This window comes from Phascolarctos cinereus, unplaced genomic scaffold (genome assembly GCF_003287225.1).
Source record: "Phascolarctos cinereus isolate Bilbo 61053 unplaced genomic scaffold, phaCin_HiC Scaffold_2;HRSCAF=192, whole genome shotgun sequence".
Taxonomy (NCBI): domain Eukaryota; kingdom Metazoa; phylum Chordata; class Mammalia; order Diprotodontia; family Phascolarctidae; genus Phascolarctos; species Phascolarctos cinereus.
Window position 1 is genome coordinate 24,603,662 of NW_027555625.1, and position 71,798 is coordinate 24,675,459.

Sequence of the window (71,798 nt, forward strand, 5' to 3'; positions counted from 1 at the left end):
TTGAAACATATTATGAGTAAAATATAATATGCAATATAAATGAAGAGCTGTTAGCTGCACCATGTGACAAAGAGTTTAAAGTGTTTCAACATATAACATCAGTCTAGTGGGTGCAATACATGTTTCCCATGCTACATCAGTATGTATTAAGTTAGAGCTGTAAACCAACCTAAATGCCTTGTACTCTTTACATTAATATAACACCAATAACCACTCCACATTCCAAATTATAAGTGGTGAAACTGGAATGCTGTCAAAGGATGGCCTTGCTGTACTGACGATTCAGTTGAGATTGCCTAATTGATATTTATCATGGACCCAGTCAGCAGTTTCATGATTATCTCCAGCTTTGTTCAATATCATGTGAGTAAGAGTGAAGACAATGCAAGGTGGGAGTGATCTAAGACTGATGCTTAGCAGGGCACGAGCAATGGTAGGATAAGGGGGCAAGGGCTGTAACAGAACAGGGCATCCTAAGCTGAACTGGTTTACCAAGTGGTCCAGATGGGGAAGGGAAGAGAATGAAGCCAGTGTAGAAGCGATGGCCTGACAAAGAACTTAGAGGTAGAGGGATTTGTCATAGTGCGGATGAAAAATAGGTCAAGACTTCTGTGGCAGAGGGACATAATGCCAACCTTTGTGCTCTCAGAAGCTGCTGCCGAAATCACCTCCCGTCAAGCAACTAGCAAACAACCTGGAAATTCTGAGACTCACAAGGGGGGTGCCAAAGCTGGCAATGTCCATGTTTGAGTATCACTGTTGGGTAGCCTGTGCTCAGGGACAGCCACGCAACACAGAAGAGGCAGCCAGGAACTTGAGGTCCAGGTTCAGGCTCATGGAGGCAAGCACATGTTTGCACCGCCATGTGCAAGGGCCACTAAAGATATTGGGGCTGGGAAATCCTCTCCCAGAGGGAACAAAGGGAGAAACTTGGAGGTCCAGAGGAGAGGCTTTCTGTGTTTTATGTGACTTGCTACATTTTCCCAACTTCCCTACATGGCCTACTGAGAGGACAAGAAAAGAGAATCCTTCAAGGAAGGCTGGAAGAGACTGCAAAGGCCCTCTAGTCCAAACTTCTCATTTTATAAGAGAGGAACCTGAGGTGGAGGGACATCAGATGACTTGCCCAAGGTAACACAAGTAATGTGTATCAAAGGTGAGATTTCAATGCAGATCCTCTGACTCCTGAGCCACTGTGCTACCACTCAGGATATATACTTCTTCATCTTCAACATAGCCCTCCAGGCATGGAAATTAATATGGAAGGGAAAGCTCCAGAGTGCCAGAGTGGTCAGCCCCACAAAGCCAATGTATATGTTAACCCCCAAGGTAGGTGATTGAGGACAGGATTCATTCTTTCTTTCTTTGCTTCCTTCCTTCTTTCTTTCCCTTCCTTCCTTCCTTTACCTTCCTTCCTTTCTACCTTCCTACCCTACTTCAATCCCTTTCTTCCTTCTTTCCTTTCTTTTTTCTTCCTCCCTTCCTTCTGTCTTTCCCTCATTCCTTCCTCCCTCCCCTTCTTCTCTTGTTCTTTCACTCCTTCCTTCCTCCTTACTTTCCTTCCCTTCTTTCTTCTTCCCTCACTCCCTTCCATCTTTCCTTTCTTCCTTCCTTCTTTCCTTCCTCCTCTCCCCCCTTTCCCACCCTCCCTAAATTTGCCCAGTATTTAGGATATAAGTGCATAATGATGTCTGTTAATGGATTAATTCAGGATGGTACATACTAAGTCTTTGGTAAATGTTGCAGCTTCTCCAGTCATTCAGAGTGATCTGCATAGGATTGGTGTTATTAAAACATTTAAAATTAAATTCAATTAAATCTAAACCTATTCTCTTGCAAAGGGTTTGGTGTATTACTTATTAGAATGACATCTAAATTTTTTATAGGTATAATCCAGGAAACATTAAAAAGCAGTATTATCCAATTAATGCACTGCAAGGAGGTCACATTCTCTACTCTCTTCGTCAAGTAGCCATTCTCTGAGGACCTTATCTCTCACTATTTTTCCCACCTGTAGCCCAGGCATGAACTGTCTCTCTTGGCTGGGAAACCTGATGGAATGGGGTGGGATTATTTCCTCACATTTCATAACAGTTCTTTAGGTTTAATCTGTTCTTGTGGAAACAGAGGATTCTTCAAATCAGAGACTGACAGATTTTATTAAAAAAAAATTCCACAATCTCATGCTTTCAAGAAACATATCTATAAGAACAATACAGGAAAGGCTGAAAAAAGCATACTATGCTTCAGGTGAAACAAAAAAAATGTATCATGCTATCAGACAAAGCAAAAATAAAATTGTACAGCATAAGCAAAGCTAGACAAGGAAACAGCATTATCCTTAAAGAAATCATAAATGACAAACCAATAATCCATATCAAACTCAAATTCTCCAAATGATTTCACATCTGAATTCATGAGGGGACATTGTCTATCACTTCAACTTGTGACCTGGGTCTCATCTTTCCCATTACCAAAGGAAGTTGAGATGGACTGTACATTGGGTTTCTCACACTTGTTGGAGGTTCATTGGATTCCCCATCTCAGACTTGTCTCCTACATAGAGAGGCCACTTATAGATAGGATTTGGATTACGGTTAGGTGTGCAACAAATGATCCCTCTGGCAAAAATGTGGTGGCTGCCGAGGAAGATGGCAACTGCCTTGGTGTCAGTCTTCTAGGTTGCTGAATTCCTTCACTGAAGATGAGTAACAGAAGTAACAGAAGAAGGAAAAGGTACTTCCGGTTGAGCTTGTGAAGTTCTCCCTGTGAAACAGATTCCTAGGTTAAGCTCACCCCATGATCCCCATGTCCATTTCTTCCTTCCTACCCTAATGGAAGACATAAAGAAAGAGAATGAAATCAAGGCTCAGAAATTAGTTACAAAGACACTGATTCTTCCTTCCTTCTGGTAAATTTCCCAAGGGCTCTGCTTTGCTCACAGCCTTGTGTCTGGACCATCTCAGTCCATGCCCCTTCAGCATGACTGCCCTCTGTAACCTACTCTCAAAAACCATGAGTGGTCCAGATTCACAGGATGTCAGAGTGTGACGGGCCCTCAGCAGCCAGCTAGCCCCATTCATGCATAAACGAGGGTCCCCTCCGTGACCGGCCAGCCAGCCCATGCTTGAAGACTTCTCATGGAAGGGAACCAACTCCGTGCCTCCCAACACTGCCCTTGTCACTGAAGATAGCTCTAGTCTCAGGAAATGTCGCCTCATGTCATGCCTAAATGTATCTCTTTGAAGCCTCTCCCTGCTGCTCTAGTTCTACAGAAGCAGTCTGCTTCCTCTTTTTCTTCTTGATGCACCTGTGACTCAGTGAATAAAGCGTTGAGCTTGAAATCAGAAAGACTTAAGTTCAAAGCCAGCCTCAGATATTTATTAGCTGTGTGACCTTAGGCAAGTCATTTAACCTCTGGCTGCCTCAGTTTCCTCAACTATCTAATGGGGATCATAATAGTGCCTACTTCACCCTCACAGGGCTGTGATGAAAATCGGTTGAGATAATATTAGTCAAGTGGCTTAGCACAATGCCTGCAGCATAGTATGTGTTTAACAAATGCATAGTTCCATTCCTTCCTCCTCCCTTTTCTACATAACAACTCCTGAAGACATCTATCATTTTCCTGCCATCTCCTTGACTCACCCATTCATGGTATTGCTCCTTCAGGTTAAACATTCAGGGTTCCTTCAACCCATCTTCCTACTGTAAACCCTTCAGACCCTTTGTCCCTCCTGGAATGTTCCCAGAACTGAATAGAAGGCTCCAGATGGGACTTGATGGAGGCCAGAGTAGAGCAGGATGAGCACCTACTTATTCTTGAAAACCATTCCCCTCTGACTGATTTTTATTTTATTTTCTCTCAAACACACAAGGAGAGGGTAAATGCAAACACCATTATCACAAATTCTGCATGCAAGTTTTCTGACCTGTGAGGAACTAGAAGGGATCGGAACAGCTGCCTTGCAATGGCTGAGCCTCACCCTGGGAAAAGCCAGCCTCATCATCGTGTTGTCTCCCCTGCCACCTAAGTCTCCATGTCTCTTTTATTGCAACTGAATGTCTCATTTGAATTTTTGGTGCCGTATTGCACTCATCTGAGCTTTCCAATCCACCAAAATCCGCCAGTCTTTCAGATGAGCTATTTGCTTCAGCCTGTAATGCTTCCAACTCCTCCTCTGACTCCTCATCCTCCTCCTTTAAGGAAAAGGAGGATGAGGAGTCAGAGGAGGAGTTGGAAGCATTTTAAGGTACATTTTAAAGGAATCTGCCTTCATAGTTGTCCAGAGTCAGCTTGTTCTCTCCACTTTCTTTTCAATTTAAGATTCTTCCATGACATTTATACAACTCGAGGTATATAAACACTTTTGCCATCCTTGGTCAAGTGGAGAAGGGAAAGAGAAGGATTATTTAGAAGTAAGCATTATTTTCCTCACTTTACAATTGAGGAAACTGAGGCTGGAAGTAGTTAAGTGGGAAGAAGGGAATAAGCATTTATATAATGCCTACTCCATTCCAGGCACAGTGCTAAGCACTTTACGAATATTATCTCAACTGACCCTCACAACAACCCCACAGGGGTAGGTGCACTTATTATTCCCATTTTGCAGTTGAGGAAACTGAGGAAAATAGAGGCTACTCAGCCAGTTACTCAGACAGTAAGCATCTGTGGATAGATTTGAATTCAAGTCTTCCTAATTCCAGGCCAAGTGTTCTATTCACTGCACCTCCTCATTATCTAGACACACTCTGTCCCTGGCCAGAAGCTTGTTAAAAAGAGATTTATTGTAACAGATCCCTAACTCCATTTTGTCCTATATTTGCTATTATATTTCTTTCCCCATACTACCACCCTTTGTGTTTCTTTGGCACATCCTGAACCTGAACATCTCTTTTGGTGCCTCCATCCCTTAATCAATTTACAATTAAAAAGAACCCATTGGTCTTGGAATATTGCCAGGAAGCCATTTCATTGCCTTTATAGGATCCAGTAAAGCATACAATAGAGACTTAATAAATGTTAATTAAATAGCTGATGAAGAAGGTACAGTATCCATTGGTCCAGTGTAAGTAGTTCTATTAAAAAAAAGTCTTTCTTTTGTAATAATTTAAGTGTCTTTTAAATATACCTTTTCCTACCTATCTGATCTTACCCAGAATCTCTGGGTTATATAGCTCAGAAGGAGAATGTGTGCATGAGTGTATGTATGTATATAAATATATACATATATGTGGATAGATATGGGTGTATACAAATATATGCACATATGTGTGTGCATCTACACAAATGCATGTGTATCATATATGTATATGTGGCTTACATACCTGTAATGTGTGTGTCATCTGTGGAATGCCCGTTGTATAATGACACTCTTGAATCAAATATTCACACTCTTGAATGGAGAAATAAACTGAAATGTACCTGTTTGTCTTTATGCTGTGTTGGCCTATTCATGTAGTGGATAGCAAGGACCCTGAAAATTCCTGCAACAAGTGTGTTGCTCTTATGTTTCATGCATAGTCTAGAAACTCAAGTATTTCCAGATGCCTTCTTCTTAACTAGATAACCCCTTCCAAAAGCTTCTTTTCTCTTCTTCATCCCTTGTCTTTGTTACCAGCAGTGCTGAATGTGCCAGCTGTGCCACCATCTGCTCCAGTTTCTTGCCCAAGGAAGAAATGTACAAAATATGGTGGATAAGCAAGAGGAATTAGAGGCCCCAAGGCAAAAATGAAATTTTAACTTTATCTCTGAGAGTTGAGGAGATGAGATCCATGCCTTGAAAATGACTCCACAAAGGCATATCTAATGTTTTAAAATAATCTAGTTAAAGTATGTAGGAAGAAATGGGAGATGTGTAGGGTAGCCTTGTATATCAAGAAGATGAATTTATCAAAGTAAATCCAGAAACCAAAAAGGGTAAGCATGGTACAGAACACCTGAGTCACAACTGAAGGAGAAAACAAAGTGATTTTTGTCACCAGAGTATACCCTGGACTACTTGGATGGAAAGAGAAGGTCAGGAACCATATTATAAGCTAAAAACCAAAGGCATAAAGAAGTAATGAGGAGTTTAAATTACCTGGCACATTCTGCCAAAAGAAGAGCAACTAATAATTTCTTGACTTTCCTTAATAATGACTTCAAAGAGTGAAGGGACCAATATGTAGATATTCTATTATGAATATTACTAAAAGGGAGTAATTGGCTGCTGTGTGGAAATGGTCAGAATTTGTTCACAGTGATCATACCATCTTAGAGTTTAGGATAAGAAGGCAAGAATTAGGCACAGTAGGACATGCACCCTAGGGTTGGGGAGTGAAGATTGCAAAATATTATGAGGAAGGATGATTTGAATCACAAAGACTAAAATTCTGCAAAAGGAAGATTATTTAGATGGGTTGTGCAATTCTCAAGAGTGAATTTTTGAGGTCAAAGAGGAACAATTCTGATGAGAAGGAAAAAGGGGGAGTTGTTTAAATAGACAAATGTGGATTCTCAGAAAATTCACCAACTTGGATTTTTAAAAAATATGCACAGAAGTAATATAGGATCAACACAAAAACACAGCATATAAGAATAAAGACAGATGCCTGGAAAACTAGAAGGAAGTATGGCAGAAATTAGACCAACATCTTACATTATATATCACAATAAATATAAAATAGATATGTGACTGAATATTAAAGATTGTACCATAAATAATTAGAAGATCATTAAATTGGGTTCCTTTCAAAACTATGTATAGGGGCTGAATTCATAAGAAAAGGGGGCACGAAAAAGACTATATAAAATAAAATAGATATTTTTCAACTACATAAAATTGAAAATGTGAAGAAAAGAAATCCAAATAGCCAATGGAGTGAACTGTTTGACTGGAAAATATTTTTGATCAAATATTTCCTACAAGGGTCAGATATTTAAGATACGTAGAAATATACAAAAGCCATTCCTCAAAAGCTATGTGGTCAAAAGACATGAAGTTCTCAAAAGAAGAAGCCATCTATTAACAACTATGTGACAGAATTTTCCAAATCACTATACAGAAATACAAATTAAAACAACTCTGAAGCTTCACCTCCTCTTCACCAAATTACAAAAGATAACAAAAGGATATTTGCATTTGGAGAGGTAGTGGAAAGAAGCTCCAAATTATTCCAAACATTCTTCAAAGGAATCTGGAATTACAGGAAGAAACTGAGTAAAATGTCTATAACTTTTGCCCCAGAGAGTCCACTGCTAGGTATATACCACAAAGAATGACAGAAAGGGCAGCTAGGTGGGCACCATAGTGAACTGCATGCTGGGCCTGGAATCAGGAAGACCTGAGTTCAAATATGGCCTCAGAGTTTAGTACCTATGTGACCCTGTGCAAGTCACTTAGCCTCTACTTGCCTCAGTTTTCTAATCCATTAAATGGGGGTAATAATAGCACTTACCCCTCAGGATTGCTATGAGGAAGAAATAAGAAAAAAATTGTAAACCACGTAGTACAGTGACTAGAACATTCTAGGTACCATATGAATGTTAGCTATTATTATTTATTAGGAAAAAAAAGACCTCACAGACACAAAAAAAAATTATTATAACATTTTTTGTAGTATCAAAGAACTGGAAACAAAGTAGATGTTAATCTTTAGGGGAATGGCTAGAAAAGCTGTGGTATATAAATATTATGGAATTGTGCTGTAAGAAAAATTAATAAATATACAGAAAAACATAGGAAGACATGAGCTGATACAATGTGAAGTAAGCAGTAGCAGGAAACCCATATGCAAAATTCCTATAAAATGTAAATGGAAAGAATAGAAATAAAACTTTTGAAAATGGAGGGTGCAAAATAACATTGAATGTCCTTGAGAACAAAGAAGAGATATGAGAAGCTACTCCTTGCTTTCTAGAGCTGGGGTATCTCTTTAGGAGAAACACTCCATATGATAAATCTTTTTTTATATAGTTTGTATGTATTTGATCTAGTTTCGCTTGGCTGTTTTTTCTTTTCATCATTTATCATTGAAGATAGTTCTCTTGGAGTGGGGCCAGACTCAATGGGAAAATGTATGTGATTGAAGAGCAAAATTTATCCCCAAAAAATGCATATTTTTTAAAAAGACATGAACATGTAAGTCCAAAAAATTTGAAACTGGTGATCTATTCTAAGTACAACAATAAGGGTGGTATTTTTAAGGCTATAGTGGGAAGGGGGGGAGATAAGGAACCAAAAATGGGTAGGACTGGGGAGGTGGGGACATGGGATGTTAACTAATGACAGGGAGAAGACTTTGTTGCTCAACTGTTAACTTGCTTGCCTTTTTTCTACAAATGGTAATTTTTAATGAGAACAAACTTAATAATAGAGAGATGAGACCTAAGATAGGAATCAGGGGGTATAGCTGCCCTGACTAAATACACATCACCTCATCCAGAGGAATTTCCTTTTCAGATCCTAAGATAACTGGAGGCACTGCAGGAGACCAATGAGATACCAGAATAGGTCATTCCAGATGAACTTTATTTCAATTTAATAACAGGATCATTGTCAATTAGGGAAATGTCATAGACCTAGATTTCACAACACATTTGACAAAGACCTCCATGGTCTCTTTCAAGGAAAGATGTAGAGCTATGGCTTTTTGATTGGCTAAGCTCAGAACTGGTAGAAAGCCTGGACTCAAAGCCTGATGATCAGTGGATCAGAGACAACATTTAGTGGAGCATGTCTGCAGTGGTATGGCATGGGGAACTATCCATAACTCTCTTCTGCTCAGTATTTCAATCAATGACTTGCATGAATCAGAGATAGAATGTTTCTCAAATCTAAAGGATGAAAGAAAACTGACAGAGAGAATTAACAGACAAGAAAGAAAAGTTGGGATCCATAAAGTGGGTAACAGGAAAGAACAAGGGATTGAACAGTGAATTAAATTTTAAAAAGACAAATGTAAAGTCCTATAGTGGGGTTGGGGACCTTAGGTAGACAAGAGTTTGTGTAAAAACAAGCTGATAGTTTTAGTGGAGATTAAACTCCTTAAGAGCCAACAATGTGACGTGGCAGCCAGACAGCTAAAGGAATCTTAGTATGTAGGAATAAAAGGACAATGTGCTGAAGGAGGACAGCAATGGCCCTGTTGAATGCTGTCCTGGAAAGAGCACAGCTGGACTATTGTGTTAGCATCTTTTCTGGAACTTGGAGTACGAGAGAGTTGCCTAGGATGTGGAGAGGTTAAGTGATTTGCCCAGGAACAAACAACCATTTTGTATCAGAAGTTGGACTTGACCCCAGGTCTTCTCCATCTACTAAGCCATGCTTCCTTTAAAACAACTATATCAGTAAAAAATATTTAAGGTTATGACTTTACCATCACTTAAAGTCTTCAATCCAAGGATATATGATCATTTCTTACTAATGTTGAACAGAGAAAATATGTTCTTATAAGGTTTGGATTAGCTGGAGTTCAAAGTGCCTTCCTACTCAGAGATTCTGTGTTTGTAGGATTTTCTTTTTCAAAAACAACACAATTATTAACATCAACCTCAATAACACCTTGTTTTATTACTTTGTGTTCTCTTCTTCCCATCCCTTTCCCTGTCACCTAATAATACACACCTGACTTTCTCTTCATCCATTTGGTGAAGACCACAAAACAGCTAATCGTCAGGATGGCTGCTAGAAGGATGCTCAAGGCAACAGGCCAGAAATTCCACTGGGGGGGCTTCTCAGGGACTACAGGAGGAGAAGAGTCAGCAAATCAAGGGGATGGAGGGAATTCAATTTCTCCATGGTGCAAGGGGAAGAATGTTTAGCAGGGACTTTGCCCTTGGACCCTTTACCATGCAGGGATGGAAGTGGGCAGGAATTAACAGAATCCCATGGCTTGGCCTTCAGGGAATGAGCCCAAGTAGCTTGGCTGAGACACTCACCAGGGTACACAGCTGGTGTCTCCAGCTGACTGTGATCTACCACACAGGCATAACCTGTCCCTGTGTCTCCTGGTGGGATCTCCAGGGAGATTCGGAGATAGAAGGTGTCATCAGAATTAGGCAGGGTGCCGCTGGAGCTCTCTTTCCCCCATATAGCACCCTCAATACCCTTCTTCCAGTGCAGCAGGATGGATCGTGGGTAGAAGCCTGTGGCTGTGCAGGAGAAGCTAATAGTGCCATTGGGGAAATCTCGGCGGGACACATACACTTCAGGTGGCACTGAAGGCAGAAGACGAGAGAGAAGCAAGACATCATGTCCAAAGTGAATTAGGATGCATTGGTCCCTTCATCCTCCCTCCCTCCCCTACTCCTTATTGACCAATCTTAGCCTTATCTTCCTCCAGCAGTGTCAGTTGCCTCTGTGTATACCACCCCCTAGTGTCTAATGCCCTGTACTGTGAGCAGCAGGAACACATTTTGGCTTATGTTTTTCTTGGTTATGTTATGTTATTTATGTTATGTTATGTTATGTTATGTTATGTTATGTTATGTTATGTTATGCTATGCTATGCTATGCTATGCTATGCTATGCTATGCTATGCTATGCTATGCTATGTTATGCTATGCTATGCTATGCTATGCTATGCTATGTTATGTTATGTTATGCTATGCTATGCTATGCTATGCTATGCTATGCTATGCTATGCTATGCTATGCTATGCTGTGTTGTGTTGTGTTGTGTTATGTTATGTTATGTTATGTTATGTTATGTTATGTTATGTTATGTTATGTTATGTTATGTTATGTTATGTTGTCATTTTGGTTGTTTATGAAGCTGAGCCTGGAAAGCAATGCCTGGGAAGGAAGGGAGTTTCCTTTCATTAAAGTCCCCAGAAAAAGATGGGACAATCACTTATCAGGTTTATTTTCTGTTTGACATTAGCATTTTATTCTCTAACATTTCCACATCACATTAATTTATCAGTGTGAGCAAAGTGTGTAACCATATCAGGACAGTTTATTTTATCATATTATATAACCATGATGATAACTTTACTCCCTTTTTGTCTTAAAACTGCAGTTATTTTCTTATACAGATGGTATATTATTGTTTTGGAAAGTTTAACTTCTGTTTCTTTTATTTTTACATGCATATCTATATTTTAATGTTTTATTATATGCTTTGTTTTTACATAATAAACATTTAAAGGTTACTCCTACTCTGAGAGAGGTCTTTTATAACTAAACAAAACAGTGCAGTAAAACAGTCACCTCATCTATGAATGCCTGCAAGAATTCACATCTGCAGCTCTGCCAACTGTCTTTTTTAAATTAACAGAAATCTATTTAACATCTCTCCCCCTTATGTCCTATTAGAAAAGAAAAACATATTTCTTGTAGCAAACACATACAGTCAGGCAAAAAAAAAATTCCCTCAGTGGCTGTGTACAAATATATTATATATATTCACACACACACACACATATACACATGTCTCACTCCATACCTGACATGTCCCATCGCCTCAGGGTTGGTAAAGGAATGTGTATTGGGCATATTGTAGAAGACAGGCTTTTTCACACACAAATAACATTCTTACCAGCTTGGAAATTCAGTGATTTTCTATTTCTATACAAGCAGGAGACATCTAAACCAACTGCAAGTGGGGATAAGCAGCAAATGCTATGAGAAGTTCTTCAGACCACAATCTTCTTTTATATTTCAATACTTGTATAACTGAGGTTAAATATTATTAATGATAGATAAAATTTATATTATACTCTCTATGTGCCAGGCACAGTGCTAAGCACTTTACAAATATTATCTCATTGAGCCTCACAACAATCCTGAAAGACAGATGCTATTATTATGCCCATTTAACAGATGAGGAAAATAAGGCAAACAAAGGTCAAGTGATTTACCCTGAGTCACCTGGCTTGTAAGTCTCAGAGAATGGATTCAAACTCTTCCTGACTCCAGGCCAAGTGGTCTATCCATGGCACCACCCAGGTGCTCAATCTAGCAGCCATACTCAGACTCTCCATTAAATTTTAGACACAATATTGTTTTCACAATATTCTGGGACCCAAAGAATTCTTCACAGTAACCCAATAATGATTCTATCAGAGCTTACCTAGACTGGGCCATTCCCAACACACCTAAGGTATGTCCCCAGGTCTGTGTTTCAAGCTTCACCTGCTGGGTAGGACAAGTCAGAACCTACGTTTCTCTGCTGTCATATTGTATCAGCAGTTCCTCTCCTGTGGGACAAAAACACCAAGAAACCTTCTCCAAGGGATTTATTCTATTACATGATTTGCTACAGTGACTCGGGTCAAAGCACCATGAGGCCATATGATGCAGTAGAAAGGGCTCAACTGGGAGTTCATGAGAAATCCTGGATCTGGTCTTTACTTCTCTTGTGAGTTTAAGCAAGTCCCTTAACATCGCTGGGGCATAATTTCCTCAGCTGTAAAGAGAATTGGACTAAATTGATGAGCTATGTAAAACAGAAAGGGACTTAGGACTCACATTTTATAGATGAGGAACCTAAGGACCAGAGAAATTGGACAACGGTTCTGGAATTCAGTACTACGTTCTTTCCACTGCAGATATTTTCTATAGACAAAATAAACAATGTCTCACAAATATGTACAACTTTTCAAATAGATGTACTAATTGTTGTCACAAAATTTAAAAATCCATTCAAAAGCACTAATAAGGGGTCAACTAGGTGGCGCAGTGGATAGAGCACCAACCCTGCAGTCAGGAGGACCTGAGTTCAAATCCAGCCTCAGGACAAACACTTGACACTTACTAGCTGTGTGACCCTTGGCAAGTCACTTAACCCCAAGTGCCTGGGAAAAAAAAACACTAATGACTTCATAGGAGCATTTTGATATGATGCTTCAAAGAACAATGGGAATAAAGGATAACATTAGGAAAATATGTAAGTGGGAAAGATGATGGTCTGGTCCATAGAAAGTGGTAGAAGTCATAGGCAGCTGGTCAGAGTGCTCCATTTGTATGCCCTCAATGTTGAAAGCAAAAAATGAAAATGCAACAAATTTATCTTAGAGGCCTCATTTCCAAGATATAAAAGGAACTGACTCAAATGTGTCCAGTAAGAGCCAGTTCCCAATTGATAAATGATCAAAGGCAGTTGTCAAAGGAAGAAAGACAGTCTATCTACAGCCACATAAAAAAAAAAGTCAAAAAATTTAATAATGAGAAAGGCAAATTGCAGCAATTCTGAGGTTTTACCTCACACTCATCAGATTGGTAAACATGACCAAAAAAATGGCAAATGTTGGAGGGGGTGCAGTGAAATGGTTGATGCACCTGCAGATAAGTACAACCATTCTGGAAAGCATTTTGGAATTAAGTACTAAAGGTTACTCTGCACCTAAAAAAAATAAAGAAATAGGAAATGGGTCTGATATGTGCAAAAATACTTAGAGCAGCTTTTTTTGTAGGCAACTAAAGGGATACCCATCAGCTGGGGAGAGGCTGAACACATTGTTGCATATGAACTGATGGAATATTATTGTGCTGAAATAAATGAGGAAACCCATGATTTCATAAAAAGAGAAACACTTGTAGGAATTGATGAAAAATAAAGAAAAACCACAAGAACAATTTATACTGTGACATCAGTTTTATAAAAATAAAGCCTTTTGAATGAATACTTTGAAAATGAAGACTTATAAATGCTGAAAGAATGAAATGAGCAGAATTGGGAGAATAACTTATACAATAGCAACAATACAGTTCAGACAAACAACTTTGACAGCTTTAAGGACTACGATCAACTCTGCAACAATCCAGGACTCCACAGGACTGATGACAGAGCGTGTTACCCACATTCTGACTGATAGGAAATAGATTCAGGTTGCAGATGAGACTGTTTTTAAAACACAACTAATGAGAGAATTTGTTTTGCTTGACTGTGTATTTGCTACAAGGAATTTATTTTTCTTTTCTCCTACCTTGGCAAGAGATGAGAGAGAGAGAAATGTATTTCTTTTCATTAAAAAATAGAACCCTATTTTAAAAAGGAGAGAAAGCCAAGTAAAACAGATGTTGTATTTCTCCCTGAAATCAAAACCTTTCAGTCCTCTGAAAATATATTTATGTTAATTAACAAACCAAACATTAATCTTAAAAAGTGGAATCAAGGAAGGACCACAGCATATGGGGCAGACCTTCTATCACAATTTTATGGGAGGACAGAGACAAGAATTGCTGAGAATGACAATGATGGAGGAAGTATGATCTGCATCATTGGAGGTGAAATCCATGTGGAGAGGACCACAGATGCATTTGAATATTTTTTTTCCAGTCAAGGGCTGCTAATAGCACAACTTTAATCTGTGGAATACTGAAGTGCACAAAATTAAAATAAAAAATAATCCTTATACTCAAAAAAAATTGAGGTGGGACACTGCCTTAAAGGATCTACAGTGAGCTCCATAGTGTACTGAGGCATGGGAATAGAACTTTCATCATCTGAATAAATGAATAAAGATAACTCCTCACATTTCTCCTATGTGTATTGTTGTGATGTTAGAGAGAGCTGCGTCCCAGGTCTTCTACCTCCTAATTCCAATGCTCCAGCTACAAAGATGGAGGAAATGGTTTGGTAAAGGATGGGAGGGGTGGGGAATGTACTCACGATTCTCTTTCATGCTTGAATTCTGAAGGATTTTCTGCATGGCTCCAACACAATATTTCTGATTGTAAAGTTTTCTCATTTCAGTCGAGAAAGCATTTTCCAAAATTAATTTGAAGCTGTGAGCGCTAGGATTCAGAACCACCCAGTGTCCTTCTAGCTTGTCTATCTGGATCAAATCTTCTCCATCCAGGCCATACTTTATGAGGCTGCTCAACTGGATATTGCCATCTAATTCACAATCAAAATGAATCTGCAATGTGTGATTCCCTGTGGGGAGGAAAAACATGGGATACTCTGAGAGAAAATTGGGTGTGGAGAAATTGATGGAGAGAAACTGAGTTGTGGATCCTGGAAGAAAAAAAGTATTTTTTGTGAACTTCAGAGGTAACTTGCATGTGAGGTAGAACAACCCTGCTATCTAAAAGGGAGCGTGATTCTCCAAGCCTAGGAAGAATCCAAGCAAAGATAGGAAAGGGAGCTGTTAAAGGACAGAGATTAGGAGTCAAGAATAATTCAGTCTTTTTATTGATTCCCATTTATCCTGTCCTACTGCACTCTTTCCGAATCCATATGTAGTCTTTTCTTTTATATATGGACTATAGAATAAGCACATTTCTGTGATTTAGAATCAATAATAATGAGGGATAAAAATTTTTAAAAGTACAAATCAGGAGCAGGTGCCAAGAAGAGGAAGGGAACAAGGAAAAAGAGGATGAGGAAGAGAAGGAAGGGCAGAAATAGGAGTAAGAGGAGGAGGAGGAGAAAGAGAATGAGGAGAAGAAGAAGAAGAAGAAGAAGAACAAGAACAAGAACAAGAACAAGAAGAACAAGAAGAACAAGAAGAACAAGAAAAGAAGAAGAAGAAAGAGGAAGAGGAGAAGGGGGAGAAAGAGAATGAGGACAAGGAGGAGGAGGAGGAGGAGGAGGAGAAAGAGAATGAGGACAAGGAGGAGAAGAAGAAGAAGAGAAGAAGAAGAAGAGAAGAAGAAGAAGAAGAGGAGGAGGAGGAGGAGGAGGAGGAGGAGGAGGAGGAGAGGAGGAGGAGGAGGAGGAGGAGAAAGATAGAAAGATATCAGTGAGCCAAGGAATCAAGTGGGACTGATCACTGAATTCCGGGACCAAGGAAGGTTAAGAAGTTCAATATCTTGAGTTCACATACAACGATCAAAAAAAAAATTTGGAAAGAAATAAAATGTGAAAACTCTGAAGTTGAAGAGAAAGGCCCTCTGAACTGATTTCAATGGAGGATTTGGTGTCTTGGGAAGTTGACATGATTCAGAACTGGATCCTTCACGGCCCTTTCCCTACAGAATGAAGTAACAGTGGTCTGAGCCCCTGGGTTGGCTTTTTTTTTTTGCTTTTTGGTGAAACAATTGGGGTTAAGTGACTTGCCCAGCGTCACACAGCTAGTAAGTGTCAAGTGTCTGAGGTCAGATTTGAATTCAGGTCCTCCTGACTCCAAGGCCGGGGCTCTGTCCACTACGCCACCTAGCTGCCCCCTGTGTTGGCATTCTAATGATCCAGGTTGTTGGGGACTGGGCCAGCAGCCTTGGTTGACAGAAGATGAGTTAGGGTGAGGGGAAGGATGGGGGCAAGGCATGACTTACTCTCAGTCTTGGTGTCATTTCTTGTCAAGTAGTGGATGACAGACTGGAAATCTCCCTCGTGGTTCTGCATCAAATGTCTCATCTCCTCAATTAAGTTCATTCCCACAGCCTCAGTGATCCAGGCTGCCTTCACCACAATCTGATGGTTTGATTTGTAATAGGAAGCCCACTGAACGTCATCAATGATGCCAACAGTAATGAGATCCACGAGAGTTCGGGACGTGCCCACTGCAGTGTGTTTCATCTCATGTTTGTGGTGGGCTGAATGGCAAGACAGGAAAAAGAGACATGAGGGGTCCGATGTGAAGGGGCCTCTCGGAAGCTTAGGATCTCCTCATAGCCGTCCACCTCCCACTGCTGCTTTTCAGCATTTATATATGCAGTCAGGGTTTCGGAGCAGGCTCAGATCGCATGAAGGAGGGACCCTTTGTCTTGGAGATGTTCTGTATTTCCATATCACATGAATGAGAGAAGCTTCCTTTGAGGGAATGTGCAGCCAGAACAGTTTCTGTTGTTCAGACTGACAGCCTGGGATACTCTCACTCTTCTTGCTGCAAAGTTTTTGCTGCTGAGCATCCAGAGATCGTGAAGGTTCACCCACACTATGGGCGCAATGAACTAAACTGATGAAGGCTGGAGCCCTCCTCTCTCCTTTTAGGACCCATGGCCCTGATAAGTGGCCTTAGAGTTACTATTTTTTCTGTTCCTCTCTGACTGAGTTACAAGAGGTAGAATTTCACCATTGATTGCAACAACACAAGTTAAAACAATTCTGAGGTACTACCTCTTACCTATTAGATTGACTAATAGGACAGAAAAGGAAAATGACAAATGTTGGAGGGAATGTAGGAAAAATGATACATTAATGCATTGTTGATAGAGTTGTGAAATGATTCCACCATTCTATAGAGCTATTTAGAACTATGCCCAAATGGCTATAAAACCATGCATACCCTTTGACCACTACTAGATCTGTATTCCAAAAGAGATAAGAAACAAAAATGAAAAGGATGTATGTGTACCAAAATAGTCATAGCAGCTGTGTTCTGGTGACAAATAATTGGAAATTGAGGGGATGCACATCATTTGGGAAGTGGCTGAACAAATTGTGGTATGTGATTATGATGGAACACCATTGTGCTATAAGAAGTGGATTATCAGGATGCTCTCAGAAAAGCTTGGACTTACATGAGCTGATGCAAAGTGAAATGCTCTGTCTATAAAGAACTGTGAATGACTTCACTATTCTGAGCAATATAGAGATCCAAGACAACTCTGAAGGACTTATAATGAAAAATGCTGTCCTTAGCCAGCACTGATGGTGTCAATACAAACTGAAGCATATTTTTTTTTATTTTTTGGTCTATATTTTCTTTCTTAATGTGATTTTGATGGAAATGTTTTGCATGACTGCATATGTAAAACCTATATCAAATTGGTTGCCTTCTCAATGAAGAGTGGTGGGAAGGAAGGAAGGGAGAGAATTTGGGACCCAAACTTTTGAAAACAAATGTTGAGAATTGTTTTACATGTAACAGGGGGGAAATAAAATAATAAAGAGGTAGAATTGTCACCTACTAGACTCAGCTTCTCCCTGGCTTATCTGAAGCCCCAATGAAATACATCCCTGCTTCAGTCTGCTCTGTTCAAACATTGGAGACTTCTTTGGGTCAAAAAAAAAGTAGTGATTTAGGGGCAGTTAGGTGGCATAGTGGATAGAGCACCAACCCTGAAGTCAAGAGGACCTCAGTTGAAATCCGGCCTTAGACCAAACACTTGACACTTACTAGCTGTGTGACCCGAGGCAAGTCACTTAACCCCAATTGCCTTAAAAAAAAAAAGTACCTATGAGTTCATCAGCATAGGAACTATCTGTAAAATAGCTCCTGATGCACCTGCTCTGCCCCTTATGGTGGGGGAGTTCCCTGGGACACTGGGAGGTTCAATGACTTGCCCATTGTCACACAGCTAATATGTATCAGAGGTGGCACTGAAGGCCAGGGCTTTCTGATTCACAGGCCAGCTCCCTATCACTATTCCCTACTGTCTTTCATAAAGGACACATATCACTTTTTAAAAAAACATACTTGTGTATACAGAGACAATGTTGTAAGATAACAACCAATGGCATTTATTACTGTAGACCCAACCCTCAAGTGGGTACATTGGTACAGCCTCATTTTCTCCTTCCTGTCTCTTTGGTCAGGCTCTCAAAGGGGTTGTTTTGGTCCTTCCTCTTCCCCTTTTAAGGTATGACAGCCTGGACAGCTCCCATCCTGCCTTTCTCCCCTAGGCATGAGTCAAGTCCATGTCAGGAGATCTTTGAAATTTAAGCACATTAAAGCAAGCTGTAGAACTCCCATTTCTCCATTATTTACACTGCCCTGACTGATGCAGCCACTGTCCTTCATTGATCCCTGCTAATTCTCATGGAGAAGTGGACAAAAGCCAGGAATTTGTCTTGAAAGGCACAACCTCTGTCTTAGGTAAAATTTCCCTTTCTCTGAAGACATTTCTCTGATTGACTCAGATTGGTTGGAGTCACTTGAATTTTATCTCCAGGAAACAAGATAATAGTTCTGTCCAGTTGCTCCAAGTTATATCCTTGTTTCTCTGTGCCTGTATATTCCCTCTGTCTATATCAGGTCTCCCCATCAGACTAAGAGTTCCTTAAGGTCATGATCAATGTCTCCTCTTTCAGATGGGTGCTTTCGCTTCCCAGAAAGCTGACAACAGACAGTGTCTCCCCCAAAATAGGCCAGGGCATGAGGTCATTATTTGTGTTTCTCACATCAGACCAAGCTTTCCATATGAAACCCAGACCTCTACATCCCCCTTCCCCCATTTGCCCAGACTCACCTGTCTGGATCTCTCTCAGAGCTAGCAGCACCACAACAAGTAGCCAGGATGAGAATGACCCTCTCCCCCTTCTCCAGTTCATCATGCTGCTCTGTATGTATCTGTTAGAGGCCTCTGAATCACACCACTTAGGAGAACTACCAGTCCATAAGCTCCCTCTGCCTAACGTCTCTTATGCAGGAAAAGAAGCCCATTTATACCCAAGGCCTTCCTTGCTTTCATATTGGCTCTGCCAGGTCCCTGCCCTCCTCCCCCTGCCTGGTAGCGGTAAAAGTGGAAGTGAAATGGAGCCTGTGGTGAGAGCAGGAAACCCTTGCCTGTCATCACTTTCAGGTGTTGTTGGGAGCCACAAAGTGGGGACCCACTGTGCCATGGGCACAGCTGGCATTTGTAACTGTTAGTTAAATTAAAAACATGTTAAATGTTTTTAATAGAGTGCTGGACTTGGAGTCTGGAAGACCTGAGTTCAAATTTTGCCTTAGACACTCCCTAGCAGCTCCCTGACATCTCTGTTTCCTTAACTGTAAAATGTGGATAGTTGTCACACCAGCCTCATAAGGCTATGGTGTTAAAATGAGTTAATATACTTAAAGTACTTTGCAAACCTTAAAGTTTATATAAATAATTATTATCATTATTATTATTATTTCTGATCACAGAGATCATGGAGTGAGTCCCCAGTCAAGTGGGAGAGATGATCCTCTCCTCAGGGAGTCCCTGTTCTAATGGGGAAACATAGTGCCTACCCCTTGTCATCCTTCGGTCTGAGAAGAGAGGCAAAGGATCTGCCTTCATGGAATCCCCCATCTGAGGGGCCAAACAGTTGTTGCCTTCAGGAAATCTTCAGACTGAAAGCAGCAGCAGTTGTAGATCATGACATCACTGATAAACGTTTCCTTGAAAGCTACTTCTGAGTTCCCTGGGTTCATTTCTAAAATTGAATCATGCTTGCCAGCTCACTGTGAGTCTGGCTTCTCCTCTCAAAGGATGTCCCATCCTACCTCACCCCTGTGGTTGAGCCTGAGTCCCCTCTGGCCTTGGATAAGGTGGTTTGGGGCTCATCCCTGGGCATCAATCATCACAATTCAGCTCATTCCAGAAGCTATAGTTCTGCCACAAAATTTTCCCTTGTCTCTCTATTCCCTTTCTTTACAATGACCTTCCACTGTCTCCCCCTGGACATTGTGGCATCAGCTCAAGCCCAGCTCAATAAGCAAATATAGTACGTGGTCCATCTTCCAGCTGGCTATACCCACAAGATGCACTCCTGTGATTATTTCCTATACACATTGAAAAGTATACATCCAGTTTTGGAGCCCTAAAGAGTAGGGATGTTTCTTATGGTTTAGGAGGATAACCAGTATTGGATTTAATTGTTTTAATTTTTCAGGAGATGAAAATGCTTAATATATTGTGTGTCTACCCACATTATTCCCTTGCTGTATTTATTTAGTGATTTTTTTGAACTGAAGTATATAACTTCAAATTGATCTCATTGTATTGATCTAACATTCTAGCCTATTAAGACCTGTTTGGACCCTGACCATAGAATCCAAAGTAGTAGCTGTCCCTTTCAGCTTCATGTCACCTGAAAATCTGATAACTATGCCATCCAAGTCATTGATAAAAAATATATATATATATATATGTAATTGCCTTCAGGTTGTCAAATTTGGGAAGCCGTACTAACACACTGTTTCACGTGTTGGGCCATCAGGTCAAACAAATGATAAACTTTGACTTACTTCAGCTACTCTTTCAAAATGCATTTATTTGATGCCTAGAGACGAAGTGTTGTGGTATAAAATAGAAGGAGAGCAAGGTGATCGGTTTGTAAAGTACCTGCAAGGGACTTAGAAAGGTAAGAAGGGAGCAGGTTGGGAAGGGCTTTGAATCCTGAAGAGTACTTTCTATCCAGTCCTAGAAATAATACAGAGCCACTGGAGTCTATTGAGTAAGGAGGTAATGTGGTCAGACATGCACTTTAGCAAAATCACGTTCACAGCTGAGCAGAGGCTGGAATGGAATGAGGAGAGACTTGAGGAAGGAACACCAATTGAAAGGCTATTGTGGTAAAAGGGGCTAATGACTGTGTAAGTAGAAAAAAGGGATATATATGCGAGAGGCTGTGAAAGTAGAAAATACAAGATTTGGCAATGGATTAGATATATAGAGTGAAGATGAAGAATTGAGGATGATATTGATGGTAGAGCATAACACTAAGTCCTGGGGAGCAAGGGATAGTAAATCAGGCTTTGTGACAACATCGAATTCTCTCCTTGGTCTTCCTGGAAGAGTGATTCTTCCTCTTTAGGGTCTCTCTCTCACACTGCCTCCCAACCTGTGGTCTGGATCTCTGCCAGTCACCCCGCAGACATATGACATCATTCACCTCCCTAACTTTGACTGGCATTCAGATGACCACACATAGTGAGACATGGGAAAACCCCCCACCTCAACCTCAGCATGTTTTATCTGGCTTGAAAGGTGGCCAGAGTTCCAGAGACCACACAGAATACTGGGCTATAAATGGAAGACAAGACTGAAAATGCTTGAAAATAGGGACTATTTTTCCCATAGAAACTTCCATGCTTCCCCTTCCCCTATTATCCTGGTGAAACTTCACTCTTTTGGTATGTAACTCCAGGCTTCTGCTCACTGTTATCTTTTCTGAGGCTCTGACATTGTGAATTCTCAGAAATCATCAGATTATCCCTGCTGACAGGAAGCTGACTTGTCTAAGAACCTCAGCAGCGACTAACAGAACAGCTGAAGCAGCTTGTGCAGATCTGTACTGCCATACTGTCAAGGGAGTATGTTTGTACAGGCATCTAAAAGCTAGAATATGCAGAATTACACAGGAGCGGACAATCCTGAGGTGAAGACAAACTGGGACACCAGTGAAGGATGTTAAAGGAGGCAGTGCAGGGCAAAAGCTGGCCTGATAATGAGGGAAGAAAGTTGGGTCAAGCTAAAATACATGAAGCTGCCATTCTCCAGGAGCCCTATGGCCAGCACAGAGCCAGGCATATCTACAAGTGGGTGGACATGGGATAAACAGGAGCCACAAAGCAGCCCTAAGGCAAAAGCTTGGTAGCCTAAAGATCTCCACAGATTTACATGTTTACTCCTGTGTTCTGTTCCCACTTACTCATAATCCAGATAAGCTTTAGCACCAGTGTGCTAGTAACCTCTGCAAGCCTACAGTGAAATAGCTGCCTAAAGGGTCTTCTTGCATCCATCCCCTCTTCTCAGTCCATCCTCCAAGGCTGCCAAAGTGATCGTCTTAAAATTCTGGGCTATCTCACAATCCAACTCAAGAAACTTCAATGGCACCCTATGACCTCTAGGATAGCGTTCAAACTCATCCAACATTCAAAGTCCTTTCCAATCTGTCTCTAGTCTATCTTTCTGGGCTCATTTGCACATTCAGGCCACTACAGGTTCAGGGAGGCCATGATCAAAGTCAAGGAAGCAGATGTTACTAGCAGGGTTGAAATATATGCCACATCTTATTCAATTTCCCTACACACAGTCTGCACTCAAATCTAATTAATCAATTCATCAGTGATGTAGGCAATGTCACAATTTTCAAAAAGGCAACATTTATAGGTCTTCAACCTGGATATGATCCTCTGAGCTTAATTTTGTTTTCTTGAAAATTTCTAGAATGAACCATTAAAGGGATGATTTATAAGCTCTTGGAAGGAAAATGGTGATACTCCAATACAGCGTGGATTCCTCAAGAACAGGTCATCCCATAATAATCTCATTTCCTTTTTCCTCAAGCTTACTGGGCTGGTAGATCAGGGGAATGCCATGATGCCAAATTATTCAGTCAGGCTTTTGACAGAGGCTCTTATGCCATGTTTGTGTACAAGAAATACAAATACCAACTGAGTTATTGTATAGTCAAGTGGATTCAGAAGGGGTTGAATGATCATACCCAAAGAATTAATGACTCATTATAAATTAATGACTTTAACTAATGAATTAATTAATGACTACAGATATCTCTATAGTAGAATGGCCCAAGGTTCTGATCTTGGCAACGTTTTTATCAATGTCTTTGATAAAGACAGAGAGGACATTCTTATCACATCTTCAAATGATACGAAGTTCTAAGGGTTAAGTAATATGCTGGATAAAATTACTGGGATCCAAACTGATCTTTAACTGTGACAATGAAATGACAATAATATAATGAAACAACAATAATATGGAGAAATATGATGAAAGCTCTGTACTTGGATTAAAAAAATGAAGTACACAAGAATAGGATGTGGGAGCCATAATTAACTACAGTTGATATGTAAAAGATTGGGGGGGGGTAGAAGATTGGGAGCCATATATGAGTCAATAGGGTAATGTGGCAGCTGGGCAGCATTAAGAGAAACAACATGTAGAATGATGGAGGTGTCAGGCCTTCTATGCTTTGTTCTAGGAAGGCTGAATCCAGAGTCATATGTGTGTTATGGGTCACAATGTGGCACTTTTTTTAAAAGATAATGACCAGGATGGTGACAGCACTGCAAACCATGTTGTATGGAAGCACCAGGAAACACTTAGCCCAGGGAAGAAAAAGTTATGGCAGGACTTAATAAGCCCCTTCTGGGATTTGTAGGGTTGTCGTGTGAAAGAGAGGTTGCAGGTGTTTTGCTTCATTCAATAGTGTAAAACATGAAGTTCTACTACGAGTGGAAATCATAGGCACAAATATTTCAATTCAATAAAAGGAAATACTTCTTAATCATTAGAATTGTCCAAAATGTGAAAAGAATGGCTTTTTAGGTAATGAATCCCTCACCACTGGCTCCTTTAAAGTGGGGGCTAAGATCAGTAGAAGGGTCAAAACATAAGGCAGTGCTGGGGAGAATAAGAGGCAGCTCTGGACATTGGTCTCTGCCTGCCTGGTGTTCACTTCATGGAGTCATTCATTGGCTTTTCCCTCATGTCTACACTATCTTTATTTCTCTTGATTCCAAAATTGCTTTCTAGCATCTGTGTATTTGACAGTGTTCTGGGATCTGTACCCAGTCAAGACAGGCCCAGGTGCAGTCAGAGTGATGGACCTCAGGCTCACCCATAGCAAATATTTCAGGCTGGAACTATTCCTATTTGCTAAGAAACACTCCCTGTACCCCAGTGGCTCCCATCTGACATTGGCAGCACCCTGCGTACTGGACCAAAGGGAGCATCTTTAACACCTCTCTGTCTTTAAGAATAATCCATATGTTCCTGTTAATATCACCACCACCACTGCCACCATCATCATGTCCTGGGCCCCATCTATCTGAAATTCAGGGAAGTCCGGCACAAATACAGATGTCACCTTTTTCCTCTCTTGCCTAAGACCCAGGGGAAGCATCTTTCTCAAACAAAACTTGAATAAATTCATAGGATCAAAAAAGGAATGGTTTACTCAACACATGGTTATAATAACAGACCAACCACAAAGGAAAGACGAATAATGTACACAACGCTAAGGTGTCAAGTGAGCCTTCAATGGCATTTACGAGATCACCAATTTAGAGATTAAAAGCAACCTTAGAAGTCATCTAATCCAAACCTTTCATTTTATAGGTGAGATACTGAGGCCCAGAAATGACAAGTGACCTGACCAGAGTCACAAAATAAATGCCTGAGTCAGGCTTTGAATCCAAACTAGAATTCTACCCCCTCCTACCTTTCCAGTATTCTTGCACATCACTTCCTATTATGTACTCTGCAACATAGGGACACTTCCTTCCCTGTCACTTGCACAGGACGCTCCATCTTCCAATTTCAGGCATTTTCCTTAGCTGTCCTTCATGCCTGGAATTCTCTCCTTCTTCATCTTCACCTCCTGGCTTTTCTAGCTTTTTTCAGGTCCTAGCTAACATCCTAGCTTCTAAAGGAAGCGTTTCCCAATTCCCCTTAATGTCAGTTCCTTCCCCACCATAAGCTTATCTCTAGCTTACCTTGTAAATCCTATTTGTACAATAGGTTTCTCTCAATAAACTGAGCTCCTTGAAAGGAGGAACTGGATTTTTGGTTTTTGTTGTTTGCCCTTCTTTGTAGCTTCAGTGTTTAATACAATGTCTGGCACACAGTAGGCACCTAATAAATGCTCACTGACTGATGATCCATTCCACCTGCTGTTTTGAAAATGTGTTTTATATGCAAATTATTTATACATTTATTTCATCCTTTAAGGATCTACCATAAAGATTTTCTCTCTTAGTCCCCTCATTTATTTCTTCCATTCATTACTTCTTAGGCCAACCTCATCTAGTGTCTTCCTCTTTCTCTCCCTTTTCAGGTTTTACGGGATGGGAGATTGAATACAACCCATCTGGAGCTCTTCTCCAGAGAATATCATAGGCTTCATTTATTGCTATCGATCTTTGAAGTTAAGACACCTTAAACAAAGACTTGGAACTCCCTTGTTTTTTTCATTTCCTCTGCTGACCCGACTGCCTCTGCCCTAGTCCCACTCTGTGACTCATCACATCTTTCTATGAATGGGACATAAACCAGAGAGGTGCCTAGAGAGGGGCGTTTACTCTCTGGGATCAAAGTTCACTTTTTTCTCATTTCGGAATCTTGCCCAGTGGAAAGAGCAATGGATTTTGAGTTAAAAGAAGGGAGAACTTCATCCATAAGGCGGCACTATGATTTTGGAGTGATGTCATGTCTTTATGTGGAAAGTGGAGTTATCTAGAATATCGAGGGCGGGCATTGCCCTGCTGGCCTTGGCAAATTCATTCCTTTTTTGAGGAGACTCCAAAACACTAGAATTTATGTGAATTATTTAAGGGCTAATGAGAGTTCTTTGTTTTCCTTTTTGACATTGTATTTTCCCCCTATGAGTCCTTTGATGTGTTTTTGCTTTTTCTGCAGGATAGAATTAAGAGTGACCTAAACTCAATATATGTGTTGTTGCCTGGAGTATTTTGAAAGGTTCTGGGTACCATTGTCTGCATAAAGGATTCTTCTCTTGTACCACTCAGTACTAGAACTAATGAAAGAGAAATAAACTCCCAGCTAATTAGTCCCATCTGGCAGTAGAAACACAGGCTTTGCCCCCAGGAGTTTCCCCTAAAATCTCAGATACCTCTGGGCTTCTGTATTTGTTTCTGCCCAACACCTTACACCAACAGGGTACCATCTCTCACCTTTTTGCCATGACAGAAAGTGTCACATTAGCAGTGCTGATGTTAAAGATGACCAGCAATATAAAAGCAAGGAAGACAGTCATATAAGGAGCTGCCTTGTCGGTATGCATTAACTCTGTAACATATCAGCCACTTCAATTTCTGGGTTATTTTTAGGACCAAGACAAGGAACCTTCCAAAGACAGTCACAGGCAATGTTTCCTACTTCATTCTCCCCATCTATGGAGCCAGTTTTTAGATTTCTACCACTTTGATGTCCCACTCTGCCTCATTCCAGTGTATGAACCTGTGTGTCCTATTCAGGACATGGGGATCAATACTGACTTTTCTTTGTCCATCAGAATGAGTAAGATCTCCTTTGAAAGACCTCACTGTACTGACAAGGTAGGGAAGCCGTCCATCATATTGCCTCATTGCTCGGGCCGTGAGTTAATGACATAACGGTTTACTCACTTGAGATACAGAATGACCAATGGGCTTTGTGACAAGTGACCTCTCCCCATACTTCATGGATGAATTCTTCTTCTTCTTTGGGACTCCCACCTTACATTGACTCACAACCTGTGGCGTGGCTGTCCTTAATGTACCAAACATATAACTGTTTACTTCTCTGATGGTGGCTGGCAGCAAGTTCACCACAGACTGTGGGACATGGAAGAGTCTCACAGCTCAGACTCAAACTTCCATTCTGACTTGGAAATCAGACAGCACCCCCAGGAACCACAGACACTATGAGGCTGTTACTGGAATGTGAGACCACAAATGCCTGGAGAAAGACCCATGTCTTTTTTTATGTTCCCCATGATTACAACATACTTCCCCTGCTAGCAAATCTCTCATGTTCCATCTTCTCTCATGTTGGAGAAACTTCCCTTCTATTAAACATCACAATGCCCAGACTTTGGCCAGCAACCTTCTCTTCCCAGTCATTGACTTTAACCAGTCAGCTTTTCAAACTGTGGCTGCCTAAATCAAGCAGATTTGTCCAAGAGTCAAAGCAGCCACAGTGCCACAGAGTTCCAAGGCTAGGGAACTCGCAGATCAGATTAGTGGTCAGAGTCAAAGTCAAGGATCTGGCCTGCCAGAGTGGGGCCCCTGGAATTAGAGAGTGGCTAGTCATGACTAATTGTGCCCCCAAGGTGGGTAGGCCTTTGCCTCCTGAGGAAAGAGAGGAGTGAGGCACTGGCAAAAGTGACCAAGATTTAAAGGGCTCTTCCCCAGGGGAGGTACACAGGGCAGAACAGAGATGGCTGACACATTCAGTGCAGAGGATTGGGGTGGGGATGGAGGGAAGTACAGGACAACAGTTGGATAGAATTTGTTTCCAAAAAATGAACAACTTGCTTCTGGAAAGTTCCATCTCTCTGGAGGTCTTCAAGCACAATCTGGATGACCACTTGTCAAGTATGCAGTAGAGGAAGCACCAGGTGGACTGGACAGTAGATGAGAATCTTTCTAACTCTGAGCTTCTCTCATGCCATTGCTGAAAGAATGCCTTTGTGAATGTAGGTCAAGATCAGACAACATATTTTCTTTAGATGGGGGGCAATGCACAGAGACAAAGTAGAGCTCAGCTTTGATTTGCCATTCCCCATCATTGGTACTAGGCATCTAGGTGACATGGTGAATAGAGTGCTGGGCCTGAAGTCAGGAAGACTCATCTTCATGAGTTTGAATCTGGCCTCAGACACTTACTAGCTGTGAGACCCTGGGAAAGGCACTTGACCCTGTTTTCCTCAGTTTCCTCATCTGTAAAATGAGCTGGGGAAGCAAATGGCAAACTACTCCAGTATCTTTGCCAAGAAAACCCCAACTGGGGTCACAAAGAGTCAGACACGACTTAACAACATTCTCAGTACTATTTCCTGGTGTCTCTGGACTAAACAATAATTTCTGCCATCACTCCCCAAGGCCTCCTCCTAGGGGTTGAGGGGAGTTTCTCTTATCTCCTTTACCTCTGTCCTTAACAGGAAAATGTTATAGGAACATCCCTGAAGCAACCAAATACAGTGCTTTGGACAGGAAGAATCTTATGTTGGCAACGACAGGCAAAAAAAAAAATGGTTAAAGGCTGAGTTTTCTCAGGCTAGGGAGATGTTTCACCACCTGGGCCATAGATATCTCTGGGCAGACCCCCTCCTCCTACCAATATCTGCTCTGAGTCCAGAGCTTTCCCTGCCAAGGTCCAGGTCTTTCTTGGTTCATGAGAAGTTTCCCTTATTTCAGGGTCACCTTGAAATTTGATGTAGTAGAAGAAGAGGTGATTTCAGAATCAGAAAGATAGGGGTACAAACATCATCCTTTCTACTTGTTAGTTCTGTGGTTCAATTTCTCTGAGACCATTTCCTCATCTATAAAATGGCAATAATGATAGTACCAATTTTCCAGGAGTTTTAGGAGGGTGAAATAAGAGTATAATATTTGTAAGGTGCTTTGGAAGCCATCGATCATTTTATAAATATAATCTATCACTGTAATTATCAGTGTCTCCCAGTCCAAACTAAGCCCTCTCTCCTGGCCACCAAAAAAGCAAGTCCTTGTCTCATTCTCCAAACTCTGTCCTGGGGTGTAAACACCTATTCCCATAAAATGCCCAATGACATCATTTGTGCAAAAAGATTTTGGACGTGTGTAATTCTGATGTCAGGTTGAGCATGGAATGAGGGACCCAGGTTATATTTTCAGGGATCATCAAAATTTTCTGGACAAAAGCCTCATCCCACAATCCTGGGCACAGCTAACACCAATGAGTATAAGATACAAGGAGAGAAATTTAAGCTTGCTTTAAGTTGGAGCAATGGACTACAGCGAAATGAGCAACAGATGCAGAGTCAGGGATGACCTAAATTCAAATTTTGTCTCTGACATGAAAATTGTGACCATAAATAAATCCCTTCTCTCCTTTGTGCCTCAGTTTCCTCAACTGGAAAAAGGGAAAAATAATAGCACTTCCCACATATGGTTGTTTGTGAGGATCAAAGGAGATAACCTGGGCAAAGTGCTTTGTGTAAATAAGTGTCGCTACAGTATTGTGTAAATAAAAATTGTTATTATAAACACTGAGAGGGGTAAAAAAAATGGAAACAGCTGCCTTATAAGGTAATGGATTCCCTTTAGTGAAGAAGAGATAATGTGGAGTACAGATTGGTCCCAATTACTGCAAATAATGAATCACCTGCCATGGTCACATTATTCGAACTCCCACAGGCTGTAACTAATTACTGTATTTTAAATAATTATAATTCCATTTATTGTATAATTAGCATATGACATAATATTGAGATTATTACATAATTATAATTAGTTATCATTTCAAACACCTTCATGCACTCAGGGGATTCATTAAATATACTAACTAGAACCTAACTATAGTAGATAGAGGGCTGGGATGGGAGTCAAGAAGACACGAGTTCAAATCCTGCCTCAATTATACTAGCTCTGCAGCCCTGAGTAAATCACTTAATACTTCTGTACTTTGGTTTGTTCATTTGTAAAAAGAGGTGTTTGCATGCCATGGTCTCTAAGGTGCCTTTCGGTTCTCCTGTGAGCTGTTGAGCACAAATAGAAGTTGTACAACCATCTATCTGGAATATCGTTATGGAATTCTCATTTGGTTAAGGGTTCAGCTACATGTTCTGTGAGGCTTCTTCCCATTCTGAGACTGTATGAGGTTATGAAAACTATCCTGTCTTTAGAAAACCATGGAAAGACTTGCATGAAATAATAAAGAGTGAAATGAGCAGAACCAAGAGAAGGTTGTTTACAGTAACAGCAATATTGTTTGAAGAATGACTTTGAATGGATAAGTCATTTTGACTATTATAAATGCCCAGATTAACTGTGAAGAAAGACACTCCCCACATTCAGAGAAAGAACTGATATATAGAATAATTGTGTGTGTGGTGTGTGTGTGTGTGTGTGTGTATGTATGTATGTATTTGTGTCTAATGGTAGCCAGCCATCTCTAGGGTGAGGGTGAGGAGGGAAGAAAAGAAAGAAATTCACATTATAACTTTGTTGTATATTTGAAAGGAATAGCAAGTTGTATATAGCAGATTTGCTGTTTCTTGTACAATCATCTTTTTATTATACTCTGTTATGGAAAAGCTTATTTTAGTCCACAAACTAAAAATATTTTTTTTTAAAAAGCAAAACATCTTTTCCCACATATTGCTTAAGCCTCAGGCCTGCAGACACTCCCAGCTTGGATAATAACATTTTACTGTAATATAAACCTTTAATGATTAGTGATTTCACCTGTGAGGGTCCTCCCTCCTTCAACACAGATGGTAACCCCTCTATGATGTACTTAATGGACCCTAAGAGTTGTTCTGGCTGTAAAATTTATCTCATGGCCACAAAGCTGGTGAGGAGCTTCTGTGTTGTTAGCCAGGCTGGTCCTTGGTCAATGAACTATCCTTGAAGGCTTTTCCAGTTTATTAAGATCTGCCAGAGATAACATTCAGCAAAAAGTAGGACTGCGTAGACCTCATTATGCTGCAACAGCCTTAATTATAAAGTGGTCATGAGTATGTACTGAGACAATGAATGAAAAGTGAGTTGTTTCTCTTTTGTATGGGTCTGGGTTTGGAAATAGTTATTTCTGTTTGTGTCTCCCTCGTTAGAAGGTAAGCTGCTGGAGGGCAGGGATTCTGCTTTTTCCTTTGTTTTTCCAGTACCTGGTAGAGTGTCTTGCCTTATAGTTAGTGCTTAATGGCTACTTGTTTGATTGAGCTAATATCGTTACTCAGCCTCTACAGAGAACTTGCATAAAAATGGGACAAGAGCAGAATTGCATAGGATGAGAGGGCTTGGTTGGTTTGCGATTTGCCCCTGTGAAAATAGCCCTCACACTGAGAAGTACAGAAATCGTTATTGTCGGTCACGTCTGATCCTCTGTGACCTCATTTGAGGTTTTCTTGGCAAAGATGCTGGAGTGGTTTACCATTTTATTCTCCAACTCACTTTACAGATTAGGAAATTGAGGCAAACAGGATTAAGTGACTTATCCAGGGTCCCACAGCTAGAAAATGTCTGAGGCTAAATCTGAACTCATGAAAATGAATCATTCTGATTCCAAGCCCCATGCTCTAACCATCATACCACCTAGCTGCTCACTAAACTGTGATACTCACATATCACATAAACAAAGCTCTGTGAATCTGTTGGTGGGAGACTTAGGGCATCCTTCCACATAGGCGTATCACAACCTAATCTCAAGCTTGCCTTAGAAAGCAGCTAAGGCTCAGGCAGTTGTGACTTGTCCATGATGACACAACGATTGTCACAGGCCCAATTAACCCCAGCCCCCTGATTCCAAACCCAGGGCCTTCTACTCCTGGGCTCTGCCTTTAAGCAGTTCAATAGAACAGCAGGAGCCACACGGCCGAGTTGGGAGAGAAGAGGGAAGCCACTGAGGACAGGGAGGACAACAGGCTGGCTGGCACCAAGAGGGGTTCTTCATTCCAATTAGACTTCTCTTCCTCAAGGTCAGCAAGGGCAGGCAAATAGCAGCAGTGGCTGGTCTTCTGTTTCTCCAAGGCCGGCACTGCAGAATATTCTAGTGTTCTTGAATATCCATCTGTATGTCTGAGGGGAAAATGTGAGGTTCCCACCTTTCTTATATCCAGGCAAATATTCTCCCTTGAAGCCTGACCCTGAGAAAACAGCTAACAGGGGAGGATCGCTCTGTGCCCATGTCCCACCTCCATTCCAAAGGCCCATCATGGGTGGGTAAAGGACGACAGATGAGGAATCTGGCATTTACTCACACACACACACTCACAACCATACCCAATTCCCTTCCCAGCTTCTTTGCCCCATTAGATGGAATCCTTCTCTGCCCTGCCCCAGGAGTCATAAGTTCTTGGAGGATAGGGATATCTTATATTTCTTGGTCTTCTCCAGCCACTCCCCTCTGCCCCCTCCCCCACCCCACTCCCTGCCTGTGTCTCACCTTCCATTGTGGCACATTCATGGATGCTGTAGCCTGCAATACAATTCGAGTGACAAAAAAGGTTAAGTCTAGAGAGGATCTGGAAATGTGGCTCTTCCATGTCCCTGTCTCTAGGCAGGACCACACCTGATCTCAAACTGTCTCTTCCCCAGAGACAGGGACTGTGCATTTTGAAAATCAGGCTGGGAGCTGCCTGCGCATGAGGAGTACGTCTCCCCAGTTAGATCTGTGGGTCCCTAAGGATAGGGTCAAGTTCTCCCCTGCCAAGTGGACCAAAGCCCCAAGCATCTATCTTTAGACCTATGATCTTCAGCATTGTTTAATCAATGAAATTAATGAAGTCATAACTAGCATCCTATCAGCTGGCAGACAACACAAAGCTGAAAGGGAGAGCTCCCATGCTGGATGACAGTCAGAATCTGAAAAGATCAAAACAGAATAGAAACATGAGCCAAAGCTAATAAGATGAAATATAATAAGACTAAATGTAAAGTCTGAAGTTCGGATTTTAAAAATCAATTGTAGGGGCAGCTAGGTGGTGCAGTGGATAGAGCATCAGCCCTGGATTCAGGAAGACATGAGTTCAAATCTGGCCTCAGACGCATAACACTTACTAGCTGTGTGACCCTGGGCAAGTCACTTAACTCCATTGCCTAGCCCCCAAAAAAATAAAATAAAATAAAAAATCAGTTGTAAGCTGCTAACAGCAGGTTAAGGGAGGCATGACTGTACAACAGTGTGTGCATGTAAAAAAACCCAAGTGTGGAACTGGATTGCAAGCTCAATTTGAGTCAGAACAGCTGAAAAAGTGAATATCATGTTAAGTTAAATTAACAGAAAGATGTACTATGCAGAATGAGAGAGGTTCCCACAGTCTTCTGCCTGGTCAGAGCCCATCTGGAGTATTGTGTCCAGAGCCACATTTTAGAAAGGATGTTGACAAGTTGTAGCATATCTGGAAGTCTACCCTAATAGGGACAGCATTAGATGTCATGCCATGTGAGGAGGCTTTGAACAATACTTTTTGTGTCCAGCTTAGACTAGACTGACCATGAAGTATCTTAGAGCTTTCAAATTCTGTGATTTGGGGAGAGAATTTGGGGAGAATCATGTTTAGCCTGGAGAGGAGAAGATTTAGGAAAGGTCTGATAGCTGCCTTTAAGTATTTGCAAGGCTGCCGCACGGAAGAGGGGTTAGATGTGGCACCAAAGAATAGAACTAGGAGCCATAAGCAGAAATCACCAGGGGTTAAGAAAGGAAGGAGAAATTTTGCTTTGATGTAAGAAAAAATATATGTAACAATTAGGGTAGTTCAAAAGGGGAGTGAGCTACCACAGAAGGTAATGAGTCCTCCATACCTGTTGTGATTAATTCAAGGCAGATCGCCTACTTGTCAGAGTTGTTGTTCAGTCAGGTACAGTGTGGACAAGTTGACCTTGGCAGTATCCCTGAACTTTATGGGATTCTTTTCACAAAGCCCTTTTTTTCAGTTCCTACATCAATGTCTTCCATTCCCTGGGACCTACAATTCTTGTCCTATTCCTTCTCTCCTCAGACACACACCTGTATTTGTCTTCTTCCACTGAATAAAGGACATAGCACAGCTCAGCACAAAGATGACAACCCCCAGAATGCTGAGTGTCACAGTCCAGGTCCTCTTCTTAGGAGGTTTTCCAGGTACTAAAGAGTATAGGAGTAAAGAGCAGAGAGTTAATATAGGTGAGAATCTTCCCAAATAGTAATGGGGAGTACACCAAAGGGAACCTGCCCCTATGGGTCCATTCTGGAGAAGCTAAGGGAAAGGGCAGGGGTCAGCAATATTTCATTGCCTATCTTCCTGGGGCTCTGACCAGCAAGTTCAAGTCTGACACTTACCAGGAAATACTTTTGGTGTTCCTAGCTCAATGTGGTCTACCACACAATCATAATTGGTCCCTGGGTCCCCCGGTGGGAGTTCAATGATGATTCTTTGGTAGAAGGTGCCATCAGCATTTGGCAGTGTGCTGCTGGAACTCTGCTTCCCTGCTGCAATTATGTCCCTACCCTTCTGCCAGTGCAACAGAATGCAGCTGGGGTAGAAGCCTGTAGCAGAGCAGGAGAGGACGATGATGCCATCCACAGCTTCCCGGTAGAGCACAGTCACTTCGGGGGGCACTGAAGACAAAGGTTAGAGAAGACAGCATGCACAAATCTCCATGTTTATTTTCCATTACTCTGTCTCTCCCTCCCTTCACTTCCCTTATTGTCACAGCCCCTAGGACCCAGCAAACTATAAGGTCTTTGAGGGCAGAATAATACATTATTCATTCTAAAACCCCTCTGTACCCACTTTATACTGCTCCATTCTCCCCTTTGCACAGTAGGCCTTCAATAAATGTTTGTTGATACTCATGACAAAGATGTCACCAGATTTTTAACCTAACAAGAAGTCAACGAGTTAAAAGCCAGAATCATCTTCAATATTTCAATATTCTCCAGTGTTCAGATCAGTGATTTCATATATGTGCTTATTCCCTTCAGTGATGAGGATCACAGGCCCTCAGGATCACAAACTCCCCCTAACAGAGGCATGCTACAGCAGTGATGTGTGACCCTTGTCCAGACATCCACTGAATCTCTCTCTACCAAAAGCACAATAGCTAATAACATGGTGACTTGACTTAGCGATAACTTCATCCTTTAAATTGTAAAGAAACCAATAAAAGAAATTTTTCAGAATCATTTTCTCACTAATAAAGGACTGGTTTCTGGGGGTAGAAACAGAGGTTAAGAGCCAGGTTTAAATTTAAACCCTCAGATTTAAATATACAGGTTTAAATTTTCAACATGATCAATTACACCTTAGAAATCAATAAATGCTGCTAATTGTCTTGTGACTGTTTTGTTGATTTGCTAGATTTAAAAAAATTGATGGAGAAAGTATATATAATATAAATTAAACTTAAAAACTTATGCATATTCCCCACCCCAGTCAGTTATTAAGAATTTACTAGCACACAATTGGGTTGCAGAGATAGGAACCCCGAGTGAAAATGAACATTATCTTCTAGACTTTGGAATAGAAACTATAGATCTAGTCTGACATGTACTTTATATTTTAGGAGAGGAGATTTCAAAGAGTTCAGAAGAAACTAAGGAGGACTTCATGGATCAAAATTCTAAAGAGGAAGGACACCCAGGAGGCATGGGAGATGTTATAAAATGAAACGGTGAAGAAGCAAAGGGTAACAATTCTGATGAAGAGGGGAAAAGGAGAGTTGTCTGAACAGACTGATACAGATACACAGGGAAATGCAGAATATATAAGCAAGGGCAGGTAATAGGTGACAATGGCATTGTCACGTAAAGGTAGGATGAGTAATACTAAGGCTCAGAATGAGCTTTACCTGGTGAGGGAAAGCAAGAATAACAATAAAAATGATGTTTTTAAGCTATTTGGAGAAAAAAAAAAGCATTAAAATGAGATAGGATCACTGCTTGGGGGTGGATGGAATAATGATAACTAAAGAGAGAGAAGGCAAAGCTGCTCAGTTATTTTTATGCTTCTATTTTCTTTTCAAAAGAGAATGACTTTTACACTAGGAATGCCTAAGCAAAAAAAGGCTAAGGTGGGTGGGGGAGAGAGAGATACCCCCAGACAAGTAAGAAAATTATAAAAGAACACCTGGTTGCTGTTGATGAAGTCAAATCACCTGTCCCAGATGAACAACATTTTGGGAGTAATGAAAAATACTGGCAGATGTGATGGCTTATTTACTGTCAGTGACATAAAAAACAGTGGAGAATGGAGCACCTACCACAGGACTGGGAATGGGAACATTTCCTGATTTTCAAAAGAGGAAGAGAAAACAGTATGAAAATTCAGACCACTGAGCTTGACTTGGATTCCCAGAGAAACTCGAGAATTATTTTTTTAAAATTCTTGGTGAACATCCAGAAAAAGAAGCAGTGATCGTCAAGGGCTTACATGGCTTTCTCAAGAACAGATCATGCCAAAGTACTCATTTCCTTTTTTGACAGAATTACTCAACTATTGGATGTGGAGCATGCTGTGGACAGAGTTTACTGAGATTTCAGCAAAGCATTCTATAAAGTGTTATGCTATCCATGTGGAAAAGATGGAGAGGTATGGGCTACAAGATAGTTAGAATGCATTAAAAACTGGTTGAATGGTTAGATTTTAAAGCACAGTTGCGATGGTTCAATGTCAGCTTGGCAGTATAGGGATCCAGCGATCCATGCTTGACTCTGAAGTTTGACATTTTTATCAATGATGGGAAAAAAGTCAAAGGCGGCATCATTACCAAATTTGAAAATTACACAAAAGGTGAGAGATGGATCTCAAACCCTGGATGGCAGAGTCTATCTAGACTTTGACAAGCTAAACAATTGATCAGAGTCTAGTAAGATGAAATTCAATTGAGATAAATGTGAAGTTGGTTAAATAATGCACTTCATAAGTGAAAGATGGGGGAGGCATGGCAAGACAAAAGTTGTTCTGAAAAATTATCTGGGAATTTTAATGAACTTCAAGCTTAAGATGAATCATCATTCTGATATGGCAACCAAAAAAATGCTCATGGGATCTCAGGATGCATTCAAAGAGGCTTTTCACCAATGAGGAGATGATTTTCCTCTCTGCTTTATCCTTATCAACTCACATAGGGAGTACTGAGTTCAGTTCTTGACACCACTAAATAAAAAGGTCATTAATAAACTAGAGGGTGTCCAGAGGAGGTCAACCAGGATGGCGAAGGCTTGGAGTCCATGCTATAGGAACATTGATTAAAGAACTGGGAATGTTTAGCCTTTAGAAGAGAAATCTTTGGTGTGGGGCATTCAGGATATGATAGCTGGAGGGTTGTTACATGGAGAAGACCTTAGACTCATTTGATTAGAAACCAGCAGGGACAAGCAAGTGTAGTAGAGTGGGGGGAATCACAAAGAGGTCAATTTAGGCTGGTGGTTGGGAAGAACTTCCTAATAACTTGAGCTTTCCCTAAGTGAAATGGGGTCCCTTAAGAGGCAATGGATTCCCCTCCCTTATAAGGCTTCAGTCAGAGACTAGAGGACCATTTGTCAAATACATTATAGTAGGAATTGATTTTCAGGTATCAGGGTGACATTTATGGCCACTGAGGTCTCTTCCAACTCTCAAATTCAGCAATTCTGTGTTTCTCCACCTTAGTAGATGGCACTGCATCAGCAGCTGTTGTCAAAAACAACCCCAAATCTTCATTATGTGGTACTTTCTCTTTTGGTAGTAAACATTACCACTTTTATTTAAGATGGAGACCCAGTCTGCCTTTGTGCCTGATGGGATGAAACAGAGCTTGCACTCAGCAAGTGTGGCCCTACACATCCCGTGGTCACCTCCATGTGATAATGACACATTAGAGAATGGCTTTCTTCCCTTGAGCAAAAGCATACAGAACAACAGTCCTTTACCTTTCTGAGGGTAACTAGAGCTATAGCCAGGATTAAAATACAGTTCTTTCATTTCCCACATGAGAGCATCAGCTACTACCTAGAAAATGCCGAGATAGCGTGGACCAACTGGTTGGAGATAGGCAGGATCAGAGACTCACCATTCTTCTTTCTGCTTGAGTGCTGCAGAATTTTTTTCATGATGCCATAACAATATTCCTGCATGTAGTATGCTTTCTGATTGGCCCAGAAGGTACTCATCAGAATAGGTTTGAAGGACTCAGCCTCAGGCATCATGAAAAACCATTGTCCGATCTCATCCAGCCAGCAGAAATCCTCGCCATCCACAGCAATCTTGATTTGGTTGCCTATGTCGCTGTCTCTCTGAGGTTCACAAACTACGAAGAGCTGCAGTGTGATGTTCTCTGTGAGGGGAGATTTGGAGGCAGGGGTAGAGTGGAATGAGCATTGGGTCGAATTCAGTAGGAAAAGGGTTGAAATCACAGGATGACGGTAAATTCTGGAGGAACACGAGAATAACTGCTTCAAATTGGAGTTGAGAAAATGTAGGAAGGGACAATTCTAAGGATGGAGGCAAAGACCCTTTGGACCATTCCCAAGAGGAGGAGCCAGTACCCCAGGAAACAGATGCAATTCAGTGAGGCCTAAGTCTTGGTACCCCCCCCCGAAAGATCTTTGATCCTGAGCCTCAGCCCAATATCATGGTCTCCTACAAAGGGGAACCATGGGGTTCAATGAAGAGAAAAGCAAAAGAAAGTAGAGGGGAGGGAAGGATTAGTGGAAAGAAGAGAGAGGCTGACTCACTGTCACTGTTGGTGTCATTCAGTCTCAATTTCTTCAGGAACCAGAGGAAGCTCTTCTCATGGTCTATTAACTTCTGCTGAGTCTTCTCCCTGAACTTGGCCCCCAGGACCTGGGAGATCCAGGCCTCCTTGGCCATGAGCTGGCTGTTCTGTTTGTCATAGAGGAACACCTGCATGTCATCTACAAAATCCACCATGGTGAGGTCCAAGAGGGAGTTTCCTGTGCCCACTACTGTGAACTGTACCTCATGCTTATGGTGAGCTACAGGACAGGAAGAGAGGGGAAGAGAAAAGGAGATCAGGTATGTGGGGACCCAGAACCCTCATGCCTTCTCTCACTTATCCCTCTGTCCTGCTACATGGGAGGCAGCTAGGTGGTACCATGGCTAGGGCATTGGACTAGGAGTCAGAAAAACCCCAATTCACATCCTACATCAGACACCTACTATCCTGTGACCCTGAGAAAATCATTTAACCTCTCTGTGCCTCAGTGTCCTCATCTGTAAAATGAGGGGGCTAGAATCAATAGCCTCAAAGGTCCACTTCTATCTCTAAATGTCTAGTCTTAAGATCCTATAAGCTCCCACCACAAGAAATGAAATTAAAACTAGGGGAGCAAGACAATTCAGAAGAGGACAAGACATCCGATATTCTTTCCATCCAGGCCTGGAATAGGACTAGGCCTACAGGATGGCTCAATCTGAATTCAGTTTATTCAGAAGATGGTAATTGATAATGTAAGCACTGTACCAGCCTTGACCCCCTCCTCAGTATTGAGATGCATTTAGGGAAGAGCAGAGAGGATTGCATAAATATTAGTATTAGTACAGAATGGGTCTCGAATACAACTGGGTGGTACAGTGGATAGAGCACCAGGCCTGGAGTCAAGAAGACTCATCTTCTTCAGTTCAAATCTGGCCTCAGACACTAGCTGTGTGACCCTGGGTAAATCACTTTACCCTGTTTACCTCGGTTTCCTCATCTGTAACATGATCTGGAGAAGGAAATGGCAAAGCACTCTAGTATCAATGCCAAGAAAACCCCAAACAGCTCATGAAGAGTCAGACATAACTAAACAACAACACAGAGTGGGGAGGGAGGAGCTTCAGCTGAACTAAGAAAGTGGGAACACAACAAAGATGCTGGTGTATGAGAGACTTATCTATCACATTCCTTTAGACCTATAGCAATACAGCATAAGGAGACAGGGAAATGGTCAGTCAAGTACAGTCAGAAATATTGGCTGCATGTACGTTTGTTTACCAGGGACTTTTGCCCCGTGTATATTCTTGTGTTTAATGTCCCTCTGATAAGGGAAACCTACAGGGAAAGTCCCACCTTTGGTCCCTCAGTACACGAAATGAATTTGTGCAACTATTTTGTAAAACTGTCTAGAGTCACAAACATACACAGCTCCCTAAGATTCCTCCCGGACATGGCCAGGAGAAGCTGTTTGATCTGATTGAGAAAGTTTGAAATTTAAATGGATTTGGAGTCACAGAACCAGGATGTGATGTCTGGCTTATTTGCTGCCTGAGGAAATCATTTTCTTTCTCTGAGATTCAGTTTCCCCTTCTGCAAAATGAGGGCTTAGAACGTATATGTATATGTATGATGTATGTATCCTGATCTGATCTTATGTCAACATTGCAATCAGTAGAGGCAAGTATGTCATCCGAGAGGATTAATTGATAGCCTGTTTTTTCCAAGCAAAATGTGATAATGTCCTTGGCCTTGATTTTTTTCTACATCTGAGATTCCACAAGTATAAGGAACTACAGTGAGTAACTTCCCCTCTCCAGGTTCTCCTTTTGACTCTCTGGACTTCTCCACCATGCCCCAGCAACATTCTCATCCAGGAAAATCCCTGTGCCCCTAGACTCCATCCTCTGATTCATGAATTCCTCCTAGAATCTCCATTTTGATGAAATGCCCAAGCCAGCCATGCTCATTCCTCTCCATCTAATTCCAATCTTGACTCTGCAGACTTCCCCACCATGATTCTATGGGGCTACCTTCTCCTCCCTCCCAAACACACCTTTTTCAGCTCCATTTTATCTGTTGTCTCCCCACTGGAATATAAGCTCCTCTAGGGCAGGGCCTATCTTGCTTTTTGCTTGTGTTTGTACTCAGCTCAGTCCCTGGCACATGGTAAGTGCTTAATAAGTATTTGTTGTTAACTATCGATTCAGATCAGCACTTTCTGACTAGCCAGAAGGAGGAACCAGATGATGAGTTCTGGAAACAAATCACAAAGCTGTCATGGAGACAACATATAGTGGTATATGTTATATATTATATATTATATATAGTGGTAACTGACTTTGGCCATGCAGACAACTGCTGGAATGCTTCTCTCTTACATCAGAACAGCTACGAAACCTTGTCTTGTCTTGCTGATGATTATATATTTCAGAAAGTGCAAACATTAAGGAGGCAAATTGCTATTATGAGCTAGATTCTTACTAAGATGGGGAAGAGGCTTGCTGAAGCAGAAACGGTGGGAAGTTTGGATATCAGATATCACACTATCAGCATGGTCCAGTGGAACAAGTACTGAATTTGAAATCAGCAGAGCCCTGGATCCAATCCTGGCCCTGAAATTTATCAGCTATGAGATCTTGGGAAATTTATTTGATCTCTCTGAGACTCAATCTCCTTATCAATAAAATGAGAACAATTATACCTGTAGTACTTACCTCAAAGAGATGCTATGAGAATCAAATAATTAAATGGATGCCAAATGCTTTGCAAACTTTAAGCACTATATTAATGGAAGCCATTATTATGATAGCTTAGAATAGGAAATATTTGGCTAGTCTGACATGTACCTTAGACATAGAAGAGAGTATTTTAGAATTCAGATAAAAGTTATACAGTACCCTTTGGCCTATATTTCCATGAAAGGAGTTGGTTTAAGAGGGATGGGTTGCTCTCGGGAATAAGGTTCTGATGACACAAATATAAAGGACTCCAATGCTGAAGGAAAGGGTATGGGATTGGGGAAGGGGAACTACCTAAAAAGGCACAAAAAATTCCTGACACAACCTCGATTTTTAAAAGATGTGCAAAAATGTGGAATTGAGACTAGGTAACTGAGGATGGATGTGAAAGTATATGATTCTTTAAGAACATTAGGAATATTGAAAGGTAAAAGGAGTTAAACCTTACATTGACTATGGACAAAGAGAGAGCTTTGTAGCACAGTTGGAACAGGAGAAAAATCAAAGAATAGGTAAAGCATCAGCTTGGGATGTTATTAAAGGAATATGAATGGAAGGAGGTTGGTCAATAGTGTAAAATGCTATGGAGGTCAACAAGGATGAGAATTAAGAAAAAGCTAAATGTTCTTTCCCAAGGGAACCAGTTGGGTGTTGATTGGCAATTGAGACTATAATTTGTTTCTCATCTTCATTCCCTCTCCCCAGTTGCTATATTCTTATACAAGAGAAAAGGCATGATCTCACCTCACACCCCAAATGGCAGCCCTAAACTGACTCTTGTGTCTGCTACCTGCCTGTGCCTGGTGATTCTGGAGTTCTCCAGTTCCCACAAACTCCCACTGCAAAGTCACTGCCCTGATTCTCCTCTGACCGTCCTCAGGCATATCCTGCTCATCTCTCTACTTCAGAGAGCAGTCACAGCTCTAACACCCCAGACACCTGTCACATTGACAAGGAGTCTGCCACCATGCCAAGTGACCCCTAGCTCCTGACATACCACACAGCAGGCAGAATTGGCAAGCCTTATTGATTCATTGTGGTTCTAACCATGTCCAAATCTCTGGTAACATATAGACATGTGATCTAGTCTGTCTTTTAAAATGTTCTAGTTATATCTCCTGTTTTTCAGTTTCTAGGTACTTCCTCTCCTCTCTCTCTGGTTGTGCTATGTGGTGCTAAAAATTCAGGGAAAACCAGAAGAATGGAAAGGAATATCCTCATAGCAAGCATATATGCTTACTGAGTAGGTGTGGACAAGTTCTAGGAGACTGTCAAGCAGAGAAGGGTCCCTAGCCTTGGAAGTGAGCAAACATTCTCCTGATTCTCAAAAAGTGGGAAGGTAGGTTCTTCTAATAATATGCCAGTGTACTCAACTTTGGCTTCTAGGAAAATTTCAAAATGCATAGAAGAGACAATTTTCTAGCATTTCAAAAATATCAGTGCAATCCACCCAGACTTTAACAAAAACAATGCTAGACTCATTTCCTTTGTCAACAGGATTACCAGACTGGAAGATGAAATAAAAAACCAGAGGCATATTGCCTGTATTTCAGCCATGCATTTAGCAAAGTCTGTCATGGCATTCCTATATATGAGACTGAGAGATATATATGAGGTGAGTGAAATTCAGTAGTTTCAGAACTGGTTAAATGAATGGACATAAGGGATAGTGATTCACATCTCAATGTAGATATGGAAGAAGGTTTCTAGGAAAGACTCAAACCTCTGTCCTTGGTCCTATCCAATATTTTTATAATAGATTTGACAAAAGCATAAAGGTCATGAATATAAAAATTTTAGATAACACCAAATTTGGAGGAATAGTTAATATGTTGGATGATAGAACCAGGCTCGAAAATTATAGTGATATTAGTAAAATAATAAAACTCAAATGTATATAACTCTTTAAGGTTGGTAAAGGGGCTTCATCATGACAACATACAGGCTCTGATATAACTGTGGTTGTTCAGTTGTTTCAGTCATGTCTGACTCTTTGTTTTCTTGGCAAAGACACTGAAGTAGTTTGCCATTTGTCTCTCCAGTTCATTTTACAGATGAGGAACTGAGGCAAACAGAGTTGAGTGACTTGCCCAGGGTCACACAGCTAGTATGTGTCTGAGGTCAGATTTGAACTGAGAAAGATGAGTCTTCCTGACTCCAGGCCCAGCGCTGTATCCATCGCACCATCTAGGTGACCAACTAGCTTCCTTACTCATTGTAGGTGCTAAAAATATTGAGTTGATTTAAGCATGCAGATGAAGAAGTTGGATTAGGGAATCTATGATATTTTAATCCTACAAATTCATGCATAGACCATTGTCATGAAGAAATGTCTAAACATATTCCAAAAACTGACTGCAGTTCAGGGTTAGTGAACCAGCAATGGTAAATATGAAAAAAAGAACTAAGAGGCTTTAGTGAACTTAACACAGTGCCTGGTCCATAGCAAATGCTTCATTGATTGATTGATTGACTTCAAGGTCAATAGGAATCAATAAGTGACTGCCAAAAATCTAATGCCGTCTTAAAGTGCAAGAATGGAAACGTGATGTCCAGGACTACTTCCACACTACTCCAGACAACTATGATATCACGGCTCAGTTATTGGATTCAGTTTGGGGTCTCACATTTTGGAAGTGATGTTCAGAAGCTTAAGCTTCTTTAATAGAGGGTAGCTAAGATGATAATAAGACCATATTACATAAGGGTTACTTGAAGGAACAGAAAATTATTCACATGGATAAGAGAAAACTAAGGGAAGAAAGAGCCTCATGATAGGATAAAGCCTAACATTTGAAGGATTATTATGTTGAAGAGCAAATAGAGTTGTTTGTACAGCCCTCAGTAGCATGGCTATAAGGAATGGGTAGATGTTATGTGAAGACAGATTTTATCTCAAAATAAAGATTTTTTAGCAATTAGAACTAAACATAATTCTAATAAATTGCCTATCAAAGAATTCAGAGTTAAAAGGAGCAGTCCAACCCAAATTTGGCAATGTTTCTCCACTACAATATACCCTAGGAGTTTTGGGGCAACTCTGATTGTTAATATTTTTTTAATTTGTTAAATAAAACAAGCATTTCCATAACATAGTACAATAAAAAAGATAATTATGCATGAAACTGCAAATCTACTATGCACAGCTTGCTATTTCTTTCAAATATACAACAAAATTATCATGTAAATTTTTTTAAATTTTTTTCATCTCTCCCCCCTCCTACCCTGGAGATGGCTACCATTAGACACAAATAGGTGTGTGTGTGTGTGTGTGTGTGTGTGTACATATGTGTGTGTATACACACATATATGTAAAATTAATCTATACATACTTCTATTTATCAGTTCTTTCTCTGGATGAAGACAATATCTTTCTTCATATGCCCTTTATAGTTAATTTGGGACTTTGACTGAATTCAACCTCCACAGACCAAACCTGCAACCTTGAGGCCACATGTGGCCCTCTAGGTCCTCAAGTGTGGCTCTTTTTTTGATTCAATCAAAGGGTTGCGCTTGAGGACCTAGAGGGCCACATGTGGCCTCAAGGCTGCAGGTTCCCCACCCCTGCTCTAGGATGTACAGGTTGTTGTCCTTTTTCCCTAATCATCTTTGAGAATAGACCAAGTAGTGTTATTTCTGGATCAAAGTGTATAGGTAGTTTAATAACTCTAATAATCTCAGCCCCTGGAGTCCTCTCTGAGTTCCTCTCAAAACACCTTTATTTCTGCTGCTCCATATTCATTTCATTGTGATTTTCTGTTTGTGGAGGAAATCAGGAGAACCTGGAAATTTCTGGCCTACTCTGCCATCTTCCTGGAATGCATTGTATGGTTTTTTTCTTTAACATTAAGCCTAAAGGTGCATCTTTCAAACTTCCCCCTTAATAATACTGGTTCTGCCTTCTAGATGCCAAAGAGAAAGAGTTTATTCTCTCTTTCACATGATATTCGATTAAACATTAGAATATAGCTGTCTATAAACTCACCGTCACTACTTTTGATTTAGTTTTCTCTTCTACAAGCTAAATAGTCCCTGTTCTTTTAAAAATGCAGTGAGATCACTATCACTGAAGGTCTTCAAACAGAGATTGAAAGACCACTTATTGGAAGATGTTATGGAGAATGGGAGTCCTCATTCTTGCCTGGGCTGGACTAGAAGAGCTTCTAGGATCCCTTCAAACTCTGTCTCTAAGGCTGTTCCCATCCTTTGAAAGGTACTGGAAAGAGTTGACAACATGGCAATTGATGGTCATAGAGTTGGAGGAATGTGCCTTTTACCTTTCACCAGGATGAGATGGAACATCTTGGATGGGGGAAAAAATGAAGGGCTTCAATTCCAAGTTTGAATGGACCTAGAGTCCTAATGGATGCTAAACCAAGAAATAATCAATTACAATATATCTGAAGGCAAGAGTTTCCCTTCTATATCATCCTTAAAGGAATGGAGGTAAAAGAAAGTAATAAGAAGGAGAAGTTCCTGAGGAATGAAAGGGGAGACTTTGTAGTTCATTACCCAGTCAAGATGGTCAGATCAAAAAAAAAAAACCCTTATGGGATCCCATAAATTGTACCAAACAATCCAATTAACAGCCAAACATTAAGGAAGTTAGGAAAATAAGCCTGTATGCTGACAGTTCATTTGTTATTACACTAATTTCTTTTTAGCTACCCAAAATAAAGTGTCTTGAAAAAAATCAAAATTTGTCTCCATTGAACTAAGAGGAAAAAGTATAGTATGTCTAAAATGGGTCAGAGTAAGTGAAAACCCAGAATGCCCCCTGGTGGCTAAACATGATAACAAGAACACAAAACATCATTGGAACCCTAGGGTGAATTGGTGGTTCTAGGGTCAATTTTTTTTTTTGGCTAGCCTGTGATTTCACCAGTGTGGGGAGTCTCCAATATGGAAACTCCCTCCATGGATGTATATCAACAACTAAGCCAGAACTTTTAGTTCTGGGCAGCTTCCTGGAAAAGTAAGGCATTACTTGACTTCCCCATGATTGCATAACGAGTATGTCAGAGGCAGCAATTTAACTCGGATCAACCTGACTCCTGAGCTGATCAGTTTCCCACTGAGCCACAATGACAGAGTTAAAATAAAAATGAAAATAAAGGAAAGAGAGTCCAGAACTGATGTGGACACTGATCCTTTTTTTTTTCAAGGATTTTCCCATAGGGGCATCCATAGATCTGACTATCAGGTATAGTCTCTGGCTGTTATTTTCCCAAAGCCCCTTATTTTGCTTCTGTGTGCTTGACGTTGGGCTGGACTCTGTCCTCAGCAAGGAGCACAGATGTTTACTACATGTGTAATCATAGTCAAGTCACTTGATCTCTCAGGGCCTCAGTTTCCTCATCTGTAAAGTGAAAGGTTTGAATTCGATAATCTTGAAGGTCCTCTATAGCTCTAAATCTACACTGCAGATTCTAAGATGGGCCACTGGTCCACTTGAAACAAATATGAAAGCCTCAGAGACCAATGGTTACATCTTTAAATCCTCATTGCTTGTAAAGAATATCCTTTATGTTTTAACCAACAGGGGCTATCCCCTGACAGCTAGGACTCCAAATATGCCTTCTTTAGCCTTTTTCCTAGTAAATTATTGATCTACCTAACAATAATGATAATAATAATGATGAAATTTTTCCATAACTCTTACCGTGTATCAAGTACTGTGCTGAGTGATTTACAATTATTATCTCATTTGTTCCTCGCAACAATTCTGCAGAGTAAGTGCCATTACTATATCCATTTTACAGATGAAGAAACTGAAGCAAATAGGTCGTGACTTGCCCAGAGTCATACAGCTATTAAGAGTCCAAGGCCCGATTCAAACTCAGGACTCCAGAAACTTGGCACTATCCCCTGCACTACTTCACTGCCAAGATAGCCCCCTCGATCCAGGATCTAAGGATCCCCAAAAACAAATGTAGATGTCAACTTCTTCCTGGGTTATCCAACATCCAAGGGAAGCATTGCTTTCATATCTATTTTGATTACCATAATTATCATCTCATTCTCTTTGATGTTGTCAATGGAGTTCAGAAAGAAATGGTCCTGTGACAAGTCACTGTCCTGTTCTCATTCTTGTATCTATAATATGCTAGGGACTCTTGTACAAGTGGACAATATTAGTGCATTTTGTACCTAAATAAAAGTACAATAATGCAAACCCTTCCAAAGCAAGTTCTCTGAAAACTACATCAGTGCAACTCTAAGAGCAGATAGACAAGAGGAATGATGTGCATGTTGTCCTGCTGGTAGTAGAAGCCATGATAGTAATAGTCATAGAGGTCTCAAGTAGGGCTACACAGTATAGTGATAGAGAGCCCACTTTCAAATCAAGTAGGCCTGGGTTCCAGTCCTACCTCTGACACATAGTACTCAAGTCCTTTAGCTCTCAGTGGCCATGCAACAACTCCCTGAGTTTCAGAGAATCAGTTTCAGAACAAGTAACGACCTTTGATTCCTCCTTAGGAGTGTCCTAGAATGATGAAATCACAAATCAAAACAATAGTAATCACAACTGTCACTGACATTTCTATGAGACTTTAAAATTACAAAGTGTTTACTGGCAGGGTCTCCTCTGAGAATCTCCACAACCCTGTGGAGTAGGTGTTAACTGAACCCTGCAGGTGCCTTTGGTTCAGAAAGAAATAGTCACCTCAATAAGAGGTGAGCCAAACAAAAAGAAATCAAATCAAAGTTATTTTGCATGGATCACCAAGTGGGCACTCAGTGAAGTGTGGGTCCCGCCTGTGAGACATTGCTCCTCAGCCTCCTCTTTTTTTTCTCCTCCATTTTTTTTAAATGCTCTCCTAGTTGACGCCCCTTCCATTTCATCTAGCCCTTCTTTCTTTGATAACTTAGCAGTTCTCAGCCACTTTCTTCTCCAGTTTCTGTAGGTCCTGTACATTACAGCACCTTAACCAAAGGCTGTTAATTCTCATCCCTCTCTCCTTTCACTGTCCTTGTGGCTTCAATCCCAGACCAGCCCCAAACCCTTTAAATTCTTACTGGGGATTGGTCACTTGAAGAAGACACCATAAAATAATTTTACATATAAAACCTTGATTTAATTGTAATGGACTGGGGGAGAAGCATTATTCCATCAAAATCACTTCCTGCCCTGATGGTCCTAGTCATAATTTCCTTGTTAGTTTGACTCTCTGGATGTCTTTCATATCATATAAGAGCAGGGTCTGAATCTCTGCTATCAAACCAGACCCCAATATCCTCCATCTTCCTACCCACCTGCTCCTTGGACTCACCTGCCTGGATCCCCATGAAAGCCTGTGCCCCTAGGATAAGCAGCAAGGGTGAGAAAGGTCCCTTCCTCCTCTGACTCTCCATCCCATTCCACTTGTCTGTCATGCTCAACCACACCTTAATTGGAGCAAGCTCTGCTCTCCAAACTCAGCATCCTGGTAGTGGCCAAAAGTGAAATAAGGTCCATATATGGATGTATTGGACCCACCCCTCATTTCCACCCTGCCTAGGATTGGCCCTGCCCTCATCATTGTTCATTGAGCTGTTTTTTGCTAGACAGAACTTGAGCATGTTTGGCAACACTGAGAGTGGAAGTGAGATGGGGTTTGTGGTTAGGGCAGGAAATTCTTGAGCAGAGTCATCATCAGGTGTTGTGGGGGAGTACAAAAAGAAAGTGGGTGAGGGTTGGCTCAGTTCCATGGACACATTAAATGGTTCTTGAATTTAGAAAGTGCTAGGTCTCCTAATAGACCCAAAAATCTATCATAGAGGACATCCACTGTAAAAGCATGGGCACCATTAGATATGTGTGTGTTTCTTACCTTATGACCAACAAGGTTAAGTTGCTCATATTTCTCCCACAAACAGACAGCCTCAGCACCTGGAAGGGCCTTGGTGCCTGTCTTGTTCATCCTGGACCTGCCAAGAATCCCCTGTGCACAATCCTTAACAGGAACTTAGCCATCTCTGCTTGAGGACATCTAGTGATGTGGAAGCCACTACCCCCGAAGCAGCCCATTTCGCTTCAGGATAGCCGGAATAATTAAGAATTTTCTTTACATTGATCAGATATCTACTTCTGTCATTTCCTCCCATAGATCCCAGCTCTTCCTTCTTCTAGGTATTCTCTTGATATCACATAGATACCATTGAAATTCACAGGCTGCCCATCCATTATCCTTCATTCTCAACACATGACTGACAAATCCTTTTTCTGGTTATACTGCCTTCTTATTGTTTGCCATTCTTTGTTGGAGATATGCTGCAAACTACTTAAACATCGTGTGTGTGTGTGTGTGTGTGTGTGTGTGTGTGTGTGTGTGTGTATGTGTGTCCTTTGGGTGGGCTTCATTTTAATTCTTTAGAAACTTTTATTTTTCATGATTTGTAGACATATAACACTGCCAGCAGAATGTTGGTGGTTAAAAGGATGGTTTTGTTTTAGGAAGGAATCTGAGAGTCATAAAAACATTGAACAAGCTCACAAATGCAGTCCCAAAGCATGGGTCTGATCATATCACTCCACTCAATAAATTCTGGTGGCTCCCTATTACCACAAGATCTAATATAAAATCCTCTGTTTGGCTTTTAAAGCCCTTCATAACCTGGCCCTTTCCTATCTTTTCAATCTTCTTACACTTTACTTCCCTCCATATATTCTATGATCCAGTTGCGAGGAGGACACTGACCTCCTTGCTATTCCTCTACTAAGACAATCCATCTCCCAACTTCAGCCATTTTCTCTGGTTGTTACTTCATGCCTAGAACTCTCTCCCTCCTCCTCCACCTCCTGCCTCCCTTGGCTTCCTTCAGGACCCAAAGAAAATCTCACCTTCTTCAAGAAGCCTTTCCTAAACCCCCTTAATCCAAGTGTCTTCTCTCTGTGACTCTTTTCTATTTACACTCTTCATACATAGTTAATTACGTGTTGTCTCCCCCAATTTTTTTATTAAAGAGGCAACATCTTCCTGATGTCATGGTCTGCTTCAAGAATGAAGGACAGACCACAACCACAACCCCCATTAGGTTGTAAGCATCTTGACAACAGGGACTGTTTTTGCTTTTATCTATATCCCTAAGACTTAACACAGTGCCTGTGTTAATATGCACTTAATAAATGCTTGTTAATGACTTGATTTGACTGTATTTATCCTGTCCGATTCTATCGTCAATTGATTGTCATCTGCAAAGGCTGTCTAAGGTACTTATTTATGTGCTAAGGTACATACTTATGGAACAACTCTGTGGGCTGTCTATGCCACTCAATATCATGTGAGCACAGAGTAAGAGCTCAAGAAAGACTTCTTAAAATGAATAGAACGGAAGTAGGACCAGGACCCAGGTCTTCTGATTCCTGTGGATCTTTTACTGTAAGCTAGATGGTGTAGTGGATAGTGCTGGACTTGGAGTGAGGAAGAACTCTGTTCAAAACTTACCTCAGATACTTACTGGTCGTGTGACCCTAAGTAAGTCATGTTTCCTCTCTCAGCGTCATTTCTCCCCTCCATAAAAGGAATATAACAATAAAAACTTCCTCATATGGTTATTGTTAGGATCAAATGAGATTAGGTATGTGAAGTACTTTGCAATTCTTGTAACGCACACATTATACTTACGTAGGTATGTATACATTACATATATGTGTAAATATACATATATATACTAGCTATTATTCATTTCTATGCTGCCATATGTTATTTCCCTTACTCTTCCCTCTAAAAATTCCTCTAGGTGAGGACAGCCAAAGGTAACAGAGTTCATAATAGTGGACACTTTAAAAAAGTAGTTACACTAATTGGACCACTTCGTACACTAAGTAAACCACTACTCCAAAGATCTTGACAAAAAGAAGTTCATAAGTACACCTTGGGGAGGAAGAATTGCTAGCATAGGGCTTGAGGAAAGCATAGAAAGACAAGAACTGGAAACACTGGGGAAACTGACAAGAGCTAGAAACACTGAAGCAAGTGACAAGAGATTAAAAAACACTAGAGAAACTGACAAGAGCTGAAAATAAGGAGGTGTCTAGGATAGCAGGAGCAGGGCCTTGGGAAGGGTCCACCACATGGAAAAAGCATGCATCCTCCCTGTAGAATTCTGGAGGTCTCTATCCCTTTGCCTTGCAATTCATTAGCATCCTACACCTTTGAAGATGTTGGAGAAAAAGAAGGACCTAGGAGAGGATAAGGAATATGGTGGTTCGGTGAGATCAGAATCCCAGGACTCTCCCAGGAGAAAGGGGCATCAGTGATCTGAGATCCTAAACACTCAGACCAGTGGCAGAGTTTCCTGAGCCATCTGAAAGAGAGCAGATGAGAGGTTAGAGAGAGATCACCGAATCTTAGAATTGGAAGGGACTTCAGAGACCATATTGTCCAACCCAAGAATCCCTGCAATAGCAACCCATACAAATGAATATTTATTCTCTGCTTGAAGACTTCCAAAGAAGTAGAACTCACCACCTCACTTCATTCTTTTCCACATGCCACTGTGAACTCTCTGGAATTTCTCCTCCACACCACAGCAATCTCCTTACCCTGGAAATTCATTCTATCCCCACCCCCAACCTCTTCCTTTGATTGGTTAGTTCCTCCCAGAACTTTCATTTTAAGGAACGTGCACAGCCCAGCCACATCTTCCTTCCTCTGGGACCTATTCCTTACTGCCTAGATTTTCTGTCATCACCTCCACCCCAGTCCTCCCAAGAAGGATTCTCTCCCTATCTCTTTTTATCTTCTTTTTATATATTGTCTTTCCCCATGTAAACTCCTTGAGTGGAAGGAATATCTTCCTGCCTATGTTTGTATTCCCATCATTTGCCACAGTGCCTAGAATGGAGTAAGTACCTAATAAATGCTTGTTGACTTCACTTGACCTTGCTAGGTGGCCCATTACACTTTGGGACAGTTGTAATTGTTAAGAATTTTGTCTCTGACATTAAACCTAAACCTAGCTTTCTGCATCTTCCCCATATTTATCCTGGTTCTGCCCTCTGGGTCCAAGCAAATTAAGTCTGATCCCTCTACATTTGACAGGACAGAAAGGGATGTCACCCCTTTCACAAGTGAACCTTGTATCCACCTAACCCTCACTTTGTCTTCTGCATTGTTGATTTCTCCCTCATACCCTCCTCAAATACTCTCACCTCCTCTATTGAAAAAAAATCCCTAAATCTGCTTTTGGTTGAAAGAGCCCTCAAGAAGCTGAAAGGACCTAGAAGCAGTGGCCTCAGAAGGGTCAGTGACCTGAGCCCTGGCCAGTAGCCTGATTCTTGTAGAAGCACCTAGTAGGCACCTTTTTTTTTTATTATTCATTCATTATACCTACCTGGATTATACATACCAGTGTACGTGGGGCTAGGTTTTTTCTGAGAAGGTGAGAATTGGTGCTGCCCTATCCTCAAATGACTCTGCTCTTGTTTGTTTTCCTTCCTTGAGCAAGTGACTTCTTTCCTCAGGCTCCAGCCTCTTCACCCATAAAATATGGCTATTGGGCATTAAGGCTCCATTCCAGCTCTAGATCTGTGATTATGTGATATTAAAATCTGTTACGTCAGAAGGGAACTGTATTAGAATGGCTCTGCAAGAAGAACAAGACACAAAGCTAACCTGAGAAATTAGTTCATCCTTCTGTCTGAAGGTAAGAAGAGGGATGGAAGAGAGGATATAGTTTCAAGGGAAATTTTGGGGTCCTGAGACCCTGCCCTGATAACCCCCATCCTTTCCCTCCACAAAGTCTCATTCAGTTAAAAGGTAGGAGATACATGGGTAGTGGGAGCTTATCTAGGGAGAAGAGGTAGGGAGAGGCTTTGGTCTTTGGGAGCAAGAACTTTTCCATGCAACTTCCTCAGGAAATGATGAAAATGTATTCAGTAAGCCAATGACAAAGTAGACAGAGAGGTAATCCCATCCCTTTTCCCCAGGTTTTCCTAACAACACTCAAATTTCCTCCACCTTCAACCCCTGAAAGGAACCTAAATTACCTCCACTATCATGACCCACCACCAAATCTCAACTGGAAATTCCTTCTTTGTCCCACACCCTAGTTCCCTCATCTTACAGAAGAAAAAAACCTGAACTGCATCATTCCTTAAAACCCACAAACTTCCTCCTTCAGAATTACCAAATGCTTCCCCCATCTCTCCTAAATTTATGACTTACCCTCTTTAATAACTTCTGCTTGGATTGAATTGGATTGGATTAGATTGGATTGCATTGGCTTAAAGACCTCACCCCTTTAGTTCGTGTCATGTCAATAAGTAGCTACCTTAGCACTGCACCTCTTACCACTAACTACAGGAAGCATCTATTATGCACTTACTAAGTGACCAGAAACTCTGAGGATGCTCCCCTCCCAGAATGATTATTTTAGGAAGGCAAACTAGGCCATCTTTCATCTCAATTCTTACTTAGCCTTTAACTACTGAATGGGCATTGGCTTAGACAAATGGAGATTTTGAGAGAGGCCTTAGCCTGAAAAAGCAAGGTCTTCCACTGCATCTTGGGCCATTACCAGTAATGCTCACTTGTCTTACCACTGGGCTTCATAAACTCTGGAGGAGAAAATGAGGCTGATGACTGTGTAGCTCTGCCTAACTTAAATCCAATTCACTTGAAAATCAAGAGTCATTCTCAGATTTCCCAGACATTTACCAGCTGTATAACCACAGGTGATTCACTTAATCTTTCTCCACCTCAGTGTCTTTCTCATCTATCAAATGAAAATAATAGTAGTATTTCATAGAGTTATGAGCATCAAATAAGATACTATATATAAAATGCTTTGCAAAATTTGAAGTCTATATAAATCTTAGCTGCTGGTACTACTAACATCCTATTTTCAGACTGAGGGCTCTCTTAGGACAGTGACTATATTCCCCATTATAGCAGGGTCTCCCTGGCAGCAGCCTCCCCTCCTTAATGGAGGCTGCCATCAGACCTAGCAATTTTTTGGCATCTAGGTGGCACAGTGGATATAGAGTGCTAGACCTGGAGTCAGAAACATCTGACTCAAATCCAGCCTCAGATGCTTACTAGCTGAGTGACCCTGAGCAAGTCACTTAACCTCTACCTCAGTTTCCTCAATTATAAGAAAGAGATAATAATAGATTCTTGTGAGGATCAGACAACAGTTGTAAAGCACTTAGCACAGTTCCTGGCACAGAGAGGGGTTTGTTTGCTCCCTCTCTCCCTGTCTTCTTAATTCAATTCACATTTCAGAATGACAGCTGATGGTTGGCACTGTATGAGTCCATGCTCTGGGCATCTCATATACTACCTGATGAGGACTGGGTTCTGGTGCACCCTACTCTCACCACAAACTGCATTGCACTTCCTCTCTTATACCTTCCCTCCAAGGAAGGTTCCTGCCTGGTAACAGGCGCCCAGCTGGCATTGAGACAAGGTTAGGGCCTCGACAGAGCCAATCACAGCTGTGGTGATAATGAGGGCTACGTAGCCATGTACATAGGGACCTCTGTTCCCATTAGACACTGTCTAGGACACAGGATATGGGAACTACAGCCTGCCGTGGCTGAGATGTTGTTGAGGAAGCCAGGAAGCTACCAGCTGAGGAGCATGGACTGTCAGAAAAGATGGGGATGGTCAGGCTTGGCCTGGCTTCTTGTCTTGGAGACTTCTGCCGTAAGAATGACCCAGGCAGGTGAGTCCATAGAAGAAGGGGGTTAGGGAGAGAGGGTGGAGACTGAGGAGCTTCGGATCTGATGAGGGAAGGATTAGTCATTGCTCTAGCATAGGTTCCCAAAGTGGGTGATACTGCCCCCTAGGAGGCACTGGAACACTCCAAGGGGGCAGTAGTAGGCTTGGGTGCAATTGAGGGTGTTGAATAAAAATAAGGAGACGGTGGAAGCATAAGGAAAGAAGAGAAGAAAGTTTTGAAAAACCATTCATACGTGTTTCCTGTTGTATAATAAAATCACAGTGATTGCATTATTTTCCAAATAAACACACAAAATGCAACTTATAACCCTTTAATGCTTTTTAATGCCATGTTGCATCATCGAATTTCCATTAATGGTTACATGATGCAATATTGCATCATCAAAATTTCAATACAGGGAAAACCCCACAAATTTACAATAAATTTTTAAATTTAAAATGTGTCATTTAAAAATTTTTCATATTTTTTTTATATTTTTAAGGCAATTGGGGTTAAGTGACTTGCACAGGATCACACAGTTAGTAAGTGTCAAGTGTTTGGTCTGAGGTTGGATTTGAACATCATTTTTAAATGATGCAAAATTTTTTAAAAAGTTAAAGAAAGTAGATTTCCAGGGGGACACTGAGTATTTTTTAAAGAGGGGTGATAGGCTGAATAAGTTTGGGAACCTCTGCTGTAAAGGATTCTGGGTGATGGGAGGAAAATTCAGTCTTGTCTTCTGAGAGCTCCCAATTCAATATGACAGATATTGTTCCTGCCCTCAGGTCAGATGTGGGAAGAGCCAGGCCCAACTTTTAAGAAGCTCTCAGTCTAATGAAGAACACAAGAAAGAGACATAGGATTCAGACACAGAAGCTATAACTAACTGCATCTGTTCAGAGGGCAATTAACTTAAGACCCAGGGATGATTCTGAAGTGAGCTAAGTAGAGCTGATCAAAGAAACCTCCCAGGAAAAAGTGGCCTTTGATCCAAAACAGCTCTAGAACTTAGAACTAGAGATCAGGGGGAAAATGGCAGAGTTTAGATCTGATGAGGGATTGATGAGGGGAGGCAGGGGACTTCCGAATTTTAGTTGAAAGTGCTTTCATTTCAAAACCCTATAGAGATGTCTCTAACCAGTTACAGAGGGGAGGACAGACTAGGAGCTGTTGCCTCCCTGGTCATTAATCTTAGAGTGACAAAAGAAAAGGGAAAGGGAGATGTTTAAAAAAATAGAGAAGAAAACCAGCCTCTGCTGCTAGACTATCTTTAGGATATAATTTTAAGGGTGAAACTTTCATTAGATAGCCACTTAAAATCTCAGCTCAGCCCACAGTATGAATTTTTGTATTTTTTATTTGTATTTGTAATTTTTTTTGCATTTGTACGTTTTTTTTCACCATTGCCCAATCATTACTTTTTGATCTTATGGTGTCTAAAGGTGAGCCTCAGCTAAACCAAAGAGGAGCCAAGAGGCTGTAGCTGTTAGGATCCAAGAAAGAGGGAAATGAGGGCATCAAAGGTAAAGATGGTTCACTATCTAATGAAGGCTGGCCCCTGCTGACCAGAAATAGAAGCTATTCTTTATAGGAAAGGAGGAATTCCCTATGGGAGAAGTTCCCATAATGAGATGAGAAAATTGAGGCAAACAGGGTTAAGTGACTTGCCCAGGGTCACACAGCTAGTATCTTCACAATATCACAATTCACTTCTCTCCCAGTTGATCCTTACCAAATTGCTTTCTGTTATCCTTCCTTTTTCTAGTTCATGGCTTTTTCCCTATGAGTATATCTTCTGGTATGTAACATCTCTCCACCTCTTTTTATGCAACCTGTTCCATTTGGATTAGGTTTACTTTCCCATTACCATGTTCTAATCATTGACCCATCCCATCATGACTCAGTGACACCTGTGAGGCCATATTTATCCCTTGTGTTATGATATCTAATATACTTTCTTATCCATATTTCATGAACCTATGTCCAGACCCAAGGGGCACAGCAGAGATATGTAGATGGAATACCTTCCACTGGTTTCTATTTCTGGAGGTAAAAGTCCAAGCAGTGAAAAATATTCACAAAAAGCAGAATATAATCTCCTTGAAGGCAGGGATTATTTTGTTCTTGTCTTTGTAACTCCTCTACCTAGTTCAGACTGGCAGATAGTTGGTTAACATGTTTGATGAATTTAATTCATCTGAAGCCGCCAGGCCCATTATCATTGGCCATTTGAGGCCACAAGCTTTCTTACCAGCCCTCTTCACTAGTGTTTTCCTCTGTGACTTATCTCCTCATTGCTATCCTCTTCCTATGTCACAACATCTACCATGACATTTTTGTTGTGGTTCAGTCATTTCATTCGTGTCTGACTCTCCATGACCCCGTCTGGGGTTTTCTTGGCAGATATTCTGGAGTGGTCTGCCATTTCCTTCCCCAGCTCATTAGACAGAGGAGAAAACTGACCTGACAGTGGTTGTGATCTCAAGACAACTCCCTGGCTTGTGTCTGTTTCTCAGCAGGAAGCTACAGGACTCAGAGAGGGAGAGGGAATGCAGCAGTCTGCCTTTAAACACCTATTGGCTGTGTGACCCTGGTCAAGTCACTTGTCCTAAGTCTTGGTTTCTTCATCTGTAAAATAGGAATGAAAACAGGACCTACTTCACTTACCTTGGAAGCATACTTTCCAGGGATGTCCACACAGATGAGGAGGTTGACACACGCATTGCCAGAGCTAGCTCAGTATTTTGGAGGCCCCAAAGTGTGGGAGAGAAGAGGCATTAGGCTGATTACCAAACTGACGATCTACAGAGCCATTGTGCTGAGCTCACTGTTGTATGCCTGTGAAACCTGGACAGTCTACCAGTGCCATGCCAGGAAACAGAATCGCTTTCATTTGAATTGTCTTAGGAAGATTCTGAAGATCACCTGGCAGGGTAAAGTGTCAGACTCTGAGGTCTTTCCTTGAGCTGAACTATCAAGCAGAGAGCCCAACTTTCATGGGCTGGCCACGTTGTTCTAATGCCAAACGTACGTTTGCCTAAAAGACTGTTTTATGGAGAATTCACATAAGGCAAGTGCTCACATGGTGGCCAGAAGAAGCAATACAAGGACACCCTCAAGCTCTCCCTATAGAACTTTCTAGTTGATTGTGAGACGTGGGAGACACTGGCACAGGACTGCCCAGGATGGTGTGCCCACATCGGAGATGGTGCTGTACTCCACGAGCAAAGGAGAATTGCAGTAGCTCAAAAGAAACAGGAGGTGCCCAAATTTAGAGACATCTCCACTCCAAATGTCATACAGACTTATTTGTGCCTGACCTGTGGTAGAGCCTTCTGAGCTGGTATTGGTCTGATCAGCCACAGTCAGACACACTGTACCTTGACCTCGGTGTCATTTCGGTCCTCTTCAAGAATGAAGGACAACAACTGAGCGGGCCATATCACACAATTTTAGTAATACCTGTGAGGCCTTGTGGCCTCTGTGTGAAGATGTCCAGCTCACCTTGTCAATCACTAACATTCCTTGCATTTGTGTCTCCCCACTAGAGGTTGTGAGTACTGTTATTTTGCCGTCTCCCTTGCATTCCTTATCACTGCTATTCTTCCTCCCTGGCTGTTTTCTGTAGCATGCTCTCTAGTGGACTGTTTTGTTCCTCCCCCACTCCCCTCTGCCTCTGTTTTCCCCTTGATCATATCTAAGCTTGGAAGCCCCATCAAAGCCTAGAAACCCAGACTTGTCACAGGTCATTCAGGAACTGTCCTCACACCTCAAGGGAGTTTAGCAATGACGTGACAGAACCACAGGTGTGTTGATGGTTCCCAGCTGGCACACTCTGCCAGCTTTCATTTCTGGAGGTGAAAAGTTCCAGAAGAATCCAAGAACAGGTGCAGGCAGACTTACCTCTGCCACTCTGTTGCTGCTTTACCTCCATACCCTGAGTCTTCCCTGATTCTTTACCATGGTCTGCTCCCATTATATTATTCTCTGTTTGAAAATTGTAAGGGGCCAGATTCTCACACCTCAGCAAAGATTGCATTGTCTCTCCTACCTAATCCACTAGTTATCTGTACCCCTTGAATGGGCAGAAACTCTGTTGAACTCTTTTGGCACCAAGACTGTGCCTTTTCCCTTCCCTCTCTCAGAGTTCACCTGTGTTGTCTTTCTCTATAAACTGAAACTCAGAGTGTTTATACAGCTGTTGCTACTGCCTCATTTTTCCTTTATTATCTCTGAGACGGAAGGTGAGCTGAATTGAACTGAGTTGAGAAAATGCTTACCCCATTAAGGAATTGTCTCTAAATAAGCCAAATAGCAACAGAAGCTTACTAAGCCTTGATTTGTGCCCAATTTTGTGACAAACGCCAATTGAAAATGTAGCTAGGGGCTCTGCCCTTTTACTGAATGACCTCTGGAACCACAGCCCAGATGTAGGGATAGTAGGTAATAGTAGAAGGAAAGATGGAAGGAAGGAAGGAGATATCAGGATTATGCCCCTTCCCCCAATACACACACACACACCCCTAACTCCTCTTTCTGCCTTTCTCCCACTCTGCCATTCAGGACAACATAGACATATGTTTTATTTCACTGCGGTGGGCACAGCCAGCTCCCTCTTGAACTTCACTATGGTTTCCTTCATTGATGATATTCAGTTGTGTTCCTATCACAAACTGAGCCATATTCAAGTAAAGATGGCCTGGATCTCCAATGTTCTCAGTGCCAACTTCAGTGAGCAGATGCAAAGGCTGTTGATGAACCACGAGGAGGATTTCCACAGACTGATCTGTTACTTGGAACAGAATGACACCAAAAGTGAAAGTAAGTCAGTCCACTCGTCCCCCGGCCCCATCCTTCCCTCATCCTGCCTTGTCTCTCCACTCACCAAGGTGTGATAGACCAATTCCCAAGAATCTTTGTTCTGTTGGACAGAGCATTCTAGTCTTAGACCACAAACTCCTCATTGACAGAGCTACAAAGGACCCAGTCCTTGGCTTTAGGAATCGGTGAACCACATCGCTTTTTCAAGATGCCAGCTCTTCCTATTGTAATGAGTTCAGGGGTCCTTGGTCTCCAGCCTCAGGCCTTTTACATTTCCTCACTTCCTAAGTTTCCTTGACCTTTGAATTGGAACTCAGTGCACTGAACTTCCTAGCTTTCCTTGGTCCTTGAGTTCAGAATTCAGTCCCACTGCATCCTGGTTCCCTTAACCTACTTTCATGGAGCTGCCACCACTTCAAGGTTCCTGGTACTAAATCCTACTTACTCCTTCATCCTATCATATTCTGCTTTTCACTCTAAGCCACAGAAGTATGGGTTTTTTTAGGGTTTTCATGTAAGAGAAAATATGTGTGTATATGGATATGGGGAGGAGAGGGAGAAAGAGAGAGAGAATTCTGTGATTTACTACCCCCAATGATATCTAAAATTATGGGTTGGACCCATAGAATGTCAGTGTACTTCCCATGAATAGTTAGTCAGCAGGCATGATTAGATTAGGCGCTTAATAAGATAACATAGCAAGAACACCACCTATTAAACACCCACTCTCTCTCTGGTCTCACAAATCCACATCATTTCCAAGAGAAGAGCTGACACCAGCTTAGTACACAAGAGTAGTAAGGTAAACTGGTGGGGCATATCACTTGCTCCTTCAATACTGCTAGCCCTCCATATGTTTTCCTCTCCTCTCTGCAGCCCAACTCTCTGTTTCCCCAGACTAGTATCTTCTGAATCCCTAGCTGCTCTCTTCTCTGCTGCCAGAGGACATATTCTCTGAAGCAGCTTTGAGCCTCTAGGGACTGCCTGACTCTCTGTAGCCATGTCTGTCGGAAGAGTGTGTCCTTCTCAACTGTACCTCAACCTCTCTCAAATTGGCATTCCATGCTTCTGGATTCCACACTTTCATACTACTTCTGAGTGAGTAGAGATGCTGCTGGATGCCATGGTCAATGGGTGGGGGGGGGGAATGTCCTCCTCTCCCTCAAAAAGTAAAGATCGGGGTTATTCCTTGACGGCTGGCTCATTCATTGATTCTTTCTGCCTAATTCCTGACTACCTCCTAGAGTCAGGAATCAAATAAATCATAAAAAATAAAATGAATAAATAAATAAATATAATTTGGATAGCTAACTATTTTAATATATTTTATTTCATGAATATTTCCCAATTCCAGGTCATTTTTTTTTTAAATTTTGAGTTCTGAATTCTCTACCTCCCTTCCATTTTTCCCCCCTCCTTGAGAAGGCAAGCAATTTTACGTAGATTATACATGCAAAGTGATGCAAAACATTTCCATATTAGCTACGTTGCGAAATAAAAAGGGGGGGGGAGAGGAGCAGCTAGATGGCGCAGTGGATAGAGCACCAGCACTGGAGTCAGAAGGACCTGAGTTCAAATTCAGCCTCGGACACATGGTGACCCTGGACAAGTCACTTAACCCCAATTGCCTTCCGAAAAGAAAGTTGGAAAAATATACTTCAATCTGCACACAGAGTTTATCAATTCTCTCTCTGGAGGTAGATAGCAATTTTCATCCCGGGTCCTTTGGAATTGTCTTTGATCATTGTCTTAATTAGAGTTACTAAGTCTTTCACATTTGATCAGCATACAACATTACTGTTACAATGTGTAGTGTTCTGGCTCCTCTCACTTCGCTTTGCATCAGTGTTTACGTCTTCCCAGGTTTTTATGAAACCATCCTGCTTGTCATTTCTTATAGCACAATAGTATTCCATCACAATCATATTTCACAACTTGTTCAGCCATTCCCCAATTGATGAGCATCCCTCAGTTTCCAATTCTTTGCCATCACAAAAAGAGCTGTAAATACCTAACTACTTAAAGACTCAAAAGCATGACCAATTTTGAGCTTAGCCAGTGAAAAGCTTTTTCACTTCTGATTCAATTAGAGAAAGATGTTCACAATTCATAAAGAGATCAGTGGAATGAATATCTCATTAGCTCTAACACCACATCATCTGTAGTTACATTTTGTAATTTCACCAGCTGAGGAAGAGAGAGATGAATTAAATTCACCCCCTCCCTTTAAATATATATGAATTCAAAAATAATACAGCAAGGAAAGGTAAGTTGAAATGCATATGAAAAGCTGAATTGTACATATATTCTACTCTTCCCTATATTTTAACAGCTCTCCAGTTTTACTTGGCCATGGTTTTAGGGTGAGAGGATCAAGGTCTTTCACTGACATCAAAACAATTCCACGTGACACACAGATCAACTCCAAAGTTCACAAAGGAACCTCTTTACTTTAGACAATCCACAATAGACAGTCACTCTCTCACTTTCCCCATCTTCCCTCCCAAACCTTCCCCACACTTTGAAATCCCAGAGATACCTGTGTTTCTCCCTCTCCCCACAGAAAGCCACACATTGCAACTCTTTGCAGGCTGTGAACTGGAAGATGACATCCAGATGGATAGCCATGTACATTTAGCTTGGGATGGTGAGGACTTGTTCCGGAGAGATGAGCAGCAAGGATACTGGATTTTCCTGAAGCCAATGGGCTACATTTTAAAAACTGCTGTGGAAAGTGCCTTCTGGGACAGTGTGAGAAAACACTACATGCAGGAATATTGTTTTGACATAATGAGAAAAATTCTTAGGCATTCAGGGATCAAGGAGAATGGTGAGTCCCATCTGTTCCCTATCTTCCCCCAGAAAGACCAGACCACCTCTACCTTCCTGCTGTGTGATAGTAGCTGACATCCTGCAATTAGGAGGCAGAAGACCTGGGATGTGGTCCAAACTCTGGCTCCCACTAACTGTGCAAAAATACAGACCACAGATATGTGAATGAGTAAATGAATAATGAAAAAAATTTATTAACTGACAATCCCCATGCTAATGATTCAAATACAAAAGCAAAATCAGTTTCTCTTCTCAAAGAGACAGCTAAAAGGGGGAGATTATAAATTGTGGCTGTAGAAGGGATTTTGAACCAAAAAATGACAGAAATATCTAGTGAGGCCATAGGGGAGTAGATTGACACACTCTTTGCAGGAGTGATGACAGAATTTATTCCATCATGGTTCCAAAACTGAAGAATAGGGAAGTAGTTGGTGAATCTGATGAGAAAATGACCCAATAGCATGGGGTGAAATGAATCATGGCTGGGGCCTGCTTGAAATCATGGGCCAAAAATGGCTGTCACTAATCAAGACAACTGAGTCCCAGGGCAATGACATCTGATGATGTAATTAATTGTTTTTAATGACTTCACTGAAATGATACGTCATAGTCTGATAGATGCCTCATCGTAGTATGTAGGTATGAGTTCTTCAAGGTGGTGGTCTCCAAATTTATTTAGTATGACCAGTTTTTATATTAATTTCACAGATGCCCCTCCTTTGTTACATTAATTTCATATACAACCCCCTCCCCCATATTACAGTACTGTAATATCAGGATACTGATTTTTTAGATATTCAAATCTTCAAGTGATCCCATAGATCTACCTGTTCCTCAGTGATTCAGACTTCCCCTCTCAATGTGAAAGAGTGAGAAGATCCCTAGATTTGGGGTCAAAGACATGGGTTAAAATCCCACCGTCTCTAGAAAGCTTGGTGTAGAGCAATGGATAGAACATTAGATTTAGTGTCAGGAAGCTCCAAGTTCAAATCTTGCCCCATACATTTACTAGCTTTGTGATCTTGGACAAGTCACTTACCTTTTCTATGCTTTGGTTTCCTCATCTGTACAATGAGAGGGATGGACTCAGTGATCTGAGGTATCTTCTAGCTCTAAATCTGTGATTCTATGAATATAACACCTGTGTGACCTTGGGCACATCTTTAATGTCTCTGATTTAGTTTCTTCATCTTTCAAAAATTAAAGGGTTAAGCTAAAGGTTTCCTCTGGCTCTAAGTCTTGGAATATATGAATCCATTCATGCATGCCCATCCTGTTAAATCATCCTTCATAGTTTCCCACAAGGTCATAACTTAGTAACTTCCCAATGTTCTGGGAGCCATCCTTTCTTTCTCCTGCCCTACCATCTAGGGTGCCCCATCTGTCATACCTTGAGTCCTCCATGTTGCGGGCCCATCTTCTTCTGGAATCTGAAGTTCATTTGATGTCATTCCTTATTCCAGCTGTTCTTTGAAAAATGGTGATAAATAGCTTTGAATTCAGTAATTATTTGAGTAATTTTTTAAAACGATGTGGATTAGACAAACAATAATACACGTGTAAAGCACACTGTTTATTCAGTCTATGTAAAGTACCTACAGGAGAAAGAGCACAGGCTCTGAAGGTAGAGGACCTGGTCTGCTAATTGTTGCTATGTGGCCTTGGGCAGCTCACTTTTCTCAAATATAAAAGGATAGGGTTGGATGAGATGAGCTCTGAGGTCTTTTGCCGTTCTAAATCTATGGTCCTATGATACTATTGAATGGAATGGACCCCAGGCAGTAACTTTGCATGACCTATGGATACTTATTAGCTGTATGACCCTAGTCACTTAACCCTATTTGCCTCAGTTTCCTCATCTGTAAAATGAGCTGGAAAAGGAAATAGCAAACCACTCCAGTATTCTTGCCAAGAAAATCCCAAATGGGGTCATGAGAGTTGGATACAACTGTTACAACTGAACAACAAAATGGTCTATGGGTTGAAAACCATTGATCTAAAGTGATGGTGGCCCAGCTAGTTCTACCGTGCAGGAGAAGTTTTTAATTAAGGCCATGGGTTAGACTGGTGCATCTGTTGTGTAAGAACCTTCAAAGCTAAGTTTAGAAAGGCTATTCATTGAGGCAGCTAGGTGGCACAGTGGATAGAGCTCCAGCCTTAGAGTCAGGAAGACCTGAATTCAAATCTGACCTCAGACACATAACACTTACTAGCTGTGTGACCCTGGGCAAGTCACTTAACCCCATTACCTAGCCAAATAAAAAAAAAAGCTATACATTAGACCCCCAGTGATGAGTTAGTTCATTGGGCCACAGAAAATCATTAATATGAGTCTAAATCATTATGGAGCAAGTTCAGTTTTCACTCATGGAATGAGTGCCTGATACAATCACATATCTGCAGAGGTATTGAAACATTGAAGAAGAACCAATTATCATGTCAAATGCTTATTGCCCTTTGTTATTGGTTTAGACATCTCCTAGTCTTATATAAAGACAGAATTTTTGAGTTGATGGGAACTTCAATGGCTACCTCATGCCTGAAAAAATACAATCCCTCTTTCTAGAATAATTTGTATGTCACGGATCCCTTCAGCACCTGGTGAAGCCTGTGAATCCCTTCACAGAAAAATAAATAATTGAAGGAAATGCTATGTTTCTATTAGAGGTTAGTAAAAAATAGATTTTTTTTTCTTATCCAAGTCCATAGACCCCCTAAAATCTATCCATTCACTGCTTGAGGTACGACTCAGGTTAAGAACTGATCTGCACAACCTGTGGCCCTTGGGTAGCTTATGACCCACTGGCATACCAAAGGACTTCAGGCAGCCCACAGAAAAGTGTAGAGAATGTTTTCCTCTACATTTTTCACAGGCCACCTAAAAATCCTTTGGCAGGCCACAGCTGTGCAGGCCTGCTCTAAAATATACCCACAAAGTGGTCCTTCAGTCTTTGCCTTAGGTCTCACATTGAAGAGAAGCTCTGCCCCTCCCCAGGCAGCCCACTCCATCTGTCCATAGTGTATCATCATGAATGACTATTACTTGTGTTTCTACTGAATGTACTGTCTTAGGCACTGAGAGGGAGGCACATTATATGGCCCTTATCCTCAGGGTACTTATGACTGCTAGATACAAGCAAAGGATGAGAGTAGAGAGTATACCAATAAGGAAATAGGGAAATAGGAGAGTATGAGGACAAAGGGAAATGGCAATACTAAAGAACTTTGGATATAATGTCTTCTCTTTTGCATTCCTCCCTCAGTGCCTCCTGAAGTGACTGTGTCTCGCCATGATGCCCTGGATGGCACCATTACCCTCTCCTGCACAGCCACAGGCTTCTACCCCAACTCCATTCTGCTGGGCTGGGAGAAGGGTCATGAACATGCTATATGGGGGAAAAAGAGCTCCAGCGGCACCCTGCCCAATGCTGATGGCACCTTCTACCTCCAAATAACCCTAGAGCTCCTGCCAGAGGATCCAGGGATTGGTTACACTTGTGTGGTAGAGCACAGAGAGTTGAAAACACCAGCTGTATATCCTGGTGAGTGATTTACACAAGCTGGTTGAACCTAATCCTAGGAGGCCAAGCCAATGCCCAATGCCCAATGCCCATGTAAGCCCCTAGCTCATAAAGGGCCCCAAAAAAGGATTCTGTGGCTTCCCGGGGATATAAACTTCTGTCCATCCCCATTAACTTGTTGTCTTTCCACCCCTACAGCTCCTGGGAAGCCCACTAAGGAGAAACCTTGGGCCATGGCATTGGCCATTGTGACAGTTGTCATCCTGGGGGTGAGCTGTGCTTTAGCTTTCATCACAAGGAAGGAAAAGAAGACAGGTAGGTATTTGGGGAGACAGCATGGAAAGGGGAGATCACCAAGGAACAGGCAGTTAGTCATTCCAGGGTTGATGTTCATAATTGTGTACTTTGTAAAAAGAATTACAGTGTACCAGAAACCCAGAGTTGGAAGATACCTTGGTGTTCTTCTAGTCTAAACCATTTAAAAACAGAATTCTTCTCTACAACATCCCTGACAAGTAAACAGCCATCTTCTGCTTGAAGAACTGTAATGATGGGGAGCTCCCTATCTCCTGAAGCACTCTATTCTACTTTGGGGCTGCTCTTGCAGTATTCCTTTTATCGACGCCACATTTGCCTTTTTGCAAACCCTCTCTCTTGCTGCTAGTGCTTTCCTCTGTGATTAGGCAGAATAATTTGAATTGCTCTTTTGGGGAGCAGACGTTCCAACACATCAAGACAAGTGATCAGGTCCCCCCCTTCCTTCTTGCTCATCTGGCATGATTTGCAATCCTCTTCTCATCCTGGGAACTCGCTGGAGAAGCTCCAGCTTAGCATTATCCTCCCAAAATGTGTTGGTGAAAATCAGATCTGAAATAGAATTTCTACACGTTGTTTCCTCCACCTTTTGAAGGAGGAAATTATCATTTAGGCAAGTCAAGAAAAGTGAGACCCAGAGGAATCTAGACAGTTAAAGTCCCCTAACAGTATGATGTCATGCCTCTGTGTTAGGCTGGTAACCTCTTTCCCAGACTCCTTATCAATTACCCCTCTCTGTCCGGGTGGTCTGTAGTATATACTGAGGGCAAAATTGCTGATGTTCCTGACTCTGTTTATCGTTACCCAAAATCCTACCCTCCATACTTCACTTCACTGTTCTGTTTCCCAGTTTTCCTCATCTAAGTATATCTTCTTAATATAGTGTTTCCCCACCCAGACACCCTTCTGATCATTTTTTAAAAGACAGTACTCTTCCACTGTGAGACAATGGGGCATAGTAGATAAAGAACTAGCTTCAGAGTCAGGAAGATATAGGTCAGGTCCTGCCTCTGACACATTCTGGTTATGTGACTCTGGCAAGGCAACTAACCTAGCAGGGCTCTGGGCATCTCTAGGACTCTAAGCTTCTGAGAAGGTGCCTACATGCATTGAGAGGGGGAGTTCCTCTGCTGAGAAGTCACTATGCCAATGAAATCACAGGTCTGGTCCCTATGCCAACCTAAATCCTATTCCCTTTTATAGCTGTATTCCCAATCATGGGTCTCATCCCACCAAGTCTCAGTGATAACTATGGTACCTTTGCTGTCTCTCCAGCTCTTGCCCGGGGACCTGCTTAATCTTGATTGCTGAGAGTTCTCCATAGCTAACCTGGCTCAGACCCACTATGCTGCTGCTCTTTGACCATCTTCATATCAAACCTCTGCACCTTCTTTCCCTATCCCCAACCCCCTTTTTGACCTCTATCTCTGGGAATGGTAATTGAACCAATACCACCATTTCTGAAAAGGACATGTGTCAATCAATTGCCCTATGGTTCAGCTCTGTGGCTTCCCTATGACTTCCCAGTCCAAAATAGCCCTTCTTGGCCACCACTGCCCATATATGTTGTTTTCCCCACTAAAATATAAGCTCCTTTACAATAAAAGGAGAGAGGGAGTGGTATAAACAGGGCTAAAATAGGATGGAAGGAATTACACAGTAAGTAATCATAACTGAAAAAAAAATTATACAGCAAGTTTCTCTGATAAAGGACCCCTTTCTCAAATACATACAGAACTGAGTCAAATTTATAAAAGAGCCATTCCCCAACTGATAAATGGTTAAAGGATATGAACTTTCAGATGAAGTAATCAAAGCTATCTATAGTGATATAAAAATGCTCTACATCATTATTCATTAGATAAATGCAAATTAAAACAACTTTGAGGTACCACCCCATACCTATCAGCTTGGCTAATATGATAGAAAAATGACAAATGTTGGAGGAAATGTAGCAAAATTGAGACACTAATGCATTGTCAGTGGAGTTGCAAATTGATTTAACCATTCTGGAGAGCAACTTAGAATTATGTTCAAAGGGCAATAAAAACCATGCATATTCTTTGACCCTGCAGTACTACTACTAGATCTGTATCCTAAAGAGATAAAAAAGGAAAATTACCTATATGTACAAAAATATTTATGACAGCGCTTTTAGTGGTAGCAAAGAATTGAACATTGAGGGGATGCCTATCAATTGGGGAATGGAATACTATTATACTATAAGAAATGAAAGCAGGATGCTCTTAGAAAAACCTGGAAAGACTTACATAAACTGATGCAAAGTAAAATAAGCAGAACTAAGAAAACATTTTGCATAACAACATCAATATTATACAACAATCATATATTAATGACTTAGCTATTCTTAGCAATATAATGATCCAAGGCAATTCTAAATGACTTACGATGAAAATGCTATCCACCTCCAGAGAAAAAAACAATAGAGTCTGAATTCAGATAAAAGTATACTTTTTAAAAGTTTTCTTTATTTTTCTTGAGGGTTTTTTTGGTCTGTGTTTCACAGCATCACTAATATGGAAATGTTTTATATGACTGCACATGTATAAGCTATATTAAATTGCTTGCCTTCTCAATGGTGGGGTGTGGGGAGGAAAGGAGGGAGAGAATTTGGAACTCAAAAAAAATTTTTAAATGAATGCTAAAAACCTTTTACATACAATTGGGGGAAATAAAATATTAAATATACATGTAAATTTATTATATGCATTTTTAAAAGAATGCAACCTCCTTGAGGGAAAAGACAGTCTTGTTTTTATAATTGCATCTCCAGCACTTAGCAGAGTTATTGGCACATAGTAAGCCTTTAATAAAAGCTCTTTCATTCATTCTATTCATTCATTATGTAAAGGTGAATAACATAAGACAAAGTAGGAAAGGTATGTTAGAAATACTTTGTAGAGCCTTGAATGCCAGGATCAAGAGTTTATGTTTTATTTGACAGGCAATTGAGAGCCATATTTTTTAGGAGAGAAGTGACATGATCAGAGCATTGTGTAAGAAAGACTACTCAGGCAATAAGTTGTGTTAAGAATAGATTAAGCAGGGGCAGCTAAGTGGCGCTGTGGATAGAGCACTGGCCTTGGAGTCAGGAGGACCTGAGTTCAAATCCAGCCTCAGACACGTAAAACTCACTAGCTGTGTGACTCTGGGCAAGTCACTTAACTCCAATTGCCTCACACAAAAAAAAATAGATTAAGTAGGGGATAGACCATAGGAAGGGAGATGGGATAGAAGGCTTTTCCAGTCAATCAGACAAGAAAAGGTGAGAGACTGAAGAAGAGAAGTCAAGGTGGGGACTGAGAGGAGATTCTAGATGAAAAAAGCCATTGTGGAAATACAACCCATAGGACTTGACATTGATTGAATGGATGGGATGATGGGTCACAGAGTTATCAAAGAACTATGCTTCTCGTTGTCCAGTCATTTTTCAGTTGTGTCTGACCCTTCATGACCCCATTTAGGGTTTTCTTGGCAGAGATATTGGAGCGGTTTACCATTTCCTTCTCCAGATCATTTGACAGGTGAGGAAACTGAGGCAAACAAGGTGAAGTGACTTGCCCAGGGTCACACAGCTAGGAAGTGTCTGGGGCCAGATTTGAACTGAGAAAGATGAGTCTTGCTGACTCCAGGTCCAGTACTCTATACACTGAGCCACCTAGTTCCCCTTGCATAGTGAGGAGATGATGATATAAAAATAATAATTACTAGTATTATTATTATTATTATTCATATAGTACTTGCTGTGTTCCAGACCCTGGAACTTTGCAAATATTTTCTCATTTAATCTTTTTGTTTGTTTGTTTTTTGGTTTTTGTTTCAATTTTTTTTTCATTTAATCTTCACAACAACCCTGAGAGGTAGGAGCTATTATTATCTCTATTTTATAATTGAGAAAACTGAGGAAGACAAAGGTTAAGTGACTTGCCTAGGGCCATACGCCAATTATAACTCACATTTGTGTAATGTGCTTTTGAGTATTCATGATTTTGTTTGAACTTCATAATAACCCTTTGGAGTTGGAGCCATTATTATCTTCCTTTTACAGAAGAGGCCACAAAGGCTCAGAGACATTCAATGACTTTTCCAGGGACACACAGCCTGTAATGATCTGAGCCAGAATTCAAACCTAAGTTCAGTATTCTGTTGACTACACTACAGTTATTGTCTTGGATGAGGCGATCCTTCCTAAAGCCAATAGCCCAAGGACCAAACCTCAGTCAGGGCCTACAGAGTCATGCATAGTGACACCACGCACCTTCAAGCGAGGAAGTTAGAGTCTACACACACTTTTGTCATATAGTCTGAAGCCCAGTGTTTCAGCTCAGCTAGCTGGAGGCCCAGATATTATAGGGGTTGTCAGTGGGGACCTGGTGCTACATTGGTGGGTGTCCCTTGACCTCAACCAGTACACCTGATCCACCACATCTCACCCAATGGTTCACAGGTGTCCCAGTGCTGACAAAGGGAATCAGATGAGGGACTTCCCGTGGTCAAGAACTATGTCTCCCCTATTGGATCAGGGGCTTCCAAAGAATAGGGACTCTCTCTCTCTCTCTCTCTCTCTCTCTCTCTCTCTCTCTCTCTCTCTCTCTCTTATTAGACTAGGGAATCCCTGAGGGTGCATTTCCCTGATCAGACCTGGGACTTTCTCATTTCTACTGGTATTTCTGATGTCAGTCCCATGTAATGCACAGGGACAACTCCATTTGAGAACTTCTTGACAATCTTTGAATGCCACCTGACCCTCACCAGAGTCACCTTATCTGTTGACTTCCACTCTCACCCTTGCCAAAGAAAGTCCTGCCCAGAAGCTGATGTCCTGGCTGGCAGTGAGAGATGGGAAGGGCCCAGCTCCAGCCAATCCCTGCCACAGGGGGATAAGAGTCAAGGAGCCAGAGGGTATATTTCTTGTCTTCTTGGCCAAGCCTGTGATGTCATAAGTGTAAGAAACTCCCAGTGAAGAAATTCCCCTTGTAGAGGGCAGCTAGGTGGTGCAGTAGATAGAACACTGGCCTTGGATTCAGGAGGACCTGAGTTCAAATGCAGCCTCAGACACATAACATTTACTAGCTGTGTGACCCTGTGCAAGTCACTTAACCCATTCCCCCCCCCAAAAAAAAAGAAACTCCCCTTACCAATGCAGATGAGAGAAATTCTAGCACTCTTTCTTCCTTGATTTTATCCTGTCTATGGCTTTGCTGGTATATAGTGGTTAGCATATTTTCACCCCCATTAAAATGGCAGCTCCAGGAGGGCAGGGACTGACTTTGGTGCTTCTTTGTATCCCCAGGACTTATGTCTATATATGATAGGTGTTGAATAAATGTTTATTTACTGGCTGATGATCACTAACAGGTTGTCAAGTCAATAAGCATTTATTAAGCACCTGCTGTGTGCCAAGCACTGTTCTAAATACTGGAGATAGAAGGAAGGCAAGGCCAGTCCCTGCTCTAATGGAGAAACGACACGCAGAAAACTATGCATA

The 71,798-nt window shown here is 41.3% G+C and overlaps 3 protein-coding genes across 4 annotated transcripts; 1 reads left to right on the forward strand and 2 right to left on the reverse strand.

Moving 5' to 3' along the window:
* Positions 1 to 2,179: 2,179 nt before the first annotated feature.
* Positions 2,180 to 19,312, reverse strand: LOC110218435 (zinc-alpha-2-glycoprotein-like). Of its 2 annotated transcripts, XM_021001154.2 has the most exons (6): positions 19,064 to 19,312; positions 16,205 to 16,465; positions 14,598 to 14,864; positions 9,923 to 10,201; positions 9,609 to 9,725; positions 2,180 to 2,766 (listed from the first exon to the last, which is right to left on the reverse strand). In XM_021001154.2, the coding sequence occupies exons 1-6, from the start codon at positions 19,146 to 19,148 to the stop codon at positions 2,696 to 2,698; spliced, it is 1,080 nt and encodes a 359-aa protein (XP_020856813.1). In that variant the 5' UTR covers positions 19,149 to 19,312; the 3' UTR covers positions 2,180 to 2,695. The 2 variants fall into 2 exon arrangements, with proteins under 2 accessions (XP_020856813.1, XP_078005136.1); XM_078149010.1 differs by lacking the exon at positions 2,180 to 2,766 and having other exon boundaries at positions 9,661 to 10,201.
* A 12,268-nt stretch (positions 19,313 to 31,580) lies between these two features.
* LOC110218456 (zinc-alpha-2-glycoprotein-like) lies at positions 31,581 to 48,527 on the reverse strand. The gene is made up of 7 exons (XM_078149110.1): positions 48,425 to 48,527; positions 38,429 to 38,689; positions 37,765 to 38,028; positions 34,052 to 34,330; positions 33,740 to 33,856; positions 32,177 to 32,209; positions 31,581 to 31,633 (listed from the first exon to the last, which is right to left on the reverse strand). The coding sequence occupies exons 1-7, from the start codon at positions 48,525 to 48,527 to the stop codon at positions 31,581 to 31,583; spliced, it is 1,110 nt and encodes a 369-aa protein (XP_078005236.1).
* Positions 48,528 to 59,494: 10,967 nt separating this feature from the next.
* On the forward strand, positions 59,495 to 66,447 carry LOC110218376 (major histocompatibility complex class I-related protein 1-like). Its single transcript, XM_021001051.2, has 4 exons — positions 59,495 to 59,621; positions 62,185 to 62,451; positions 65,717 to 65,995; positions 66,173 to 66,447. The coding sequence occupies exons 1-4, from the start codon at positions 59,495 to 59,497 to the stop codon at positions 66,445 to 66,447; spliced, it is 948 nt and encodes a 315-aa protein (XP_020856710.2).
* The last annotated feature ends 5,351 nt before the right edge of the window (positions 66,448 to 71,798 follow it).

Excerpts from the sequence above, each read along its gene's own strand:
- LOC110218376 (XM_021001051.2), top strand. The coding sequence starts at position 59,495 with ATGGCCTGGATCTCCAATGTTCTCAGTGCCAACTTCAGTGAGCAGATG. Across the intron at positions 59,622-62,184 it reads GAATGACACCAAAAGTGAAA|AAAGCCACACATTGCAACTC; the intron begins GTAAGTCAGTCC and ends CTCTCCCCACAG. Across the intron at positions 65,996-66,172 it reads AACACCAGCTGTATATCCTG|CTCCTGGGAAGCCCACTAAG; the intron begins GTGAGTGATTTA and ends CCACCCCTACAG.
- LOC110218435 (XM_078149010.1), bottom strand. The coding sequence starts at position 19,148 with ATGATGAACTGGAGAAGGGGGAGAGGGTCATTCTCATCCTGGCTACTT. Across the intron at positions 14,865-16,204 it reads AAATGACACCAAGACTGAGA|GGAATCACACATTGCAGATT; the intron begins GTAAGTCATGCC and ends TCCTCCCCACAG. Across the intron at positions 10,202-14,597 it reads TTCAAGCATGAAAGAGAATC|TGCCACCTGAAGTGTATGTG; the intron begins GTGAGTACATTC and ends TTCTGCCTTCAG.
- LOC110218456 (XM_078149110.1), bottom strand. The coding sequence starts at position 48,527 with ATGACAGACAAGTGGAATGGGATGGAGAGTCAGAGGAGGAAGGGACCT. Across the intron at positions 34,331-37,764 it reads CTCAAGCAGAAAGAAGAATG|TGCCCCCCGAAGTGACTGTG; the intron begins GTGAGTCTCTGA and ends CTTTGTCTTCAG. Across the intron at positions 33,857-34,051 it reads AACACCAAAAGTATTTCCTG|TACCTGGAAAACCTCCTAAG; the intron begins GTAAGTGTCAGA and ends TATACTCTTTAG.